Source organism: Triticum aestivum, chromosome 4D (assembly GCF_018294505.1).
Source record: "Triticum aestivum cultivar Chinese Spring chromosome 4D, IWGSC CS RefSeq v2.1, whole genome shotgun sequence".
In the NCBI taxonomy this organism is placed as follows: domain Eukaryota; kingdom Viridiplantae; phylum Streptophyta; class Magnoliopsida; order Poales; family Poaceae; genus Triticum; species Triticum aestivum.
The window spans coordinates 183347599-183419687 of record NC_057805.1 but is presented as its reverse complement, the minus strand read 5'-3'; positions in this window follow the sequence as shown (position 1 = coordinate 183419687).

Below are 72089 nucleotides of genomic sequence, written 5' to 3'. Positions count from 1 at the left end.
GAACTCCCACTTAGATAGACATCCCTCTAGTCATCTAAGTGATCACGTGATCAATATCAACTAAACCATGTCTGATCATCATGTGAGATGGAGTAGTTTTCAATGGTGAACATCACTATGTTGATCATATCTACTATATGATTCACGCTCGACCTTTCGGTCTCAGTGTTCCGAGGCCATATATGCATATGCTAGGTTCGTCAAGTTTAACCCGAGTATTCTACGTGTGCAAAACTGGCTTGCACCCGTTGTATGTGAACATAGAGCTTATCACACCCGATCATCACGTGGTGTCTCGGGACGACGAACTATCGCAACGGTGCATACTGAGGGAGAACACTTGTACCTTGAAATTTAGTGAGAGATCATCTTATAATGCTACCACCGTACTAAGCAAAATAAGATGCATACAGGATAAACATCACATGCAATCAATATAAGTGATATGATATGGCCATCATCATCTTGTGCCTTTGATCTCCATCTCCAAAGCACCGTCATGATCACCACCGTCACCGGCTTGACACCTTTATCTCCATCGAAGCATCGTTGTCGTCTCGCCAACTATTGGTACTACGACTATTGCTACCGCTTAGTGATAAAGTAAAGCAATTACATCGCGATTGCATTTCATACAATAAAGTGACAACCATATGGCTCCTGCTAGTTGCTGATAACTGTTACAAAACATGATCATCTCATCCAACAATTTATATATCATCACGTCTTGACCATACCATATCATAGCAAACCCTGCAAGAACAAGTTAGATGTCCTCTACTTTGTTGTTGCAAGTTTTACGTGGCTGCTACGGGCTTCGTAAGAACCGTTCTTACCTACGCGTCAAAACCACAACGATTTTTCGTCAAATGTGCTGTTTTAACCTTCAACAAGGACAGGGCGTTGTCACACTCGATTCAATTAAAGTTTGAGAAACAGACACCCACTAGCCACCTGTGTGCGAAGCACGGCGGTAGAACCAGTGTCATGAATGCGGTCATGTAATGTCAGTCTGGGCCGCTTCATCCAACAATACCGCCGAATCAAAGTATGACATGCTGGTAAGCAGTATGACTATTATCGCCACAACTCTTTGGGTTCTACTCGTGCATATAACATCTATGCATAGACCGGCTCGGATGCCACTATTGGGGAATGTAGTATTTCAAAATTTTCCTACGATCACGCAAGATCTATCTAGGAGAACCATATCAACGAGCGGGGAGAGTGTGTCCATGTACCCTCGTAGACCGAAAGCGGAAGCGTTTAGTAACGCGGTTGATGTAGTCGAACGTCTTCGTGATCCAACCGATCAAGTACCGAACGCACAGCACCTCCACGATATGCACACGTTCAGCTTGGTGACGTCCCTCAAACTCTAGATCCAGCTGAGGTTGAGCGAGAGTTTCGCCAGCACGACGGCGTGGTGACAGTGATGATGAAGTTACCGACGCAGGGCTTCGCCTAAGCACTACGACAATATGACCGAGGTGGAAAACTGTGGAGGGGGGCACCACACACGGCTAAAGATCAACTTGTGTGTCTATGGGGTGCCCCCCTCCCTTATATATAAAGGAGGGGAGGAGGAGGCCGGCCGACAACAAGGGGCACGCCAAGGTGGGAGCAATCCTACTCCTAGTAGGAGTAGGTTTCCCCCTTTCCTAGTCCAAGTAGGAGAAGGGGGGAAGGAGGAGGAGGAAAGAAGGAAGGAGGGGGGCGCCGCCTGTTCCCCTTGTCCAATTCGGATTGGGGCAAGGGGGGCGTGTGCCACCTCCTGGCAGCCCTCTCTCTTTTCCACTATGGCCCATGGGGCCCAATAGCTTCCCGGGGGAGGGTGGGTTCCGGTAACCCCCGGTACTCCGAAACTTATCCGATATGACCCGAACCATTCCGGTGTCCGAATATAACCTTCCAATATATGAATCTTTATGTCTCGACCATTTCGAGACTCCTCGTCATGTCCATGATCTGATCTGGGACTCCGAACAACCTTTGGTACATCAAATCACATAAACTCATAATACCAATCGTCATCGAACGTTAAGCGTGCGAACCCTACGGGTTCGAGAACTATGTAGACATGACCGAGACACATCTCTGGTCAATAACCAATAGCGGAACCTGGATGCTCATATTGGCTCCTACATATTCTATGAAGCTTTTTATCGGTCAAACCGCATAACAACATACGTTGTTCCCTTTGTCATCGGTATGTTACTTGCCCGAGATTCGATCGTCGTTATCATCATACCTAGTTCAATCTCATTACCGGCAAGTCCCTTTACTCGTTCTGTAATGCATCATCCCGCAACTAAATCATTAGTCACATTGCTTGCAAGGCTTATAGTGATGTGTATTACCGAGAGGGCCCAGAGATACCTCTCCGACAATCGGAGTGACAAATCCTAATCTCGATCTATGCCAACTCAACAAACACCACCGGAGACACCTGTAGAGCATCTTTATAATCACCCAGTTACGTTGTGACGTTTGATAGCACACTAAGTGTTCCTCCGGTATTCGGGAGTTGCATAATCTCATAGTCATAGGAACATGTATAAGTCATGAAGAAAGCAATAACAATAAACTAAATGATGATAGTGCTAAGCTAACAGATGGGTCTTATCCATCACATCATTCTCTAATGATGTGATCCTGTTCATGAAATGACTACACATTTCTATGGCTAGGAAACTTAACCATCTTTGATTAACGCGCTAGTCTAGTAGATGCATACTAGGGACACTCTGTTTGTCTATGTATTCACACATGTACTAAGTTTCCGGTTAATACAATTCTAGCATGAATAATAAACATTTATCATGATATAAGTAAATAGAAATAACAACTTTATTATTGCCTCTAGGGCATATTTCCTTCACCCCATGTCTTGGTTTTGACGTTGTCGATGGTGTCAGAACTCTCAGGCTCAAGGGTGGCGGTCTTGCTGGTGTTAGGAAAGTCGGCCCGGCAAGGCTCTTGCCGGGGCTATGTAGGCCGCCCCGGCAAGGGTGTTTCCGGGGGAAATCCATCTTGCCCCTTTGCTCTTCATGCTTCTGGCTTGAGCACTGCCTTGGCACTCTTGTACCTTTGCTTCCTCTGCCCCGCCCAGCATGGCTGCAGGTGTGGCTACAACTGTCCATGCATAAGTAAAGGGGTACAGAAAGGCCCCTACTTTTGTACACCGACAATGGAGTTAGTTCAGGGTTAGTCATGAGCTAGAAACTAACTCTAACCTCTAGCTATGTTGAGTATCCAAAGTCCAAATAGGGTTGTGTTGTTGTTGTTGCTGCTGCTCTTCTACGTATATCTAGACATCATTAGAACATTAATGTAACACTCTTCCTTGTTGCTATGTAGCCTAGGATTGCATATTTAGACATTAAGTACAGTGCATGTTGCTATGTAGCCTCAAATATATTACATAAGGCCCTAGTTAACCTAACGATAAATGGGTTGCAAATATATTCAGTTAAAAGTCCGATTCACTGATTAGTCCCTTATCAGCCCCCGGCCTATATGGTACCAGCTACCGATATCCTGAACAGTGAGCATATATAAGCCATGGGATGAAACTTACCTTGATGGAAAACACCAATCGTTCCCAAAATTGTCCTGTGTAGGTACATCGAGAAGCATGTTAAGCACAATAGGCTAAACATCAACCAAAATTATCCATGGTAGACAAAATAATCTCCAAAAGATAGCTTCAGTGTTCAGGTTTAAGCACGCCAGTAAAGCAAAACAACTGGAAAGGTGTGTTAACTGCTACATGCACAACATTTAACAACAAGCAAACATAGTCATTCAAACTGGTATTGTGCCGGTCTAAGTACATTGGTTATTGTTCAATAAAAATGGAAAGGCATTTTAACTACAAGATGCAGCAACCAAATGTAGTCATTCATCGTGGTATTGTTGAAACTGGTAATGATGAAATTGAATTGCACAGTTCATATTTGCACATATAGAACATCACGTTGTGAATAACTAGAATAAACAAGGCATACTATGAACAACCAAAGATAGTGTTTGAAACTGGACATATGTTAACTACAAACAACCGAATAATTAAAAAACTTTAAAAGAGGCATATGCTAGCTATAACAGGCTTAACCGCAAGCAAATATATGCATTCCTATCGGTATGTTTAAAACTAGATTGATGAAATGTAATGCACAGTAAATAATTGCACATATAGAGCATCACATTGTGAACAACTGAAATAAACAAGGCATACTGCAAACAACCAGATATAGCAATTAAAACTGGACATATTCTCACTACACTACAAAAGGGACTCTACAAAAAAGATCATGGGTTTCCCCCTGTGAAGAGGCACGACAAAACAAATCATGGGCTTCCTCACTTGTCACAGATGGGCTCGTTCTCGTGGGAAGAGCACAGACCCTGGATGCGCTCCATGTTGTCGTAGATGGGCTCCTTCCCCTTGGAAGAGCACGGCTGTAGGGTGCCCTCCCTGATGTCGCAGACGGGCTCTTTCCCCTTAGAAGAGCAGATGGGATCTTTCCCCTTGGAAGAGCAGGAGAGGATGCCCTCCTCGTGGTCGCCATCGATGATGTCTGACTTGGAAGCTGTGGATCCCAAGCCAACATCGCAGAACGTGTCCTTCAGAAATGACAAAAGGGGCTCGATGGTGATGTAGGTTGGCAAATTCTTGACAGCGAGCCAGAGGATATCAGCGGCGGGGCCATGGATGAGATCGACGGTGGTTGAACCCGAGGGGTTGGGGGTGGCCAACTTAACCCGTGACATAGTCCACCTCAGGCCATCGCAGTCGACGACCTCGATGTCGTAGCCGGTGTCCGCGACATACCCGCATACTCTAGCCCACTGATTAAGTGTCTGCAGCAAGTAATGGTCATCAGCTTCCTCGGTGACGTTGGGCGAAGAGACTGTGATACACCTCTTTTGGGCCAGTCGCTCCTCGAGCTCCACGAGAAGCGTAGTCGGGCTTAGGCTGCGACGCTCTAGAATCGGGGATGGCGATGGGGATGGGGATATGTGGGAAAGGGGGCGTTTGGCAGGCGTCATCTAAAAAACTCAGGGCGGCCTGGGTATGGAAATCAGTGGGTAAGCTGCACGGGCAGGCAGATGTTGACAATGGAGGCCTTGCGGCGGCGGTGGCGGCAGGGACCTTGCTTGGGTTTTGAGCGAGGGAGGGGGTGTGTGTGTGCGCACGCCCAAGGAGGTTTTGGTGTGTGTGTGTGTGTGTTGGAGGCGGGGTGTGTTTGAGGAAATGACGTGGGTACTGAAAATTTTACTACGCGGGAGTGAAATGCAGGGGCTATTGAAAATTTTGATGATGGTGCATCGCACACGGTCCGGAGATAACAACCATGTGTTATGAAACAAAAAAACCCCCGAGGCGGGCAGATATTTTTGAGGGATGCAGACGGGATTGGGAACAAGAAACATCACACACAGTCGAAACACAATAACCGTGTGTTATCAAACAGAAAAAACTATAGGCGGGTAGATATTTTTGAGAGGGGAAGCCTCGTGGAGCCCAATGCACACGGTTAGTTTGAGTGAACCGTGTCTGTTGTGTCATTCGACTTGTCTAATGTTCATAAATTTGGCGAAAAATGACGCGGGAGAGGTCATAACACGAACACACTTGCATGTGGACCAAATTTATGTATGAAAAGAGTGGTTTGAGTTTCAAATACCAAATGCAACTTCGATGTGGCACCTATCTCGCAAAGCACACGGTATTGCTTGCCCCCACCCCCACCCCCCGTGTCGGCATGAAGGGAATCCTAAGCTATGAATGCATGCCCCCTCCCCCCCAACCGAGGTTCACTTAGCAAAGTGTGAAGTAGCTAGCAGCCCCCTCCCTCTGTCGGCACGAAGGGAATCCTAAGCTATATATGAATGCATGCCGCCCCCAACCGAGGTCCACCTAGCAAAGTGCATAGTAGCTAGCAGCCCCCTCTTGTCGGCACAAAGGGAATCCTAAGCTATGAATACATGCCCCCCCAATCGAGGTTCACCTAGCACAGTGCGAAGTAGCAGACCCCCACACACTTTCAGTCGGCAGGCCAGAGAGGCATCTCACCAAGATGGATCGTAAAACGGATCAAGAATAATCCACCTTGGTCGTACAACCTCTCTCTTGTTGTTGGTCAAAGTGCTGGCCGTCCATGCGACCCCGGAGATGGGCTAGCTTGCCAATAATCATGCAAGTAGCTAGTCCCCGGAAGACAACCACTGCATGCGTGTGGCGCAAACATATATATGGAGAGGTGCGTTTTTGAGTACACAATGGAACAACTTTGATGTGGCATCGTGATTTCGGACTAGAAATCCCCACACTGAGTGAGGGTTTGGTTGACGATGCATATGCATGTTACACCACACTTCAAGCCGACGACTGGGATTCATGCATGCATGCGTGCATAGTATATGCGCTCAAAGTTAATTAGGTCTGAATCTCACCATGACCTATACTACGATAACACGAACCAAATGAAGAATCCGCCATGGTAACCTATCGTCTTGTCGGTCAAGGTGATCATGGATGTCCACGCGGGCCCACAAATATATAGGCTTGTCGCCGATAACCACGCGAGGGAGTTTACCGTTCGAAGGCAACCACTACATGCATATGTATGGAGGTGATGCGTGCATGCATGTTTGAATACCATTTCACAACATTCATGTGGTGCGTGCGTCGCAAATCGTACACTCCCCACACAGAGCGAGCGGTTCATGACGTGTCGTTGTACTAGCCACTTCAACTCGATGGGAGGGATTCGTGCATACACATGCATGTGTGTGTGCTCAAACTGTATCATGCATGTATATATATACCGTATATATATATACCGTATTACAAGCAAAAAAATTAATCCCCTCCTAAGTCAAATTAACCTCTCTCGTTGTCAGGCAAAAAGTAGTGATGCACCAAGTGGGCCCACAGATGGAAATCATCGACATCGCTGATAACCGCTTAAGTGGGTGCGAGAGGACAACCACCATCACTTTGCATGTGGGCCAAACATATATATGTTGAATACCCAAAATGCAAAACTTTGATGTGCCACATCACTACTAGGAAAATACTTATAGATAGAGTTTTACCAGTAGCATTTGTTTATGACCACACGCTACTAGTAGCTAGTAGTAGCGCTGGGTAGAAAGCGCGCTACTGGTATGTGTTAGCAGCAGCGCTTGTTACCTAGCCCCACGCTAATGCTAAGTGTAACACACCACACCCCTTGGTCAATAAATATTAGCAGCGCTGGTCGTCCAACCGGCGCTACTATTAGTTTTGGATCTATAGCACCTGTTTAGATAAACGCGCTACTGCTATTTTTTTCTGTGTATAACGTTTTACCAGTAGCGTGTTTTTCTAGACCGCACTATAGGTAGTGCAACACTAGCCATAGATATTTTGCAAGCTGCCATAGCAGTAGCGTGTTTTGGCTCCCCGCACTACTGTTATGGTCGCCAGCCACCTACCACCTTTCCCCTCCTTCCTCCCCTTTCTTCTTCCTCTCACCCTTCCTTTCTCCCCCTTTCCTTGCACCTTGCTTGTTCTAATGCTCCCCCTCCACCACCCCTCCATTAGAGCCCTCCCTTCTTCTCTTCTTTGCCCTTCCACCACCCCCTCTTCTTTGCCCCTCCAACACACCCCTCCATTAGAGCCCTCCCGTCACCACCCCCCTCTTTCTTTGCCCTCCACCACCACCCCTCCATTAATGCCCTCCCTCCCCCTCTTCTTTGCCCTCCACCACCCCCTTCCATTAATGCCTTCCCTCTTCTCCTCTCTCCCTCTCCTCCCACTCTCTCCCTAGCTCTCTCTCTCTCCCTAGGGAGCTAGCTACCTAGTTAGAGCTATATATATCTAGAGCTACTAGGTAATTAAGAAGAAAGGTGCTTGATATCCCTCTCGACACATAGGTGAGCAAAAAAATGTTTTTGTGTGGATAAGGACCAATACTATATATATGGGTGATATGAGAATATACCGAATTGTGTGTGGCATAATTTGAGTTGCCTACATTGTGTATTTGATGAAATAATGTGGGTGACATGAGTTGCCTATGTTTTGCCGAAATGTCGATTCAATTCCTTTTCGGCGAATTTCGGGCAATCTCAGTATGTCCTATGTTTAGGGAAGGTCATGCTGAATTTTTGTATGAATTTGATCCATGCATGCATATATACGTGGTTATAATATTTGCTCCACACGCAGGTGATCATGAAGGTCAATGGAAGGATGGTGGAAAGATACTGGCAATCCGGTGTGGACGACATGTATGAAAAAAGACTGAAGGATGTTTTATGTCCGTGTCAAAAATGCAAAGGAATAGTCAGGCTCGACCCCTTTGAGGGTGGCACATTCAAGGCGCACCTGCTCATGCATGGTTTCATGCATGGCCATACTCGGTGGATAAGTGAAGATGATGATGATGAGGATGTCGACGGGGCAGGAAATAACGACATGGCGCCACCAGACGAAGAGATGACCAATTATGTGCCCGAAGAGGAAGACGGCCTCGAAAATGTCGATGGCGAAGAGGCAGTTCAAGGCGGACAAGACGCGGCCGCCGTATTCGTCGCTACTAAGTTCAGCCATGCGGGACCCACATGTTCGAGACATGCTTCGCAAGAAGACGACTAGCGACAGAGCTGCTTCTAGAGAGGAGGCCAAACTGGCGCAACTGGAGGTGAACTCGATGACTCCTTTGTATGATGGTTGCAATCCCGAGGTGACCCGCTTCAGTTCCACATTAGAACTTCTAAAGAAGAAGGCAAAAAATCAAATGGACAGATACAAGCCTGGATGAGCTTCTGAAGTATCTAAAGAAGGTTCTTCCCGTGGGAAGCCTGTGTCCTACTAGTGTCGAGGAGGCAAAGAAAAACGTGTGCCCTCTTGATCTGCCACACATTAGATATCACACATGCATCAATGATTGCATCATATATCGGAACGAGCACGCGGAAAAAACCATCTCTCCAAAGTGCAATGATTCACGATATAAAAAGGCCGGAAAGAAAGCTCCACAGAAAGTTTTATGGTACTTTCCGATCACTCCGCGTCTATAGCGGTATTTTGTAGATCCTAAGGAAGCAAAGCATATGCGCTGGCACGCGGAGAGGGCGAAGCCAGATGACGGAGATGAGCCGAAGCTGAGACACCTCGCAGATGCTAGCCAGTGAAGAGCATTAAATTCTGAATTTGAATTTTTCACAAATGATCCAAGGAACATCGTGCTTGGCACTAGTAGTGATGGCATGAATCCATTTGGCAACCAGAACACCAATCATAGCACATGGCCCGTGTTTGTATGGATGTACAACCTTCCCCCTAGTTGTGCATGAAGGAAAAATACATACACATGGCTATGCTTATTCAAGGGCCGAGACAACCGGGAAATGATATAAATTTGTATCTCGGGTTACTGAAAGAGGAGCTACATACCTTATGGACAACGCCGGCCAAGACATGGGATGCAAGCAAAGGAGAGTATTTCTACATGAGAGTCGCGCTGATCACGACGGTGCAGGACTATCTCGGTTACGGCTATCTCTCCGGCCAGGTGTGCCACGGATATTGCGGATGCACGAGGTGCATGGATGATACAACTTCTCTGCAGCTATCGAAAGATGGCGGGCCTTCGAAAATAGTTTGCATGGGGCATCGAAGATTACTTGAGAAGGATGACACGTGGAGAAAGCGTGGAGATCTATTCAATGGTAAGACTGAGCATCGAGGTCCTCCACGTAAGCGTAGCGGTGCAGAAATATATAAGTTATTGAAGAACTGGGAAGAGTGCCCCTCGCCGAGAAAGATGAAGAAAAAGGCGCCGGAGCCCCTGCTGAAGGTATGGAAGACGAGATCTGTTTTCTGGGACATGGAATACTGGCCCATACTAGACACGCCTCATAGCCTTGATCAAATGCATCCTACGGGATACAGCTAACTTCAACACCACGAAAATACGGAAGAATGAAAATTTGAAGAAGCTGCTCCTAACTAGGTTGCACGCAAGATTCCTGTTCCCCGGTCGGAATGATGATGTCGACCCATGGGATGATGATGCCATGAAAAAAATCAACAACAAAGCCCTAGGGAAGTTCAGCAACGCATTGAGCGCTTGGAAAACTAGGGTGAAAAAGGTGATTGAAGTAGACCATGAAACCTACGCCGAGATTGTTGCAGACAATCCAAAAATTACGATAGAGGAATTTGAAAAGTTCAAGGAGACTTGCAATGAAGAAGCTGCTAAGGCCAGGTCGGAGAGAGGCAAGCAGCTCCAGGCAAAGAACATGGGGAACCACCGCCTTGGAAGTCATGGTTACATGGGAAAGAGGCCCGTGTGGGCTAAGGAGGACGCAGAACATGAACGTTAGGGGATCCCAGACCCATTGGCTGACTTCACCGACCAGCAGGAGCACGACTTCATCAGGGCCCGATTCTCTTGGGACCCCAAAAAAAATATTTTTTTTCACCGACGGGCCGACTACGAAATTAATGAGATTACTGGTAATTATCCTTTTACCACCTTACATATTAGCTTCTAATCAATGAAGTCTACTACATTCTAGTCGCATTCGTAAATGATTCACGGTCCATTTTGCAGGGAGAGCAACACAAGCTTGCGGCCGAAAGCGACTCGTCGACTCAGTCGACTCAGTCATCGGCGAAGTACAAGTGGGACACTCCTTTAAACCGGGCCATGAACATAATGATGGGACACCCACCCGGCCAGCGGCCGCAATATCGGCGAAGTACTATTATAACGAGGACCCCGAGGCTAAAAGACAGAGAAAGAAGTTCAGTCAAGTGACTATCGACGAGAAGGTGGCGCGGGCGATGGAGAAAGCAAAAGCTGAGATAATCGCTGCCTGTAGACATGATATGGTGGCTGCCTCTCCAAGCTTGATTCCAACAGTGGTCACATGGGTGCAATAAAATCCAAACGCGCCACCAAGTGGTTTGCCCATGCCCAGCTTCACCAGGAGAAACTCAATGAACACCGCACCCATACCCGTACCTAGTATGGCAACCGCACCCGCAGCTCCTCCAGCACCTGCTCCTAGCTCTCACAGCAGCCCTAGCTCCGTCTCTGGCTTGAATGTTGGGCCGTCGACATTGGCTGAGCTCAACGCCCTCACGGTAAATACGCGTCGCACCTTCGTCAACTCAACTAATTAATTAATCTTCAGTTGCTGTTCTTTTTGGATCTCTGACGCCGCACGTATATGTCTTTGTAGGCCGACTCCACTCCGTGTACCCTCCTTTACCACATGAAGGGCGGGTTGGTGGATGTGGGGAAGGGTACTATAGTGAAGCCTGAGGATCGATTGTTTCACCGCCGGCAGATGCCTGATAACGCCTTAAGGGTCTCCATGGCGAGTGTGAAAGCGGGCTACGAGGGTTTCCCTCGTCCGATACAAACCGATGGAGAGGATGACGAGACCCCCATGCAGCTTGGCCAATGCAAAAATTGGCCGATCCTGTGGCCGAAAAATCTTCTTCGTGTCGAGGTGGCCGGGAGCACACCAATGGGACCTCAGGAAGGTATGACCACAACACCACCTACACAAGTACAACCATCATCTATGCTGCTTGCTGAGATCGAGAGACATGAGGAAGGAGGGCCAACGGTTCCGGCAGATGATGCCATCTGGCCCATGGAAGAGGATATGGATCATGACATGGAGGAGGCCGATGACCCTCTCAAGTATCTCAATACTACCTTCGACAACGAAGTAACAATGAGTCAACCATATGAATATGAGATGCACGTACCAGAGCTGGAACGTCCTCGGGAGTGCAAGAAGTCTTTGTTCATGCAATCCTCGCAGGACACGCCTCCAGATGCCGGCTCCGCCCAAGCTCAACTAATTAGCCAGAGTCGTCCAATGCTGAGCCAACAACACTAGGGGTGGTGCTCAGGGAGGGTCTGACAGACCCACCAGCACCTGAGCCCACCAAGAAGAAGCAGAGGAAGAGACAGACGGCGAGAAAATCCAATAAAGCTGGCAATGTTGGTTCTAGCAGCCAGCCGCCTTCGACCAAGGTTGACCATGTACCGATGAAACATGCGCCATTAATCCATGTCGCGGGAGAGCCAATTGTACCGGCGAATGCACTAGCTGCCATAGCATGGGATCTCAGGAGACTCCATGACCATGTGCTTTTGACAGAGAGAAGCCTCCTCGCCTCGGATGATCCAAGATACCCACTTTATATGGTTCATGTGCCGAGCAGTTGCAAGATGTATGTCCACACATGCCTCGTGGACCTCTTCTTCCTGAGGTTTAATTACATCTTCCAGATGTTTCAAATGAGCACACTCGATTTTACGTTCGTCCGCCTGTATGCGCTGCACATGAACTACATCATCAGGAGAGAGCAAGTCACCGGTCTTGCGGTCGCGGACCCATACTACATGCATGAGGGCTTCTTGTCAATCAACGATGCGAACCGTCAATATGCGAGTCAGTACAGCAAAGAATTCTTGGTCAGCAATAAGGACAAAGAAACGATTCTCCTACCTTATCATCCCAGGTAAGTCATCCGCGGATAGCACTATAACACATACATCCTTTCATGCATTTCAATAGTTACTTTGCACGCATGGAGGCTAACTTGATCGTGTATTTTGCACAGCGGGGGGTGTCGTGTCGTTCTCATTATTCTTTACCCACGTTACTCCCGCACTCTATATTTGGACCCGTCGAAGAACATACAGAAGAAAGGTTACACACACATAATGTATGTTCTGGACAGAGCTATGCTGGGCTTCAGCATGCGGGGTGCCTACATCCAATGGAAAAAAACAAAGAAGGTCGGGCATTGTTTCGGCCACAAGACTGACTTCTATTGCATCCAGCAACCGGCAAGAAGTGAGAATGATGGATTCTACGTCATCCATCTAATGATGGAGTACAGAAGGGATGTGCAATCACTTTGCATGAAATCTTCATCCGATACCCACATCTAGAGATGGGCCGAAGCCTTTGGAGCCGTGCCGGATAATCATCTTCGAAATGATTTCTACCGGATCCAGCAGGAAATTGCGTCCATCATCATGAAAGATGTCATCGAAGAGAATGGGATGTTCTACGGCGGCCCAATATCGCGAGCTGACGTCCGAACCCGCATTGCCCTACAGCGTCAGGACAAGACACCTTTCACTAAGCTTGGGTGCACCCTTCCGGATATGGACAGATGGGAAGAGTGCACTACTTAAAAGAAATGTGTCTATTTAGTTACTTGTTACTTTCTGTACGACGAAACTTCGAATCTCTCAGTACGACATAACTATTAGATGTATGGTGCCGCGCTCTAGTTAATTACTTTCGGTACGATGAAATTTGTTAACTATGTTTACTATATATGTTGCTTCTATTTCATAACTATTTCGTTGAATTCGCTTCATGATATATATATATATATATATATATCTCTGCGTGTGTGTGTGTGTGTGTGCATCTGTGACAGGTATATAGATCAACGATGGCGAGGAAGTGGTATGCCGTGTATATAGGGCATGTTCCGGGTGTGTATGATGAGTGGCCAGAATGTCAGGCCCAAGTCTCTGGCTTCTCCGGCGGAAGCCAGAAAGGGTTTGATAGTAGAGCAGAAGCCGAAGCCGAAGCTAGTTACTTGAGATTCATAGCACAACAGGGGATTCAGAACTAGCGCCGCTGCAAAAACTACTACATAATACCCCTTTTGATCATCGTGATCGCTCTTATCTTCTATGCGGTCATATCATAGTCTACATAGATGATGAAACATGAGTATGTGACCATGTAGTTGCATGTATTGACAACTTGTAATGACTTGTAACGCTATTTCGAGACATGTGTTCGACCATGATTGATGACGATGATACACTTGAGACATGTCGAGACTTCTAATAACTTTGGCTCATCGTTGACTCACTTGCTTTTCAATGAATATGCATGTTATTGTATAAACGGTGGATTTGTTTAATTGTGTATGGAGCCAAAACGCAAAAAAAATTACAAAAGTTAGCAGTGGCGTGGGGGTAAAGATTACCAGTAGCACTCAAGTAACAATAGTGCTGGCTAGTTCCACGCGCTGTAGATAATTATCAATAGCGCGGGGGTGAAGCGCGCTACAGCTAGCTTTAGATACCAGTAGTGCTAGGCCAAACAAGCGCTACTGCTAAAGAATAGCTATAGCGTTGTAGCAGTAGCGCGACTGCCCGCGCTACTAATAGCAAAAAAACCAGCGCTACTGGTAATGGTTTTCCTAGTAGTGCATGCCTCAAAAACCGTAAACCATGCACCCAAATAGAGCGAGGTTCATGAAGCGTACTACATATGATAGTCCCCTTCCACCCTCTTTGACACATACGATATGCTCCTACCGTAATACGTACAACCCAAAAGGAATCCTCCTCGATGGTGAAATAAATGAACCTCTCCCGATGTAGGTCAAAGTGATGCATGCATGCATCAACGATGGCCACGTGGGCCCATAGATGGAAGCGTCACACGTGAGTGTCCTAGCTAGGATAACCACCGCCTGCATACATGTGTCCCAAAGAGGTGTTGTGTGATGTTTGAATAGCCAATTTCACAATTTTGATGTGGCACGTGCCTCGGAAACCGAAAAGTCCCGACACTGAGTGAGGTGTACTTGTTCACGGACGCGTACGTATAGTATATATGCTAGTCCCCTCCCACCTCTTCGATGCATACTATATACCACCATAACACAAACAAAAAAGATTCTACCTTGCTGGTCAAATTAACCTCACTGCCGGCTGTTCATCAAATTGATGGACGACGACCTCGCGGGCCCACAGAAAGCGTCACATGCGAGTATCAAGTGTGGTGTAGGAGAACCATCGACTGCATGTAGCCAAAACATGTATGTATGAAAGCATTGTGTAATGTTTTAAATAACAAATTCATGACTCTGATGTGGCACCGGCCTGCCTAACAAAACGAACCCACACGGTGGCTCACAACTCGTAGTGTACTGCGAGCCACCCGCCACCCCTAGACGCACACACCCACAGACACACTGCAAATTCACCGCAACTACGATGCATGTTAAATTAATTATCCTGCGGTGAACATATGTTACCAAAGGAGGAACATTTTAATTTAAAAAAAAACAAAGATCATTATGACATTTTAGTACATTATGTGATTGATTTTCTATGGGTATAATGTGCAAAAATCAAATTTGAGCTACATGCACACGTGACAGTGCACCTAAATGGATTGCAAAAACAAATGTGTCTCACTGGGTGCATGTTTAATCCCCGTGCAACAAATTTGAGACATTGAGAATCTTGATTTTCAAATTCTAGTACATCCAAAACTTATTTGAAGTTCGTGAAGCTTATCGTGTTGTCATATGGACACCAATACAAAGTGGCATTGTACTTACCGTGTTGTCATATGGAGACCAGTCTTGATGTAATCTTTATGTAATTACAAACGCGAGATTATTAATAATTAGGAACCAATATCCCAAATGGATTATTTATTCGAACCGTGAGCGTTAGACCAAGAATGGATACGTGTCATGTTTCGGTTAAGCAATAAAGCGGAAGCATTAATCATCCAAATAGAAAAACAATATACGTGCCGCCACGCGACCCGTGTGCCGTGCGAGCAGGTGTGAGTCGACGGGGCGCATGCGAGTAGTCCGCCGCTTAGGCAGGACGGGAGGTGTGCGTGCAGGTGTGTGAATTGACGAAGGCGTACTCGCTGCGCAGTGTCATCCGGAGGCGTGTGAGTAGCTGTGTGAAACGACGGTAGGCATGCCAGCAGTCCGGTGCGCAGGCTCACCGGGAGGCGAGCCATCGGTTTGACCGCCGCCTACCTCTCTCCCACTACTCCCACTACAGCATATTAGTGGTGCGCCCGAGCAGCCGCACCCCCCATCCTCGCCACACACACACACAATCCTCTCTCTCCGCTTACATGCTCAATGCCGCTCTCAGTCCTCAAAGCCGTGAGTGTATGAGGATGCCGCCGAAGCGCCCCATCAGAGGGAGTGGCGATGCCGGGGCTGCTAATGCACCGGAGCACGGCGTGTAGGTGGATACAGAGGTTGCCGTCACCGCCGATGAGTTATCGTTGCACCCTGACGTCGTCGACGGCATCGAGCTTCCACAGCCAGAGGCGGAGTTCCACACGGACTCCGGTGACGACCCCGGCGATGACTCCGACGACGACAGATAGATGGTTAGTCATCTATACACATTTATGTGTCAAATAGATCATAGAGTTTCTCTTGTCTCCCTTTTTGGAATATAAATCATATGGTTATGTTCTCCCAATCCATGAAATCTGAGTAAGTTTCGATAGATCCGTGTAGTGTATTGATTGTTTGAATGGTACAAGTGATAAGTGATTAGTTGTTTCGTCTGTGCAAATGATTTCTGCTAGTAATCCGACTAGGGTTAGTGTTCATGCTAATAATTCCTAGCGAGGACTTCGCAATTGATTTTGAATGACCTACATATGTTTTTGCCATTATTTTCTTCAAGATTTTACTGTACATAGACGACTGTGCTTAAAAATTGAACCATAATCTCTAGATATATATAAATAAATAGCCTTAAAGTCCTAATCCTACTTCACATCATGTAGACATTGATTTGATGCCAAATTTGTTTTACTATTTGTATAGGTGTTGTCTGACGATGTGGACAGCAATGATGAAGATGGCTAGAGGAGGTACAAGAGGCAAATCCTTAGGGAGCTTTAGGCGGGAAAGCATAACATGCGTATTAGGACCTGGAACGGCGGCTATCGATGCCCATTTTGCAACCACAAGCTTCATGACGAGTATCTAAGTGTTCTGGCACATGCAAGAGGATAGGACGTTGGCTCCTTCAAGCAGAAGTATTCTCGCAGGGTGGCGCACGACGTGTACGCCGAGTACCTGGAGAAGCTTCAGAATCGTATCGGCATGTGAGATGAGATGTGGGATAGAACTATGTACGCTTGAGTATGCTTAATGACGGTTGAACTATGTACGCTTGAGTATGCTTAATGGCGGTTGAACTATGTACTTATGGTTGAACTATGCTTGTGTACGTGTACGCTTATTATCTATGTCTCAGTATGTTTAATATATGTTCACATATGTCTAACCGTGGGATATGGATGCAATCAGTTCGGTTGCTGGAATCTACCTCCGTCCTGGTTTATTGGTCCCCTTTGTTGTGTTTACCAAATTTTGACCAAAGGTTTAACTGAAAAAATGTTAGTGCAGGTCAACAGAAATTATATCGTTGGATGGGCATTTGAGCATAGTGTTCAATGATATAATTTTTGTGACATGCATAAACCTTTCTTAATTAAATATTTGGTCAAAATTTGGTAGAAATAACAAAGGGGACCAATAAACCAGGACGGAGGTAGAACGTCAATCACACACGATTCCCAAAATTGGAACTGTGTGCAATGACTTTCATTTTGCCTGTTGCGTCAATCACACATGGTTGGCTCTAGCAAACCGTAACCTCCAAAATTCTTTGTGGGACAGAAAACCCTCACCACCCAATTAAAAAAATAAAAAATAAAACCCTCACCATCCCCATGTCACAAAAACCCTCACCCCGCCCGCCACCCCCTCCGGTCCCCGTTCACACCTACAGAAGCTCCTCCGCATCCATGCATGGCACCGCCTATCAGGGCGGTAACCACTTAGCTCGCCGCCTGCCGCCGCTGCCAGGCTGCCGGGAAAGCCCATCGCATTACGCCACTTCCGCTTGCTGCTACCTGTCACCATCGACTTTCTCGACGCTGCTCGCGGTCAACCTAGCTCCGCTCGGTTGGGGAATCTGCCGCACTGAGGATTCTTTCTCATACACAACAAGGTAACTAATTTAATGAGATATTATCTCATCTCTTATCCCAGTTCATCTGCCTCCTTTAATCACCCGGCCGAAATCGCCGTGAATTCATTTTTATTCGAGCTGATTTGAGGGCTTTCTTCTTTTCATAGAGTGTACAGTGCGCGGACACATCAGGACCTTGCGGCCTCCGCCAGATATTTCATCTCACCGTACCAAATGACTTGAGGATGCGCGCGGTATGTTCAACTAAATCGGATGGCATGGCCTACTTTCCTGAACATATGCTAAATATTACTACATTTGGATAAAAAGTGCCACATGCACCATATACGTCAAAGGGGATTTTCCCCCTCTTCTTTCTATATTAGGCAAATTAATGATGTATTGTTCTTTCGGTTACTCTCATATTTCCATGACATCGTGTTTACCCTATATGTTTAATTATAAATTTTTGTCCTTCAGTTTCAACTGTTGTACAGTTCTTTCAATTTGGGCCCATATTTGCATGTTACCATATTTTCTTTAACAACCCTCCCATTTTCTGCAGCGCGTCCCTAGCTATACAACAGAATATGTAGTGCACAATCTTTCCCTTTACGTAAATCAGGACTGCAGGGATGTCATACTGCACACAAACCATGGATTTACAATTGTTGCTACTGTAAGACTTGATGAACGTTGTGAATCCTATTCTGGCACTGGCTTTTGGAAAGAAATTTCTAAGTTTTATGAACTGAAAGCTGGCACTAGAATTGCAATGCACATAACAGGGCCTGGTCATGAGATATATGCTAACTTCCCCGACGATATCATCTGTCCAGACTTTGTTTGAAGTAAGTTTTCTTTTCAACTATCTGCATGTTGACTTACCCAGCAATATCAAATGAATTGTGTAGTATTTAAGCAACCAATTGTTATTCCTTTTACTTACTATATTCCTACCAAATAACTTCTAGTTACCAATACACTTTTCTATTGCCCTATTTTAACTAAATAATCCCTGTACTCCCATTTCTATCAGAAAGTGCCGCTGACAAGGAGACTCCGGAGGTCGAGAACGGGGCTGCCAACAAGCAGAGGCGGGGCGAGCTAGAACCGCAAGCGACTCCAGCAGGCCTAGACTTCATCAGCAGCCTCCCCGATGATATGTTTACAGTCATCATCTCCCTCCTCCCAATCAAATATGGGGCGCGGACAACCGTCCTTTCCCGGCGGTGGCGCCCCCTATGGAACTCCAGCCCTCTCGACCTCATCGACACCCACGAGCTCTGCCATGGCTATCGCAAAAGCATGGATGCGTTCTCAAAGATCCTCGGTAGTCACCTTGGCCGAACCAGAGGCCTTAGAATGGGCAAATTCCGTTCCAATGGCAAGAACCGAGCCAATCTTGATGACTGGTTCCGATCCCCCGCCCTAGATCAGCTCGAGGAGCTCACTTTTGATGATGGGAATATGCACTCGCTACCAGCGCCCACGCTCCGCCTCGCGCCCATGCTGCACGTCGCCAAGTTCAGGAACTGCCATTCCCCACCCCCACTTAATGGCGCGCCCGCTCTTATTCTACCACGACTGAAGCACCTCGAGCTCGTCGCCGTCTGCCTCTCAAATGGTGACATGGAGCGCCTGCTCCATGGCTGTACTGCACTTGAGTACCTTCGTCTTCAGGCGATCAATGGGTTGATTACCTTCCACATCACCTCCATGACTCTCCGGACTATTTATGTGTGTTGCTAGTGTGGCAGGAAGACATCACAAGATGTGTACCAAGGCATGGTCATTGAGGACAAACCTGCACTTGAGAGATTACTTGTAGTTGATCAAGAAGGTCCAACAAGAATCAATGTCATTTCTGCGCTAAAATTGACTGTGGTGGGCTACTCGTCTGACAAATACTCCGAACTTGTTATTGGATCCACACCAGTTTAGGTACAACAGCCGCCTTCTACCTCTCCTTCTACAAATTAACATTATTTCTATTTTTGAATATGTTTGTTCGTCTGTCATTCAGAAAATGATTCCGACAAGCTCCACCCCGAAACTGCGCACAATGAAGGTCTTGGCACTAGAATCTATTGGCCCCAACCTGGAGCAAGTTGTCAGTTTCCTGAGATGCTTTCCGTGCCTGGAGAAACTATATATCGAGGTGATGTTCCTTTCCTATTAAATGTCAACCATTAGGGAGTTCAATTTGTGACACCTTTTTCCAAGTTTACAATGACAATGTATTACGATTTCTGAAGGATTCTTTTGGAGGATTTCAGTACATACATGTGCCCCCATATTGGTTGCTTGATCCATATGGTTACAATCAATAAGCATTTCTCCTTTGGATTCATCTGTACTAGTTTTATTAGGGAACTTTTCATCCACTCCAACCTCTTGTGAAGAAGGAAACATTTTTCTAGAATGTAATCAAATGCCCATGTTAATCATGTCAGATCGAAGATGGCATGTTAGTGCATTTTACAAATCCCGCAAACCAAATAGGCCTGTAGTAGTGTTCAAAACTGCATGTAGGCACTAAGACACTTTCTTCTTTTGCAGATAAGATTAGGCCCAGTGGTGGATAATGTGATACAATATAACAATCACGTCGAATGCCTAGATCTGCATCTCTCAGAAATTACTTTGAACTCCTACCGAGGGACCTTACCGGAGATTATATACACCAGGTTCTTTGTTGTCAGAGCAAGGGTGCTGAAGGTAATCAGGTTTGCCCTACATTTATTTCACAACAATGAATGGTTTGTTGATCAGCGCCGGCGCGTGCGGCAGAATGGAATGGGCTCCAAAAATGATGAATTTCATTTTGGAACTTCAGATGACAGAGTAATCCGAAGTCATCGTGTCGACCCCATACATGACTTCTCAGTGGCTGACCCCTTTGCAAAAATTGTGAGGTTTCGAAACCAGACTTAGAAGTGGTAACATTAGTTTGAACCTCTCTGATATCCATGTTAAGCCGATCAGCGCGAGCGTTTGCAGCTGATGAGCTGAATTTCATCTCTAATATCAGTTTGAACCTTGTAATCTTCGAATTTGAAGCATATAACTCTGGAATTTGAACCTTGTAATATTTCTAGATTTTGTGGCACAGTCGTTGAAATGGCATCGTATGAGACTCATAAATTGGTAGCACTATTTTGACCTTAATATGCAATGGTATTAGATTTTATTAACCATTCTCGAATCTGTTTACCTTGTCGATCTCACAGCACACGATCTATATACTCGACTACGATCTTCGACATTATTGCACACAGTTGGTTTCTTCCACCGCGTGCCCAGTAGAGCGCAGAATTAATTATCGCACTCGACTGTCCATCATCACCCTTCTGTGTAACTTTCACCTCATCACCCATGGGTAAACTTATGACCGAAGTCATTCCACACACTTCGTTTTTACAAAGCTATTTGCCAATAAACGCCCATCATTTGTCCCTCTTCTAGCCGACGCGTGGCCAAACTAGCCGGGCGGGAAGTTTGCACGGTAAACTGGGCGGTAGTGCGGGAACACGCTCACCACGATACATTTGGCGCCTCTTCGAGCCCGCGCGTCGTCAAACGAAACGCGTGCGGTGCGGTGTTGTCAAGCGTGCACTGGAATCCTCTGCTATAAACGCCGTGACAAGACGTGACGATTACAGGCCGACCGGCCCCCATTTATTGCAGCGGCCATTTAACCCTTGTGTCTCTTCAACCTTTCGATCGCGCCCCACCATTGCAAGAAGGACACCCACCACAAGAAATTCTTAGAGGGTATCCTGCACGGCTCCAATGGCGCTTCGAGTGGCTGCCGACGACGAGCAACAGTTCACCATGCGTGTCGTGCTGAACACCCATAGAAGGTTCATAGACCTCTCGGTGGTGTACACAAACGACCCGGTCTGGATGGAGCACTCCATCCACATCATGGAGTTGTTGCTTGCCGAGGAGAAGTACAAGGTGGTCGGGTTCGACCTGGAGTACACCAGCGTTCGTGTCGGGTCTCATCCCATGGTCGCCTTCACCCAGATGTGCATGCACCACCACGTCCTTGTCTACCACTACTGCCTGGCCACAAGGCCTTGCGAGCGTTTTGCCAGGTTTGTCAACAGCCCCCACTACATGTTCGCTACAGTGGACATCACCAACGACGTAAAGGCGCTCGAGAATTCGGGCATCGCCTACCAAAATCTTGTCGACATCCAGGGCCAATACAAGATCTGGGGCAGCAAGTAGCATGAGAAGGACTCACTGGTTCACCTCGCCGAGGCCATCATCGACCCCTACTATAGAGACATGAAGGATTCGTGCAACAAGGACAAGCATGCCTAGAACTCGGCCTGGATGGAGAAACTTGACAAAGCTCACGTCGTGTACGTGGCCAAGGAGGCATAGACGAGCTACTGCATGTACAGGAAGATCATTGACATGAGGAAGTGCCTCCTTCCCCAAAACGTCCAGGGATCCAGCGGGAAGCAAAGCAATGGCAAGCGTCGTCACAACAATAAGTAGATGATTAGATCCTCGTTTCTCCTAGTTTATTATGCATGTAATTGCTTACTTGGTGTGTGGAAATGTTATGTGTGTAGTCACTTGTGTAATTGTATGCTTAATTTGGTTATGCAATGCTGTCTTTTTAAGTATATATGTTGATGTTTTCTAGATAGAGAGTAGATGTTGTGCGGACAAAGAAAATCACATGGCACATGGACTAAACAATGGAACCCATCGGTGATGTTTTCGTCGATCACTCACAATTGTATACCAGCAATCGTTTGCTCACAACACACATGGCTTGTTAGCAGCAATCGTATGCGTTGTTATCGGTCTTCGCACACGTTTTCGATTACAGACCTGTTTGCCTCGTATCACACACATCTTGTTAAGTTGATCCATTTCTGTTCGCTTGTCTCAACGCAAACAGTTCATCCGAGTGAAGCGCATGTCGTATATCGCACACAGCTTGATCTGGCTGACCGTTTCTTTTGTGTTGCCTAATCACAAACAGTTCATCTGAGTGAACCGTATGATGTATATCGCACACACCTTCATTTGGCTGCCCGTTTATTTTGTTCCTCCTCATCACAAACAGTTAATTGAACTGAACCGTATGCCCTACATTGCACATGCAACTAAAATCTGAACCATGTTTGATGCATGCTCCATTGCAAATGTTTTGCACCTTTTTTGACAGTTTTTTACACCACCATTTGTGTTTATTGCATCGCACACAGTTTCGTCGAAGGGGCTCTGATCGTAGTGTCGCGTTAGCAGCATCTTGCAGTAGTGGATGTCTCACTATCCTGAACCTTATCTGCATTACTTCCTTTACCAGTGCTTAATAAGATACTCTTCCCCAATATTATGTCAGCATTCTAAAAGAAGAAATAAGCCGACACAGTTTAGCATGTAGTATATGAAACTCATTTCGGTGAACCAATTCAGTAGTAAGGTGGACAGGATTAAACTAACAAGTCTTCTATTGCGAAGTAGTACATAATAGAAGCATCAAACATACATATATCTATGTGTTGTGGTCACTGCATTGTCTTGCCAAATCAAAATAGAGACATGGTTCAAATCATATACGTTCAAGAGAAAGCAACATTGTAAGAATACAAGTGTGGGAAACTACACGACACAACAAAATTTCAGATGGGTACCACGGGTATACATGTAAAACAACACAATTGCATCTGTTGTGATGCTAGTAATGTGCATGATATGAGAAGTCAACTGTGTACATAATGGAAATTGAAATCAACAAAGCAATTTGGAAGAGCAAACCAGTTAAAGAAACATGTTTAAACATACCTGTTGTGCCATTGGAGTTTCCATTGGATCCTTCAATTTAAAAATAAGTTTTTATGAGTAAATACAGTGATATGAGAGCAAAGCAGTATGCACCATAGCAATGGAATCTTACATGAGAACAATTGTTCTTCAGGTTTAAGCACTTGTTCTACACGAACAGAGTATAGTAAGACGCATGCATATAGTACTTCTAAATAAAAAATGATCTCATAGACCTTACCACATTCTTGCCTCGGGACCAATACAGAACAAGGCGTTCCCAGTCATTATCCCATAAATGTGACTCAGGATAAAGTAAGGTAATTTGATGAGTTTCCTTGCCAGTGAAGTATGTTTCTTCAGGTAATTAGTATACTGCCACAAAGCATTCTTGAAGATAGCAGAGGTATTAGCACAAGTTACCTCATCCGGAGTTTCCAAAATGCTCCTTCTCCATAGAGAAAAATCGGAACATTTGCTGTATTATAACCAGCATGGAGGTAGAATGTATGGGACAAACCAAAGTAATTGCCACGAATAACATTACTTACACATAACTCATGGACGAACACCTGCAACTGGCTTTTTCCTTCATCTTTAGTATAATATTTCCATGATAGGAAGATACACACATAGGATTTAACAACATCAAATGTGATAGATGCTAAACTACGAATGGCTGGTTTTGCTTCGTCCACAGGAATGGGTCTACTAACTGGTGGAGTTGGGGTTCGTCATGGTAGTTCTGGCGCTTTGGGCACTGGAGCTGCCTTACTAACTGCTATTGTTTGGAGCTCTGTGTTGGAGATGGTGTTGTGTCAACTAGAACTGGATTACTATCTGGTGGGGTTGGGGTTAGATTGGGTGCAGCTGGTTCTCTGTCCATCAAAGTAGGGGTACAATCTGCGAGAATCTGGGTTATGTGTGCTAGGGCTGGTTCTTGTGCATATACAACAGGGGTGCTATCTCCACCAAGAGGTAGCACTGTTTTATTTGAAGACCGTGTTTTTACTCTACCAGATACTGCCATCACCCCTCCAATTCAAATGGCTGATAAACAGGAAAAGTAGTTGAATGTACGGACCTTGTATGAGAGACAGATGCAATAGATAGCATGGAAAAAATGGGGCGCGGAATAGTTCACATATATATTGTTTAACTAAAAAGGATAGTGTCGAACGGATTGACCACGGGTAGCCCCATGAGCACCCCATAGTGTTTCAAGACATCGGGGCTAGCAAAGCCCCTTGCACCTCCCGGACGTATGGCTGGCTCCCTGGGCCGGCTGGTCCAGGAGGCCGGCTGCAAGGAGACGACGTGCTCTCAGAAGGCGGCCTCAAGGGAGCCGGCTCCTAGCAGGCGGCCCTGCGTCCCCTGAAAGTTTGCACCCATTTACCACGACGAGACGGGGCATGGCTACAGGACCGCCTGCCGCCCCCGAATCCCGGAGGAATGTGGCCATAGTGCGGGTGTACCAAGCGGACACCCCTCACCCGGCACGACACTCTTGCCACGCGACTCATGATGCGGCCTATGTCAGCAGACGCCATGCTCCCACGACGGGTGGTCGGTATGGCCCACAGGCGGCGGGCCCTACCTGTCTGTGAGTGGCTAGAAGACGGCGCATCCCGAGCAGGCGGCCTTGAGGGCGGGCCGACCTCTAGCAGTCGGCCCACCCTCCCCTTGGAGTCTGCGCGCCATTAATCTGATGAGACACAGTGTGGCTACAGTAAGCGCCCGCCAGGCGGCAGGACAATAGCCATGCGCCCCCTGACAAGGCCTCCATCACTAAGGGTGAGGCTACAGTAAAAGGCAGTCAGCATGGCCCGAAGGCCACGGGCCCTACCTGTCGGCCGTGTTCACGACAGCGGGCGGGACCCACCAGGCGGCGGGCCCCAGCAGCCGGCGGAGAACCCGGTGCCTCAAGACACTGACAGTTGGGTCCTACACCCAGATGGATTACAATTGTACCCCTTGGGGGTAGGCCTATATAAACCCCCCCAGGTACACCCATGCAAAGCTTCAGCACCTTAGCCATTATACACACACATAGCTAGGGAGGAAAGGAGCTAGCCTTGCCATTCTTCCTCCTCTAGACGAACAGCTCAAGGAGCAACCTTGTAGCTACCTGTTGACGATAGTCATCATGCGGAGACCCCGCATAGCAGGAGTAGGGGCGTTATCTCCACGGAGAGCCCCGAACCTGGGTAAGACTCGTAGGTGTTCGAGATCTCACTCACTCCCGCTTCCAGGGCCTGACGACGTACTCTTGTCCCCATCCATGATAAGCCACCCCTGGCATATGTCGCTAGATATCCCCGACATTTGGCGCCCACCGTGGGGCTAAGTGCACCGTCGTCTGGAAACACGTTCGAGATGGGAACCCTCTTCCTTCCTGGCGAGCGCAGTCAGCCCGGCACGCCTGATGGCGTCTGCGACAGGGCGCTTCGCGACGCGGAGGCCGCTTGCACCGCGAGCTGTCTCGCTGATCTCATTGGCGGGATCAACCTCTCCTACGAGCCTGCGCCCGATGCGGGAGCGGCCAGCTCTGAGAGCTGCCTCGTCGACCTTCTCAGCAAGCTCTGCATCGCCAATGAGCCCGCCTCCGACTTGGAGTCCGTCGGCTCCACCGATTCGTCCGTCGAGATGGTCATCGACCCCGACACGGTTTCCACTGATGCCTTCCGTGGCAACGTGGTGATCATCGAAGACCCGCTCCCTCCTGTCGCCGGTGGAGCCAACGCCGGCCTCATCACGGAGGTGATGGTTACCGACCGCAACGGGGACGCTGATGAAGCATCCCAAGACCCGCTGCGAGCCGCCCTGCATGGCCTGTCTATCCCCGTCGCTGCCAACGCTGACGGGGCAACGCTAGAAGCATTCCACGTCTCGCTCCTCGACAGCGCCAACAAGTCGGCGGCCATGAGGCGCTGCTGTAACGCCCCGGATCCGATGCGCCAGGTGTCTGCAAGTTATTCGCCGTCCTTGCCATGTCGCGTGTTTGCGTGTTGCATTTTGCCATGTCATCATGTGCATTGCATTTGCATACTTGTTCGTCTCATGCATCCGAGCATTTTCCCCGTTGTCCGTTTTGCAATCCGGCACTCCCAACTCCTCCGGCGCACCCCTCTTGTTTCTTTTCGTGAGCGGGTGTTGAACGTTCTCGGAATGGACCGAGACTTGCCAAGTGGCCTTCAACAGTTAACCGGGTAACCGCAAAGTCCGTTTGTGTGTTGCAGCAAAACCCCCCTCCAAACAGCCCCAAAACCCCTCTAAGTCTCCGCCATGCTCTCGGTCGTTCGATCACGATCGCGTGAGCGAAAACCGCACCTCGTTTGGACTCTCCTAGCTCCCTCTATCTATAAATAGCCCCCCCTTCCATTTTTCGCGGATGAAACCACCCCTAACCCTAGCCCTCTCCCTCCTCGCGCCGCCGGACATGTCCGCCCGGCGGCCGGACACGTCCACCACCGCAGCCACGTCGCCCGGCCAATCGGAGGCCGCCACCTCAGCAGACGCCGCCTCCACGCCCAATCCCCGTCCGCCACCTGGCCTCCGGCCTCCTCCCCGCCGCCGCGGCCCGCCCAGGCCCGTGCGGCCGCCCGAGCCTCCCCGCGCCCCGCCTCCGACCTAGCGCCGCCGCTGCCCTGGAGCGCCGCCCGGCTCCCGCGGCTCCGTCGCCCATTCGGCCGCCGCCCGACGCCCGGCGCCGCCACCCTGCCTTGGCTCCGCCGCCCGACTCCGCCATCGCCGACCACCACCACCTCCGCCGGATCCGGCCTCCTCCGGCCCTCCTCGCCCCCTCGCCGGCACTGCACCGTCTCCGGTCGCCTCCCTCTTCTCCGGCCCGCCTCGATCCGCGTGCCTCGAGCCCCGATCCGATCTGGTCAACGCCGAAGGTTGACCCCGAGACCCCCTCAAAATTTCACCGTCTTGAAACTTTTACATTCTGGTGCACTTTTCATCATGCTATAACTTCATGCATACTGCTCCGATTTGTGCGTGTGATATATCAAAATGTTCGTCTCGAGGTGCTCTTCATTTTGATCCATTGCACTATGTTCATTTGAGTCCATCTTGATGCCCAAATCATCGTTGCAAGAGTGCTAGTTGCTGTTATCTTCTGTTACTTATCAGAACTTGGAGATTTGTTATTTTTGTATCATTTAATCTGTGCATCTTATGAGTAGGAGCTCTACATGTGTTTTGTTCTATGCCATGCCGTATTTACAGAGGTGTATTCCATGTATTTTTATGATCTCTGTGGTGACTAGCACAAGCATGCAAACTAGGCTCCGTAATGTTTCTGATTTCAGGGACTTGGTGATTTCTCCAAGTCTGTGACTGCTGTTATTTTGTTGCTATGTATCCATGTGTCTACAGAGAGATCCATGCTTATTTTGGAGATATTCATTAAGGATGTTTTGTAGATATTGTTGTAATTGATCCATTCCTGCCCTTGTTTGCAATTATGGAGTGCCATAGCATGACTCAATCTTTCTCTACTTTTGCTATAAAATATTTCTGGCAGATTGTTTACGTGTTATTCAATTTTGCCAAGCTTGTTGTAGTTGTTTCATATATGCTATGTGATTGCTCTTGCCATGGACAGCTTCATAATGTAGGTATGCTTGTGTTGTCATGCATTTCTTTGTGATGAGTGCATCAAGCTCACATAGATGCCTTCATAATGTCTGTTTCTACCATGCTCTGTTTTCTGCCAAGTCTGAAACCTGATAACAAAACTTGCTATGTTTACTTGGTTGTCATCATATCTTATGTGCCCTTGTGGCTTATGGTCAGTAAGGGACTTTTGTCGTATGCATTTAGTAGATTCATGCCATGCCTTGTTTTGCCATGTTAAGTTCCTGTAGCATGTTAATTTGGTGCTCTGAACATTGCTACCTGATGTTATTTCTGTCATGTCCAGTATTTCTGCCAAGTCTGTGAATCTGTTATTATTTGCAATCTTTCCATGTCCTTTTGAGCATGTTCTAGTGATTTCTGGAGATAGCTCAGTGTTCATGTTTTGTTTTGCCTTACCTTTAGATCATGTCCATGCCTTTTGTTTTCATGTTAAGTTGTTGTAGCATATTGTTTTGATGCTTGCAATATGCCAAGTTGCTGTTTTGGACAGATTGTTGCTATGTCTTGTTTGGAGTGTATGTGTTGCACCGTTGCTCCGTTTTGAGCATGCTCCATATGAAACTTGCTTAGTTTTGCATGTAGTCTCATATTATCATGTTGCACCCTTGTTTTGAGGTGTTTGCTTGATGGTTGTATTCATTTTGCATCAATGCCATGTTTAACTTGTTTTGCTCATATCTTCTAGGCTGTAGCTTCGAATCTAATGAACTTTATATGTAACTTGACTAGAATTTCGTGTAGATCATCATGGTGCTCTTTAACTTGTTGTTTACCAACTTCAACTTAAAGCTTTTTCAGTTCTGGACCAATTTCGAAATTTGCATATGAGGACTTACCGGATTTGTTATATGTTGTTTCCGGCCTCATTTAAACTTGCTTTGATGTGTTGTTCTTGTATGCATCCTCTCTTACCGTGTGTAGCTTCATGTAGCCTTGTCATGCATCATACTTGTTTGAGCATCCTGCTTTGTTCATGTGTGGTGTGTTTACCTTGTTGTGTGCTTCTTCTCGATAGTTCCCGTTTCGTTGCGTTCGTGAGGATTCGTTCGTCTTCATGGCTTCATCTTCTTCATGGACTCGTTCTTCTTCCTAGCGGGATTTCAGGCAAGATGACCGGCACCTTGGATCTCATTACTATCATTGCTATGCTAGTTGCTTCGTTCTATCGCTATGCTGCGCTACCTATTCACTTGCTCTTCAAGCCTCCCAAATTGCCATGAACCTCTAACCTTTGTCACCCTTCCTAGCAAACCGTTGTATGGCTATGTTACCGCTTTGCTCAGCCCCTCTTATAGCGTTGCTAGTTGCAGGTGAAGATGAAGATTGCTCCATGTTGGATTATGTTTATGTTGGGATATCACAATATCTCTTATACTATTAATGCATCTATATACTTGGTAAAGGGTGGAAGGCTCGGCCTTATGCCTGGTGTTTTGTTCCACTCTTGCCGCCCTAGTTTTCCGTCATACCGGTGTTATGTTCCTTGATTTTGCGTCCCTTATGCGGTTGGGTGATTTATGGGACCCCCTTGACAATTCGCTTTGAATAAAACTCTTCCAGCAAGGCCCAACCTTGGTTTTACATTTGCCTCACCTAGCCTTTTCCCTTGGGAGTCGCGCTCTCGAGGGTCATCTTATTTTACCCCCCCCCCCCGGGCCAGTGCTCCTTCGAGTTTTGGTCCAACCTGTCAGTCGCCGGTGGCCACCAGGGGCAACTCTGGTCTGGCCTACCGGAAGCTTGGACAATCCGGTGTGCCCTGAGAACGAGATATGTGCAGCTCCTATCAGGATTTGTCGGCACATTCAGGCGGGTTTGCTGGTTTTGTTTTACCATCGTCGAAATGTCTTGTAACCGGGTCTTCCCGGGAGAAGGAATATCCTTCGTTGACCGTGAGAGCTTATAATGGGCTAAGTTGGGACACCCCTGCAGGGTATTATCTTTCGAAAGCCGTGCCCGCGGTTATGTGGCAGATGGGAATTTGTTAATATCCGGTTGTAGGGAACTTGACACTTGACCTTAATTAAAACGCATCAACCGTGTGTGTAGCCGTGATGGTCTCTTCTCGGCGGAGTCCGGGAAGTGAACACGGTTTATGGGTTATGTTTGACGTAAGTAAGAGTTCAGGATCACTTCTTGATCATTGCTAGTTTCACGACCGTTCCATTGCTTCTCTTCTCGCTCTTATTTGCGTAAGTTAGCCACCATACATGCTTAGTCACTGCTGCAACCCCACCACTTACCCTTTCCTTTCCCATTAAGCTTTGCTAGTCTTGATACCCATGGTAATGGGATTGCTGAGTCCTCGTGGCTCACAGATTACTACAACACCTGTTGCAGGTACAGGTTTTGCGATGATCATGACGCGAGAGCGATGTTTCTTGTTTTGGAGTTCTTCTTCTGCTTCTTCTTCGATCAGGGGATAGGTTCCAGGTCGGCAGCCTGGGCTAGCAGGGTGGATGTCGTTTGATCTTCTGTTTGTGTTTCATCCGTAGTCGGATGTTGATCTTATGTATGATGTATTGATGTATTCTTGCGGCATTTGTATGCCTTGTATGTGTCCCCAAATATTATGTAATGTTGATGTAATGATATCCACCTTGCAATAGCGTCTTCAAGATGCGCTTCTATCCTTGGTGGGACCTTCGTGTTCCTTTAGGATAGGGTCGCATCTTGGGCGTGACAGCTGCGATGAAGCCTGCCAGCACGAGATTGCACGCGCTGCGGGCGACACGCCGGCTGCTGGCGAGCCCAGGCGGGCCGGCATGATTCGGCAAGGCGGCACAGCGATTGCCAGCATGCTGGGTGTTGGATGCGCGATGGAGATCCTGCACGCCGCCCAGGCGGCGGTAGACGAACTAGACCACCTGGAAGGCGACGAGCATCGCCGCCAGATGGCGCGCCTCCGTCAGCTCTTTGAGCCGGGTGAGAGCTGTGGTGATGGCGGCCGATAGCGTCTTCAGCCGATATTTCCAGTTGCTCCGTGCCTCGAACGGCGGGCCGGCTGCATAAGCCGGCAGGTTGACGTAGTCCCGTGGCTCGTGGATGTTCCGGACGTAGAAGTATGATTTCTGCCAGAGTTTGGCCGACTCCAGCAGAGTGAGGGCGGGGAAGTGGTCCCCGGATCCGGTGCGCCGCACCGCCACGGAGGCCTCGCACTGGGCCACCTCGCCCTTGATGGCGGTGCCGACCTTGAGGTAGAAGAGCTCTCTCCACAGCTCGAGCATGGGCAAGATGCCGAGGTACCCATCGCAAAGGGTAACGAAGGCAGAGAGCAGCACCACCGTGGTCGGCATGAGATGGTCGGGTTGGAGATGGTAGAAGTCGAGAAAGGATCGAAGAAAGCCGCTAGCCGGCAAGCCAAAGCCGTGGAGGAAGTGCGACCTGAAAACGACGCGCTCGCCGTCCTCCGGCGCCGGCTAGATCTCCCTTTTGGGAGGAACGCACACCCCACGTTCGCCGCCGAGGAAGCCGCCGCGTCTGGCGAAGGAACTCGAGGTGGTCGAAGTGGATGTTGGAACTATCCCAGTCGCCTCGCGCCATGCTTGGTGGTTGCGTGGTGGCGACGCGGAGGAGTCAGCCTACGGTAGGCTACGGTGGCGCTTCGGCGGTGGGCAGCAAGACGGTGCAGCGCGGCAGCAAGCTGAAGGAAGAAGGAGATGGAGAGCGAGGTGGGCGCGCGTGCGTTCTGCCACGCCCACCTCCTCCTATTTATAACCGCAGCGGCAATAGCAAAGCCGAGATGATGCATCGTGGGGGCATGGGATTAACTGCACCCACGCCCCGCACGACCCCGCGTATTCCGCACCTTTACGACGCGTTGTTAATGCGCCTCAGAAGGGCAACCGTCCACCTAGGCCGGGGCGGATCCCCTCGCGCACCAAGGCCCTGTAGTGGTAGGCCCAGGCACGCGGCATCGTCTCGTCACGCGCGTGGCCTGGTAGGCCGGCCTGGCCTGCTGGCGACGTGTGGCGAGCAAGCAACGGCCGGCAAGCCTGCAACCCGGCTGGCATGCCACCCGGCGTCCACCACGACGATTCGAATTCACCTCGCAGTCGGCCTTGCCTTGGCTGGCTCCAGGCAGACGGCATCACTTGAAGGCGGGTGAACCAAGAATACTAGAGCACTCGGAGTTGGAAGCTGCCGAGGCCCCTCGACTTGAGCCGCGGCGGCCCACCAGCTTCGGGGACTACTGTCGGAGGGATTGACCACGGGTAGCCCCATGAGCACACCATAGCGTTTCAAGACATCGGGGCTAGCAAAGCACCTTGCACCTCCCGGACGTACGGTTGGCTCCCTGGGCCGCTGGTCCAGGATGCCGGCTGCTAGGAGACGGCGTGCTCTCATAAGGCGGCCTCAATGGAGCCGACTCCTAGCAGGCGGCCCTGCGTCCCCTCAATGTTTGCACCCATTTACCACGACGAGACGGGGCATGACTACAGGACAACCAACCACCCCTGAATCCTAGAGGAACGTGGCCATAGTGCGGGTGTACCAAGCGGACACCCCTCGCCCGACGCGGCACTTTGGCCACGCGACTCATGACGCGGCCTACGTGAGCAGGCGCCATGCTCCCACAACGGGCGGTCGGTACGGCCCGCAGGCGACGGGCCCTACCTTCCAGCAGGTGGCTAGAAGACGGCACACCCCGAGCAGGCGGCCTTGAGGGCGGGCCGACCCCTAGCAGTCGGCCCACCCACCCCTCGGAGTCTGCGCGCCATTAATCTGATGAGATAGAATGTGGCTACAGTAAGCGCCCGCCAGGCGGCGGGACTGTAGCCATGCACCCCCAACAAGGCCTCCGTCACCAAGGGCGAGGATACAGTAAAAGGCAGTCAGCATGGCCCGCAGGCGGCGTGCCCTACCTATCGGCCGAGTTCGCGACAGCCTGCGGGACCCACCAGGCGGCGGGCCCCAGTAGCCAGCGGAGAACCCGGCACCCAAAGACACTGGCTGCCGGGTCCAACACCCGGACGGGTTACCATTGTACCCCTGGGGGTAGGCCTATATACACCCCCCCGGTTCACACATGCCAAGCGCTCAACACCTTAGCCATTATACACACACATAGCTAGAGAGGAAAGTAGCTAGCCCTGCCCTTCTTCCTCCTCTAGCCGAACAGCTCAAGGAGCTACCTTGTAGCTACCTATTGACGATAGTCATCATGCGGAGGCCCCGCAGAGCAGGACTAGGGGTGTTATCTCCACGGAGAGCCCCTAAGCTGGGTAAGACTCGTAGGTGTTCGAGATCTCGCTCACTCCCGCTTGAAGGGCCCGACGACGTTCTCCTGTCCGCATCCATGATAAGCCACCCCCTGGCATATGTCGCTAGATATCCCTGACAGATAGCATGACATAATTTCACATATATGATGTCTATCTAAACTGGATAGCATAGCATGACATAATTCAAACATATGATGACTAACTAAACAGGATGGCATGAGATAATTATATGATGTCTTTAGTAAATAGGTTCGCATGGCATAATTCACATACATGTTACCTATGTAATCAAGATCGCATGATATAGTTAACATACGTGATTTATATACTAAGCAGATGGCATTCGTATATATGATGTCCGACCTAAGAACATGGTGTTGAATATTGTGTATATGATGTCTAAAATATGCAATGCACGACACCATATGCATGCTATGAACAGTGTAACTGTGCCAAGTTAGAGCATACGCCTCGATGGGGAACAGGACTGGTCATCTTTCTCTGAATCCATCTCCGAAGAGCTATCTGGACCTAGCAATAGATCTGCTTCGACAGGTAGCACTGTCTGCTCTAAAAACCTTGTTTTCACTCCAAATTTTTCCATCACCCACTCAAATGGCTGGTTCACAAGAAGAGTAGTTGAATGTACAAATATTGTCGACAAATGGAAATGTAATGAAGAAAAGGAATGGCAAGATATAATTCAAATATATGATGCCTGGCTAAACAGGATGGCATTGCATATCTCACATATATTATGGCTGGCTAATGAAGATGCGATTGCATAGTTCACATATATGATATAGAAACTAAATAGGTGGCATTATAGAACTTGTCTAAACTAAGTAGATGACATGTATGATGTCGAAAGTAAGGACTGCAAGGCAACGTCTGCATGATATGACCAACATCATCATGCCAAGTTAGAGCAAACACCTCGGAGGGTAAATAGGAGTGGTTAGCTTCGTCAGAATCCACCTCTAAACAGATATCTTCCTCTGGATTACAATCTGGAGGAGGGGGAGGGTTTACCATTGCACCCACCATGGAGTGATGTTTGCATGACATTGTATTCCCGCGCAAAACTCTTCTGTTTTTCTCTACATGTTCAGCATGACTGTGTACAATATCTGACATGCATACGAAAAAATATAGTGAGATTATGTAAGGAGAGCATGCAGAAACCAAGAGTGATGGTAACAAGTGGATAGATCCAAAAACAATGATAGCAGGCCCATGATAGCTTTAATTTAATAAAAGACAGATTATGATTGCTTTACTGTTTGTTTCCCACCCAAGATGAACATACTATTTGTTTCCCACTCAAGAGGGACAACATAGACATACCCTAGGTGAACTAGATAATAGACAGAGATACAATTCATTGCTGCCTTGATATGTGCCCCACGAGATTTTTAAAACTCAAGATTGAACATTAATTAGGACCTGACTTGGAGTCTAAGAGGTGAACATGATGACAAAGTAGCAGGTAATATTAAGCAATGCATAACATAAGCAGAAACAAAAGAATGCGACCTCTCTTGCAGACCCGTGTACTCCTCAGGTTCATCTGTTGAGTCAATGATGGTGTTGCAGTTGCGGTGGGTGCCGGCATTAGGGAAGGAGATCTGAGACAGCGAAAGATCTATCGATGGAGTAGTTCAGGTGAGGTGGACGACATTGCGACAGGAGCACGACAAACCACACAAAGTTCTCTTTGACACCTATCTGTAACTGAAGTAATTCTGTGAGGGCTCCTTTGACGTGTAGGATTCTAAAAACATAGGGATAGGAAAAACACCAGAATAGGATAGAAATGCACATGAGAAACAAAGAATTCGTAAATACAGGATTTCGGTCAACTTGGGTGTTTGGTTCACAGGAATTGGAAGAATAGAGGAATGCAAAGAACATGGCCAAATTAAAGTGAAACCATATGAAAATGTGTACAGTTACAATGTTATTCTGCCACTAATGCACTTATTCTTGTTTTCATGCATAGGATTTTGAAAAGTAAGTCCAGGTGGATGTTTTGCTCCATTCCTTTCAACCAAATGCACAAATGATTGAATGGTAGAGTACCATAGGAAAATTTCCTATTGCTATATTTTTCCTTCACTTTTTCCTTTGAACCAAAATAGCCCTAATGGATCGACATGAATGTAGAGTAATAAGTGATGCGACAAGTGTACAACCTCTTTGGCGTAGCCGTGTCGACCTCACCATCATTCGGTTAGTCACTGTAGAAGTTGTGGTAGAGGTGGCTATCAGAGGTATGGAGGAAGATTTGAGCCATCTGTAGACGGCGTCCAGGGTACTGCTCTGTTGTGATGGATGGTTCCATCTTTGGAGCAGCTCTGGTGAGCTGTAAGACGTCGAGGCTGAAGCAGTACAAGACAGTCATTGTTAATCTCAAGTGGGATTCTAATAGCATCTCCAATAGATGTTGTAAAATACATTACCAAAAAGTGGTAGATGTAAAATTTACATCACCAAAAAACACCTGACTCCAACAGATGAGGTAAACACTGTTGACTCTAAACTTAACTATCAAAACTGAAATTTACTGTGGAATCTGAATGTTACTGTTGAGACTGAACGCACTAGTAGCAGAGAAGCACTTCACATGTATTTTAGGCTGCTCGAGCACTAGTAGTAGAGAAACAATGATCTAAATCAACGGGAGATTGACAGGGAAGACACTAGCAAATACCAGCCGGAGCAGCAGTGCGAACTAGAGCCAGAATCTACAATAATGATTTTTGACAAGTTAAATCATCATTTGTACATTATCTTAACAACACACCACATGATTACTATAGAGTTAGATATGAACTATGTTTACTATATGAACTCAAATTCAAAGTTTTGAATACACTTGATGTCGATTCCAAATAATAGCACATTTGAAGTAGTAGCTAGATCTTCCTAATCTAAACCATGTTTCATATGTAAACTATGTTTATCACACAAAGTATAGTGCTTTGCCACCTACATTATGACAAGTATTTAGCCCTGAGCTGCAAAAGCCACACATTATCACAAATTCAAATAAATGTTATATAGATTATATGTAGTATAACATATTCATAACCACACCATGCGTATCACCATTATAATCATGCATGCATTGGTTTAAAACACTATGCTCTCTTCTTCAAATATCCGAATATACTTTTATAATGAATTATGATCTACGGTCGTCTTTTACACCCACACAATACTCTTCTCTTTGTAGCCAGCGCTAACTTTCTCTGATGCATGCACATGCCCCGCCCCCTCTCACCCTCCCTCGGTGTCCCCTCCATCACGCACATTCGTTATTTCTCTTTAGGTCATTCACCAACGGTGTGTGTAGGCCCCCCGATTCCCTCTTTCCAGCACACATTGGTTGATATACCTCTCTAGCAGAGTGTGCCTACCACAAACACATGTTTTCCCTCTTCTCTTCTCACCGTCCATGCCCCCTCTGTCTAATATGGTTCCACACACGTGCACACTCCTGGCCCTCTTTTCATCGATCTCATACTCGCGCACTCCCACCTTGATATAGTAGGCCTCTCACACCGCCTCCTAGCCGCATCCCTCTCTCTCTATCCGTCTCTCCGGACCTTATTTGCTTCTAACACATGCATGTATACCTACCGATCTCCCTACATATAACTAGGTCAACAATAAGCCTTTTCCCGCATACACCGATCGACGTACCTCATTAGCTATGTCTCTCCCTTTCTCCGACACACAATGATTTGATCTTCGTATGTAGTTACGTCTACTTACCACAACCATATCACCCGCCCCTCATCATCCTTGCATGCCTCCCGACCCGTGTCCCACACGCACGTGCACAGACAGGCAGGCATCCCCACTCTTGTTGATATCGCAGTCATACCCACCGTTTGTCAAGCAGGCCTCTACCACCATTTGTGAGAAGCAACTACACCACCAATCCATCGACACTCTAGCTTTGTCTCTCTCCCAACCTTATTCCTCTGCTACACATATGCATGGATGTTGATCGATATCCCTCGATAAATAGCTAGGTCTCTCTCCTTCTCCACACATATACCAGTCGATCTACCTCTATATAGTTAGGTCTCTGAGCCCTCCCCCCCCCCGCCCACACACACACACCGATAGTCAGACGCTATAGGTAGGTGTCGGGACCCCGATCCTAAGTCACACCGGTCTAGCATGTAACACATCATATCACTTTGTGGCCTCACGCATGGTATTCCCACGGGTGCCACCTTACCTGGCCCGGGACCATTTGCGCCTTTTGTCTCATGTATATGATAGTGTCGCTAGCATCCATATGACAGAGAACCCGGGCTGGCATGACTAGTCGTGAATCCAAAGTGGCACTAACTTACAGGGACATGCATACATGACCTAGCAACGAACGTGTTGGTCATCAACGTATGAACCCAAGTCGTAGCAGGCAACAAGGACTTAATGTTAAAGGAACAAGAACTTAAAGGGATAGACACAAGAACGAAGAAGGACACATGCCGGCCAGCCTAAGTGTTCGAGAGCAGTAGCAAGCTACCATGGCTCAGTGGAAGCACTAGGAGACATTTCCTCATAAGAGAGGCTACCAAGAACAAATAACAAGCATTTCAAAATCATACACACAATATTCTCGATATGTGCAAATACAACATGGCATCACAACAAAACTCTACGACTCAAAGTATTTATTTAAAAGGCTCCGAAGAGTCATACATAGTAAGAATTACAATCATGGGCACATGACCCAACATACAGAGCATACAGGCAACGGAAGCATAACATTTCTGAGTACAGACAAATATAAATGAAAAAGACTGAGAAGCCTGACTATCTACAAGACCCTCGAAAGGGTACAAGATCGTAGCTGAGGTAACAAGCTAAACGTTGAAGTCCATGCAGAACTACTAGTGAGACTAAAGTCTCTCTACAAAAACATTAATTAAGCAAACGTGAGTACAAATGTACCCAGCAAGACTTACATCAGAACTGGCTACATATGCATCATATCAACAAAGGGGTGGTGGAGTTTAATTGCAGCAAGCCAGCTTTGACTCACTGGCTATCATGTACTACGACTGCAAGTAACTCTTTCGAGGTGGCGCACACGAGTCCACATATTCACCATATCAATATACAACTATGGATCATCTCCCGTCTCCCTACGAGAAGGCCATCCATAGCACTCACGCTTATCTTGCGCATTTTAGAGTATCCACTTTCACTTGTCTATGAACAATGTAAGAAACGCAGTAGTCCATTACCACGGACACGGCTATTCGAATGGATCATGTTAACCCTGCCGGGGTGTAGTTCTTCACACACGCTCTCGCCACTTATCGCCATGTACACGTCATGTATCTCGGCAACCATCAAGCGGAAGCCTAGCGAGGGTGTCGGCCACGACCTAAGTAACCACACAAGTCTCTAGTCTATGTTTATCGCCTATTCGGGTGTAACATCCCAAAATTCTAAATTTTGGAATGTTATACTAAATAGATAGACTTGATTGATTGTTTGATTGTTGTGTGATTGAGTGAGTGAATTCGAAACTTTTTGAAAGTTAAATGAGAGGGAACAAAAGGACTTTCCCAAACTTTCATTTTTCCTTTTATGATCCCCGTGAATTCAAATTCTTTCACCACAAACCCTGGAGAGAAGATGACATGACTTCTTCCATTTGTTTAAATGACAAGGGGTGTTGAAAATATTTGAATTTCATTTGAGAATATTTCAAATTCAGAAACTTCAAGCAACTCAATGATTTTCATAAGAGAAGATAAAATGACTTCTTCAAAACATATAAATATGAGTTGGAAGTTTAAAAGGATCTAATTTAAAGTCCTTTTGGAAATTATTTTCAATTTGGAGTATTTGGGTTTCATTCAAATTATTTTTTCCAAAATAAAAATATATGGAAAATAGGGTAACATGATTCCCTACAATAGAAAATTGGAGAAAAATTAATTTGAAATTATTTTGGTATTTTTAAAATGATTTTTATGAGGTTTTATTGCAGCAGTAGCACTCTTTGCTTTATCTGAATTTTTCTATATTTTATTTGCCGCTAGAAAAATGATCATGTCGTAGGAAATCTTTTTGTGAAAAATTTGATATATAATATGCCTATGTACAATTTTATTTTTGTTTTCGTTATACAGTTTTCCATTCTGTTTCTAATAAAAAAACTGTACGGGCCGCCCAAATTTTATCCGTCGCCTACGTGCAAAGTGCACCCATGCCGGCCCATATTTATTTATCGTCCTTGCGCTGCATAATAGCATCAGGCGTCCCATCGTTTTTTTTCTCTCCTAAATGGGCCAGGCCCAGCCGGCCATAATGCTTCCCCATTTTTTTTCTCTCCATAGTTTTTCTTTTCTTTTTTTCAATTTCAAAAAAAAAGAAACTGCAGCGCCATGTACGTGCGCGCGCAGCCGGCCCGTGGTTCTTTTAGCCCATGCGGTTCCCTGTTTATTTTATTTGTTCGTCTATATTTAGTCCCACATTGCCTAGCCTTTAACCCCTAAACCTCTTTTCCACCTATAAATATAGACCCATAGAGCCTCCAAAAATTAGCCATTGCGGGTTAAATCAATATTTTGGTTTGACTAGCTAAAAATATATTTCTCCTCTCCGGCGGGACTTTTGAAAGTTGTCTCCACACTCTGAAGTCGTCTTTTCTATACCTTATAAAGGTATATTTATTCGTTCTCTGTATTTATGCGTTACACCTAATTTTTTTTAGCCGTACCTATTTTTTTCTGCGAAACAGCTTGGCCCTGATTTTTCAAATAGCCATAACTTTTTACTTGTTCATCCAAATTAGATGAAACCAGCGCCTATAGTTTCGTCTTGTTTTCACCTATCCAGTTAACCTGTCACGTCAACTTTTTGAAATTTTCAAATTTGGAAATTTGTTCAAATTCATATTCAAACTTCTTTTGTTCATAACTTAAGTTCCGTAACTCCGTTTGAGTTGATTCTTTTTGCAAAGCGAAGCTCTTGACCTAAAATTTCTGATAAGGCCAAATTCACGTAATTTTGGTGCTGTTAGAAATTGTTTTATGTCACAAGAGTTATTTGCTTGGTTTTGAAGTTTTCTGAATTGTTTTCTTCGTTCTTCTCGATCTTTTGAGTGATTGCTTATGTGTGGTTACTATTGCTTGCTCTCGATAGATTGACCGGAGTGTGACGAGTAGATCTATCAAGAGTTATGAGTGCGAATCATCTTCATCAACATTGCAGGCAAGTTCACACTTTGATCATATCCCTTTCGTACCCAGTTTTTATGCATTAGATTCAACCCTCAAACATTGCATGAGTAGGATTGATAACATGTGGGTATTGGGAAGTAGATGAGGTAGTACCTATTACCTGTTTTATTATCAAACCCTTGGGAGTTACTTCTACGTTTGCTATAATATTGCTATGCTATGCTCGTAGACGTGGATTGGGTTTGAGTGAATTTCCATGACAGATGTGAGATTGTTAATGTGACGCCCGGATAATTATACTACAGTAAACCTACGCTAGTGATGACACGTCACCTCTGTTAGTGTTGATAATCTTGCGTTAGTTCAAAACCGGATCAAAATTCAAAGTTCAAAATCAAGCAAACAATAAAAGTTTTCAAATACTAAAACTAAAATGTTCAATAAATAGTAGATAAATCAGAGGCTATGATAAAATAGTAAAGAACATTATTGAAATTTGATAGGTGACTTAAACATCCTCAAACAGTGGCTGAAAACATTAATTAATAACCTTTTTATTAATACAAAATAAATATGAAATGATATTTACCCCAAACTAGTTTTTGGTGGTAAGGTATATTGTGCTGTGATTTGTGGGCCAGCTATCATATTTTACAAAACTCACTTGGTGCCCAGACAATTAGCCAAAACAGAAAAGGAAAAAATAAGACAAAGTAAAACAAAAAGAAAAGAAAATGACCCCCCTGGACCAGACGGCCCAGCTCGCAGCCAGGCCGGCCCACCTGGCCCATCCGCCGAACCGGCCCGTTCCCCCCCCCCCCGGTCGCTCTCTCCCCTTCCCTGTTCCCCCGACCATAGTCGGAACAGGCGCGCGTCCCCGCCGGACCCCCCTCGCCGGCGTCGAGGAGGGGATAAGATCGCCAGCGCCCCCGCCTCCACTGACCCCTCCCCTCGACGCCTCGGCCTCCTCCCCACCTACCTCCACCAACTCCCCTCTGCATCTCGGCCGCTCTCTCTCTCTCTGGTCCTCCCCTCGCCCGAGCGAGATCGCCGCCGAAGCCTCGTAGGCGTGGCCCCGACCACCGTTCGTCGAGCCGCCGATGTCCCCAAGCTCCCTCTACGTCGTCCTCGTCGACCCCGCGCTTCAGGACGAGCTGGGGTGCCCTACAGCGGCCGGGTCAAGCTTTTCCCCAACCTCGGTCGCCGCCGCCCGCCGCGATTCATCCCGCCTCCCCTCTGCGCTCCCGTTCACTCGAGGGCCTCCGTGTGCCGCGCCGTAAGCCTCCACCCCCTCCTCCTTCCTCTTGTTCCTCCTCATACACCGTAGAAGGCTCGCGGTGCTGACGTCGCCATTGCCGCATGCGGCCTCGTCCGCGAGCTCGTTGCGCTCACCCCGTCCATCTCCGAGCCAAGCGGTGGCCTCCGTCGAGTTGCCGGAGGTCCGTAGAGCCCACTAGCGTCGTTTGTTAGCTAGAACGCACCCCGTAGCGTGGTTTTCGGAGATGCCCGTAGTCCGGCGCCGCCCGCGGTCGTCGTTGAGCTCCACTCCGGCCACCCCCGCTCCTGGGATCACTCTAGATCGACGCGGGACGATCTACTCGTTCGAACGCCACCGAAAACGCGCGGAATGGTGCCCTGTGCTGGAGATCCGAGCAACTCCGGCGAACTTCCGCCGCTGGAATGGTCGCCGGCGTGATTCCGGCGACGTCACCGACGTGGCACCCACGTGGCACCGCCTGGGCCACTGACTGGTGGACCCAGGTCCCCCATTGACTTGTTGACCGCAGTCAACGAGCTGACTGGGCGGCCCCCAGCCACTGACATGCGGGCCCCCCTTCTGTTAATTAGTCTAACAATTGTTTTATAAATAAAAATAATTAGATTAACTAATCACTCACTGACATATGGGGCCCACCCCTCTAATTAGACTGTTAGTTTAGTTTAAATTACTGTTAGACTAACAGAGGCTGACATGTGGGTCCCACTAGACCCACCTGTCTGGTTTGACCGGTCAGCCGACCTGTTGCTGACCATCCTGCTGACGTCATAATTCATTTTTGCTAAATTCAAATAATTCCAGAAATTCAAATAAAACTTTGAAAATTCATATCTTTTAAACCGTAACTCGGATGAAAATGTTTTCTATATGAAAGTTGCTCAGAACGACGAGACGAATCCGAATACGCAGTCCGTTCGTCCACCACACCTCCCTAACCTATCGAACTCGCAACATTCCCCCTCCGTTTCATCTGTCCAAAAATGCCTAACTCCGGGAAAACTTTCCGGATATTATCCCCCTTCGCCAGTATCGTGTAGCACTGCGTTAGAACACTCCTATCGCTGCGCTTTGCCATGTTATGTCTCGTCGTGCTTATGTTTGCATTATATTTACTGTTTCTTCCCCCTCTTCTCTCCGGTAGACTACGAGACTGACGCTGCTGCTGCCCAGTTCGACTACGGAGTCGACGATCCCTCCTACTTGCCAGAGCAATCAGGCAAGCCCCCCCCCCCTGATCACCAGATATCGCCTATTCTTCTCTATACTGCTTGCATTAGAGTAGTGTAGCATGTTACTGCTTTCGGTTAATCCTATTCTGTTGCATAGCCTGTCATTGTTGCTACAGCTGTTTCCCTTACCTGCTATCCTACTGCTTAGTATAGGATGCTAGTTTCCCATCAGTGGCCCTACACTCTTGTCCGTCTGCCATGCTATACTACTGGGCCGTGATCACTTCGGGAGGTGATCACGGGTATATCCTATATACATTATATACATGACACATGTGGTGACTAAAGTCGGGTCGGCTCGAGGAGTACCCGCAAGTGATGCTGATGAGGGGGCTGAAAGGACAGGTGGCTCCACCCCGGTAGAGGTGGGCCTGGGTTCCTGACGGCCCCCGACTGTTACTTGTGGCGGAGCGACAGGGCAGGTTGAGACCACCTAGGAGAGAGGTGGGCCTGGCCCTGGTCGGCGTTCGCGGATACTTAACACGCTTAACGAGATCTTGGTATTTGATCTGAGTCCGGCCATTTGGTCTATACGCACTAACCATCTACGCGGGAGTAGTTATGGGTATCCCGGCGTCGTGGTATCAGCCGAAGCCTTCTTGACGTCAGCGACTGAGTGGCGCGCGCCGGATTGGACTGGAACGCCACTAGGCTAGGTCTGCTTCCGGCCGCGTACGCAACGTGCAGGTGTGCATAGGGCGATGGGCCCAGACCCCTGCGCGCTTAGGATTAGACCGGCGTGCTGACCGCTCTGTTGTGCTTAGGTGGGGCTGCGACGCGTTGATCTTACGAGGCCGGGCATGACCCAGAAAAGTGTGTCCGGCCAAATGGGATCGAGCGTGTTGGGTTATGTGGTGCACCCCTGCAGGGAAGTTTATCTATTCGAATAGCCGTGTCCCTCGGTAAAAGGACGACCCGGAGTTGTACCTTGACCTTATGACAACTAGAACTGGATACTGAATAAAATACACCCTTCCAAGTGCCAGATATAACCCGGTGATCGCTCTCTAACAGGGCGACGAGGAGGGGATCGCCGGGTAGGATTATGCTATGCGATGCTACTTGGAGGACTTCAATCTACTCTCTCCTACATGCTGCAAGATGGAGATGGCCAGAAGCGTAGTCTTCGATAGGACTAGCTATCCCCCTCTTATTCTGGCATTCTGCAGTTCAGTCCATTGATATGCCCCTTTACACATATACCCATGCATATGTAGTGTAGCTCCTTGCTTGCGAGTACTTTGGATGAGTACTCACGGTTGCTTTTCTCCCTCTTTTCCCCTTTCTATACCTGATTGTCGCAACCAGATGCTGGAGTTCAGGAGCTAGAGATCCCGAGGATGATGCTACATGGAGTTCGGCTTCGAGGAGTAGTTAGGAGGTCCCAGGCAGGAGGCCTTGCCTCTTCGATCGTTGCTACTTTTGTACTAGCCTTCTTAAGGCAAACTTGTTTAACTTATGTCTGTACTCAGATATTGTTGCTTCCGCTGACTCGTCTGTGATCGAGCACTTGTATTCGAGCCCTCGAGGCCCCTGGCTTGTATTATGATGCTTGTATGACTTATTTATGTGTTAGAGTTGTGTTGTGGTATCTTCCCGTGAGTCCCTGATCTTGATCGTACACATTTGCGTGCATGATTAGTGTACGGTCAAATCGGGGGCGTCACAAGTTGGTATCAGAGCCGACTGCCTGTAGGAATCCCCCTTTCCAACTCCTTGGCCGAAGTCGAGTCTAGTCATTGAAAAACTTTTAATAACATGACTGTGTGGCTTACGGGCCCACGTCACCATTGGGTGGTATTAGGATCTTTTACTCCTTGTCTATACTCTGGGACTCTGATCTCTCTTCTATTCGGGTTAAGTGAATTTTACTAAATCTAACATTAGGATCTCGTTATCACTTTCACCCGGAGAGCCCTTTATTACTGATGATCGTCTGCTGCACGTGAAGACCCTGAAGATACTCTCCGCTGATAACCCGAGAACTTGTGTTCATTGCTTTTGCAATTCTCTTTCATCGATAAACTCCTATGGATAACCACGTATACTCGCCATTCATACAATGTTTCCCAGTTGATCTTGTTATTACAAGATACCCCGAAATTCTCTCTGTTGTTCCGAGAATCCTTTGAGCTTACTGCCTTGCTGTTCTTTATCACCTGAATACCCCTACGAATAATTCTCGCACGTACCGAGTATCCGGTCATCCCCAGTTGATTCAAGTATTCCACAATAGTCTTCAAAATACTATTCGATCTTCCGAAAATCCTCAGGAGCCTATTGCTCTTCGAAATTCTTGTTTGCTTGCATTATGGTTAATCCCATAAGTCTCGTAATCTTATTGGCATCTCTTGTCATTATCATTTTGAGTCCGTTGATTCAATTTGTTGCGAATGCTCGCAATCCTCAATCATATCCTAGAATTCATTCTTCCGGCTCAGACGTCATTCTAAACGTGAGCTGGATCTCGACCTATCAAATTGCCATCGATTGTACCCCTAAGCCTACTCAACTTATCCATCCTTGATCAGAGCGTTGCTTCTGACCCCCCTGAGTTGGAAATCATAATTCTTTTGCATTTGAACTTTGAGTTAGTCAGTTGTTTCTATAATCAGATCTCCTGGCATTCTTCTTCCTCTGGTTGAGTACTGATGCTCACATCAGATCCTTGTGGACCATCGGTTCCTTTGTTGGATTTTATCCGACAATGTCCTTCCTATTGAATAACCTTGTGAGCCTTTCCATGGGTATATAATGCCTTTGGTAAATTGTATCATCTGATTTTGAACAATGCTCTTCTTTCGAGCTTGTAATATTTACTCCGAAGTTTGTGGTATATGTTCCTAAGATGCCTTGATGGGTTGAACCTATGCCTTTCATAATACGTGTGAACTCGAAAGTTTTCATGAGTCATACTCTTCTGGTATTTTGCCAGATAAAAATTTTCCACACTGCAACTTCATCAAACGCGAGAAGTGAATGAAAGGTTATGCATTGAAGAAGTGGGAGTCGACCTTGAACTTTGTGTTCATGCCCATGGACACGATGTATACCTTATCATGGAAGCTTCTCTTAAAATAATTGTCCCCTTGTAATAAGTTCATCTGGTATCCGTGGACGTCGTTCCGACCATGTTCTCCTTTAAATACCATTTCTCGTACAAGTTTAAGCACTTGTCTTCTGTAAGAGCAATACCCCAGTCCAACCTCTACTTTGGTTTGTCGTCGAGTATTACCCCCTGGTATCTCGAGATTATCACGGAACTGCATAACTTCTTATGAGTTCTCCATCAAGTATTACATTCTCATGGATTCCAATTTTTCACGGGCTCCGAGTTATTAAACACTCAAGGACATCGATAACTGAATCGAGTCCGCATCATGATTAAACAACTCTTAATAATCTCCTTTGTTTACGAGTTCGTACTCGATCACGTCATCCCTAGCCTGCTCGGCTATGTTATTATCGTGCCGATTTTAACTGTGCTACCTGGTCTTTATTCCCGGAGCACCACCTTCGACGCTGAGCTAAACTTACGTCGATTTTCCTCGTCATATCATTTCGCCTTGAACAGCAAGCTTGATTTCGAGTTTGTGTCGTACCCCTGGTTCCAATAACTTTTCGCTTCATCATTCCTTTGGCTTGATGTCATCGCCGATCGATTACCTCTTCATAAATTCTCGCTACAAATGTGTCGTGAACATCATCAACATTCTGAGCTCTTCCAAGATATCTATCGAATTCTGGATGAGAAATACCAGCCTTGCCCTCGATGATTTGTTTTATCATCGACCATTTTATCGCCTTCCATTCAACACAAACTTGTTCGTGTTTTGTGTTGTACCTTGATTTCCTTGCTATCTAGCTTATGATATGTTCTACCTTGGAGTATTACCATCTTTTATGTCAAGTATGTCGTAAGAATTTCACCACCTCGTATGACATCTTGGTACAGTGATACTTCTCCCCATCACCATTCTTTCTTGGTCCCCGTGTTGTTTCTAAAAGGAATACCGACCAATGGTCTGTGATGTGTAAATTCTAAACTTCTAGCAACCCTATTGCTTTGAAGTTATTGGTCTATAGTTTCATTCTACGCCTATGGCTTAATGAATCATCATTCGGACATTGATTGTGCTACCTAGCCCATATTTCGGGTGCACATTTCAACCAATGTTTAACTGTGTATGTTTTCCTCGAGCATACATCATTAAGTCATTCGATCTAGCTAATGTTATCTCCTTGTTCACATAGTGATGGAATCTTTTGGAAATCTCAATGGATTGTCGCTGAGTCAATCAGTCACCTCCTCACCTCTCCTTGATGTAATGATGAACCCTTGTCCGGAACTCGCTTCCATAGTTCATCTCCCGAGAATCTCCGATGTCGTTTCGACAATTTGTGTTGCACCTTTCTTCTCAGGCATCCTGAGTCTGAGTTATCCTGACACCAATCAGATCTGAATCTCGGTCAGATATGATGGTTGGAACATATTTCCAAGAGTTATAACATTGGCCTAATTATGACCCGGTAAGGTGATGATACCCAGCACACCTGGCGGGAGGACCTATTGTTATAAGTTTTCCCTTTTAGCAAGGTTAGCTATTCTTCCATGAGGAAATTGTAAGACTTATTCTATAAGTTGTTCCTGATGGATCCTTTTTGTTTCCAAAGTCTGATCTTCACCTGTTGACCATGTCAATGCTATCTCGAAGCATGTCTATGGTACTCTGATTTTCAACGGGAACATTTGAAGCCCAATGCTAAATGTTTCCTGCGCAATTATCCAAACACCGTTGTATGGGTAATGTCATGAAAATTTCTCTCCCGTACCTAAAGAGTTTTCTACATTATATCATGTCATGGATATCATGCTCTGCTTGTCCTTGGGAAGGATATACCCTTGAAATATGTGTTTAAACACATTTTCCTTTCCATTCTTCTGTTTAATCTGATAATCATATTTTCCTTTCCATTGTTTGGTTTAACCTTTCTGGTGATCTATATGATCTAAGCAGTAATATTCTCCTGCTTATGTAAACACCTCGGTGTACAACTCTGTCAGTAAGACCCTGTTACTATTGTTGGTGACATTTCGGTAACCACCGATGGACGAGAACTTTGCCTAATGGTCCGCCTCGTTTCAACGAGCAGGAAAATGGTTCTCTTCGTCCCTCGCCCTTGGTACCGACGATGTTGCCGACATATAACTGACAGGCTACCTCTGACATGCCTTGCTATCATGATCGTGCAAGATGTCACCGCCTCCTACTTAAAAACCACATGGTGGGCCATAACCCACAGTTCCACAGATCGAAACCTGACTCTCCTGTACACCCTGTTCCCAAGTTATTCCTCGCGCGTGGCCTCGTATGTAATTCACGGGCCACCGTCCCAAGTGATCAATTCTGGTAATCGGACACAATACTTATTCCCGTTGCTCTGAACCCCTTTCACTCTGTTTCAGGCTTCGAACGATAGCCTACCCGTTTGAAACTTCTCATGGTACTTTCTTACTTGCTCTCGGCTTTTCTTAAGATTTAGTTCGAGAGTTACTTTCCGCCACCTTCCCCGATGATATTGACCAGATAGTAAACCTTGCAGAGGTCCGTTCTTCTAGATTACCCCCTTACTCTGTTGTAAGTACGATGGAGTTCCCGAAGAAAGGACGACAACTTTATCATGATGACCTGAAACAGCAGAATGAAGACATCAATGTAATGGATCAACCTCTTCGAGAAGGACAACCAAGACCAAGAACACTCCCTAGAATTTCGTAACCTGAACCTTCCCCCTTACTTCCCTCTTAAATCTCGGGACGAGATTTCTTGTAGTGGAGGAGAATTGTGACGCCCGGATAACTATACTACAGTAAACCTACGCTAGTGATGACACGTCACCTCTGTTAGTGTTGATAATCTTGCGTTAGTTCAAAACTGGATCAAAATTCAAAGTTCAAAATCAAGCAAACAATAAAAGTTTTCAAATACTAAAACTAAAATGTTCAATAAATAGTAGATAAATCAGAGGCTATGATAAAATAGTAAAGAACATTATTGAAATTTGATAGGTGACTTAAACATCCTCAAACAGTGGCTGAAAACATTAATTAATAACCTTTTTATTAATACAAAATAAATATGAAATGATATTTACCCCAAACTAGTTTTTGGTGGTAAGGTATATTGTGTTGTGATTTGTGGGCCAGCTATCATATTTTACAAAACTCACTTGGTGCCCAGACAATTAGCCAAAACAGAAAAGGAAAAATAAGACAAAGTAAAACAAAAAGAAAAGAAAATGACCCCCCTGGACCAGACGGCCCAGCTCGCAGCCAGGCCGGCCCACCTGGCCCATCCGCCGAACCGGCCCGTTCCCCCCGGTCGCTCTCTCCCCTTCCCTGTTCCCCCGACCAGGGTCGGAACAGGCGCGCGTCCCCGCCGGACCCCCCTCGCCGGCGTCGAGGAGGGGATAAGATCGCCAGCGCCCCCGCCTCCACTGACCCCTCCCCTCGACGCCTCGGCCTCCTCCCCACCTACCTCCACCAACTCCCCTCTGCATCTCGGCCGCTCTCTCTCTCTCTGGCCCTCCCCTCGCCCGAGCGAGATCGCCGCCGAAGCCTCGTAGGCGTGGCCCCGACCACCGTTCGTCGAGCCGCCGATGTCCCCGAGCTCCCTCTACGTCGTCCTCGTCGACCCCGCGCTTCAGGACGAGCTGGGGTGCCCTGCAGCGGCCGGGTCAAGCTTTTCCCCAACCTCGGTCGCCGCCGCCCGCCGCGATTCATCCCGCCTCCCCTCTGCGCTCCCGTTCACTCGAGGGCCTCCGTGTGCCGCGCCGTAAGCCTCCACCCCCTCCTCCTTCCTCTGGTTCCTCCTCATACACCGTAGAAGGCTCGCGGTGCCGCCGTCGCCATTGCCGCATGCGGCCTCGTCCGCGAGCTCGTTGCGCTCACCCCGTCCATCTCCGAGCCAAGCGGTGGCCTCCGTCGAGTTGCCGGAGGTCCGTAGAGCCCACTAGCGTCGTTTGTTAGCTAGAACGCACCCCGTAGCGTGGTTTTCGGAGATGCCCGTAGTCCGGCGCCGCCCGCGGTCGTCGTTGAGCTCCACTCCGGCCACCCCCGCTCCTGGGATCACTCTAGATCGACGCGGGACGATCTACTCGTTCGAACGCCACCGAAAACGCGCGGAATGGTGCCCTGTGCTGGAGATCCGAGCAACTCCGGCGAACTTCCGCCGCTGGAATGGTCGCCGGCGTGATTCCGGCGACGTCACCGACGTGGCACCCACGTGGCACCGCCTGGGCCACTGACTGGTGGACCCAGGTCCCCCATTGACTTGTTGACCGCAGTCAACGAGCTGACTGGGCGGCCCCCAGCCACTGACATGCGGGCCCCCCTTCTGTTAATTAGTCTAACAATTGTTTTATAAATAAAAATAATTAGATTAACTAATCACTCACTGACATATGGGGCCCACCCCTCTAATTAGACTGTTAGTTTAGTTTAAATTACTGTTAGACTAACAGAGGCTGACATGTGGGTCCCACTAGACCCACCTGTCTGGTTTGACCGGTCAGCCGAGCTGTTGACCTGCTGACGTCATAATTCATTTTTGCTAAATTCAAATAATTCCAGAAATTCAAATAAAACTTTGAAAATTCATATCTTTTAAACCGTAACTCGGATGAAAATGTTTTCTATATGAAAGTTGCTCAGAACGACGAGACGAATCCGAATACGCAGTCCGTTCGTCCACCACACCTCCCTAACCTATCGAACTCGCAACATTCCCCCTCCGTTTCATCTGTCCAAAAATGCCTAACTCCGGGAAAACTTTCCGGATATTATCCCCCTTCGCCAGTATCGTGTAGCACTGCGTTAGAACACTCCTATCGCTGCGCTTTGCCATGTTATGTCTCGTCGTGCTTATGTTTGCATTATATTTACTGTTTCTTCCCCCTCTTCTCTCCGGTAGACTACGAGACTGACGCTGCTGCTGCCCAGTTCGACTACGGAGTCGACGATCCCTCCTACTTGCCAGAGCAATCAGGCAAGCCCCCCCCCTTGATCACCAGATATCGCCTATTCTTCTCTATACTGCTTGCATTAGAGTAGTGTAGCATGTTACTGCTTTCGTTAATCCTATTCTGTTGCATAGCCTGTCATTGTTGCTACAGTTGTTTCCCTTACCTGCTATCCTACTGCTTAGTATAGGATGCTAGTTTCCATCAGTGGCCCTACACTCTTGTCCGTCTGCCATGCTATACTACTGGGCCGTGATCACTTCGGGAGGTGATCACGGGTATATACTATATACATTATATACATGACACATGTGGTGACTAAAGTCGGGTCGGCTCGAGGAGTACCCGCAAGTGATGCTGATGAGGGGGCTGAAAGGACAGGTGGCTCCACCCCGGTAGAGGTGGGCCTGGGTTCCTGACGGCCCCCGACTGTTACTTTGTGGCGGAGCGACAGGGCAGGTTGAGACCACCTAGGAGAGAGGTGGGCCTGGCCCTGGTCGGCGTTCGCGGATACTTAACACGCTTAACGAGATCTTGGTATTTGATCTGAGTCTGGCCATTTGGTCTATACGCACTAACCATCTACGCGGGAGTAGTTATGGGTATCCCGGCGTCGTGGTATCAGCCGAAGCCTTCTTGACGTCAGCGACTGAGTGGCGCGCGCCGGATTGGACTGGAACGCCACTAGGCTAGGTCTGCTTCCGGCCGCGTACGCAACGTGCAGGTGTGCATAGGGCGATGGGCCCAGACCCCTGCGCGCATAGGTTAGACCGGCGTGCTGACCTCTCTGTTGTGCTTAGGTGGGGCTGCGACGCGTTGATCTTACGAGGCCGGGCATGACCCAGAAAAGTGTGTCCGGCCAAATGGGATCGAGCGTGTTGGGTTATGTGGTGCACCCCTGCAGGGAAGTTTATCTATTCGAATAGCCGTGTCCCTCGGTAAAAGGACGACCCGGAGTTGTACCTTGACCTTATGACAACTAGAACTGGATACTGAATAAAATACACCCTTCCAAGTGCCAGATATAACCCGGTGATCGCTCTCTAACAGGGCGACGAGGAGGGGATCGCCGGGTAGGATTATGCTATGCGATGCTACTTGGAGGACTTCAATCTACTCTCTCCTACATGCTGCAAGATGGAGATGGCCAGAAGCGTAGTCTTCGATAGGACTAGCTATCCCCCTCTTATTCTGGCATTCTGCAGTTCAGTCCACTGATATGCCCCTTTACACATATACCCATGCATATGTAGTGTAGCTCCTTGCTTGCGAGTACTTTGGATGAGTACTCACGGTTGCTTTTCTCCCTCTTTTCCCCTTTCTATACCTGATTGTCGCAACCAGATGCTGGAGTTCAGGAGCTAGAGATCCCGAGGATGATGCTACATGGAGTTCGGCTTCGAGGAGTAGTTAGGAGGTCCCAGGCAGGAGGCCTTGCCTCTTCGATCGTTGCTACTTTTGTGCTAGCCTTCTTAAGGCAAACTTGTTTAACTTATGTCTGTACTCAGATATTGTTGCTTCCGCTGACTCGTCTGTGATCGAGCACTTGTATTCGAGCCCTCGAGGCCCCTGGCTTGTATTATGATGCTTGTATGACTTATTTATGTGTTAGAGTTGTGTTGTGATATCTTCCCGTGAGTCCCTGATCTTGATCGTACACATTTGCGTGCATGATTAGTGTACGGTCAAATCGGGGGCGTCACAAGTTGGTATCAGAGCCGACTGCCTGTAGGAATCCCCCTTTCCAACTCCTTGGCCGAAGTCGAGTCTAGTCATTGAAAAACTTTTACTAACATGGCTGTGTGGCTTACGGGCCCACGTCGCCATTGGGTGGTATTAGGATCTTTTACTCCTTGTCTATACTCTGGGACTCTGATCTCTCTTCTATTCGGGTTAAGTGAATTTTACTAAATCTAACATTAGGATCTCGTTATCACTTTCACCCGGAGAGCCCTTATTACTGATGATCGTCTGCTGCACGTGAAGACCCTGAAGATACTCTCCGCTGATAACCCGAGAACTTGTGTTCATTGCTTTTGCAATTCTCTTTCATCGATAAACTCCTATGGATAACCACGTATACTCGCCATTCATACAATGTTTCCCAGTTGATCTTGTTATTACAAGATACCCCGAAATTCTCTCTGTTGTTCCGAGAATCCTTTGAGCTTACTGCCTTGCTGTTCTTTGTCACCTGAATACCCCTACGGATAATTCTCGCACTTACCGAGTATCCGGTCATCCCCAATTGATTCAAGTATTCCACAATAGTCTTCAAAATACTATTCGATCTTCCGAAAATCCTCAGGAGCCTATTGCTCTTGAAATTCTTGTTTGCTTGCATTATGGTTAATCCCATAAGTCTCGTAATCTTATTGGCATCTCTTGTCATTATCATTTTGAGTCCGTTGATTCAATTTGTTGCGAATGCTCGCAATCCTCAATCATATCCTAGAATTCATTCTTCCGGCTCAGACGTCATTCTAAACGTGAGCTGGATCTTGACCTATCAAATTGCCATCGATTGTACCCCTAAGCCTACTCAACTTATCCATCCTTGATCAGAGCGTTGCTTCTGACCCCCTGAGTTGGAAATCATAATTCTTTTGCATTTGAACTTTGAGTTAGTCAGTTGTTTCTATAATCAGATCTCCTGGCATTCTTCTTCCTCTGGTTGAGTACTGATGCTCACATCAGATCCTTGTGGACCATCGGTTCCTTTGTTGGATTTTATCCGACAATGTCCTTCCTATTGAATAACCTTGTGAGCCTTTCCATGGGTATATAATGCCTTTGGTAAATTGTATCATCTGATTTTGAACAATGCTCTTCTTTCGAGCTTGTAATATTTACTCCGAAGTTTGTGGTATATGTTCCTAAGATGCCTTGATGGGTTGAACCTATGCCTTTCATAATACGTGTGAACTCGAAAGTTTTCATGAGTCATACTCTTCTGGTATTTTGCCAGATAAAATTTTCCACACTGCAACTTCATCAAACGCGAGAAGTGAATGAAAGGTTATGCATTGAAGAAGTGGGAGTCGACCTTGAACTTTGTGTTCATGCCCATGGACACGATGTATACCTTATCATGGAAGCTTCTCTTAAAATAATTGTCCCCTTGTAATAAGTTCATCTGGTATCCGTGGACGTCGTTCCGACCATGTTCTCCTTTAAATACCATTTCTCGTACAAGTTTAAGCACTTGTCTTCTGTAAGAGCAATACCCCAGTCCAACCTCTACTTTGGTTTGTCGTCGAGTATTACCCCCTGGTATCTCGAGATTATCACGGAACTGCATAACTTCTTATGAGTTCTCCATCAAGTATTACATTCTCATGGATTCCAATTTTTCACGGGCTCCGAGTTATTAAACACTCAAGGACATCGATAACTGAATCGAGTCCGCATCATGATTAAACAACTCTTAATAATCTCCTTTGTTTACGAGTTCGTACTCGATCACGTCATCCCTAGCCTGCTCGGCTATGTTATTATCGTGCCGATTTTAACTGTGCTACCTGGTCTTTATTCCCGGAGCACCACCTTCGACGCTGAGCTAAACTTACGTCGATTTTCCTCGTCATATCATTTCGCCTTGAACAGCAAGCTTTATTTCGAGTTTGTGTCGTACCCCTGGTTCCAATAACTTTTCGCTTCATCATTCCTTTGGCTTGATGTCATCGCCGATCGATTACCTCTTCATAAATTCTCACTACAAATGTGTCGTGAACATCATCAACATTCTGAGCTCTTCCAAGATATCTATCGAATTCTGGATGAGAAATACCAGCCTTGCCCTCGATGATTTGTTTTATCATCGACCATTTTATCGCCTTCCATTCAACACAAACTTGTTCGTGTTTTGTGTTGTACCTTGATTTCCTTGCTATCTAGCTTATGATATGTTCTACCTTGGAGTATTACCATCTTTTATGTCAAGTATGTCGTAAGAATTTCACCACCTCGTATGACATCTTGGTACAGTGATACTTCTCCCCATCACCATTCTTTCTTGGTCCCCGTGTTGTTTCTAAAAGGAATACCGACCAATGGTCTGTGATGTGTAAATTCTAAACTTCTAGCAACCCTATTGCTTTGAAGTTATTGGTCTATAGTTTCATTCTACGCCTATGGCTTAATGAATCATCATTCGGACATTGATTGTGCTACCTAGCCCATATTTCGGGTGCACATTTCAACCAATGTTTAACTGTGTATGTTTTCCTCGAGCATACATCATTAACTCATTCGATCTAGCTAATGTTATCTCCTTGTTCACATAGTGATGGAAATCCTTTTGGAAATCTCAATGGATTGTCGCTGAGTCAATTAGTCACCTTCTCACCTCTCCTTGATGTAATGATGAACCCTTGTCCGGAACTCGCTTCCATAGTTCATCTCCCGAGAATCTCCGATGTCGTTTCGACAATTTGTGTTGCACCTTTCTTCTCAGGCATCCTGAGTCTGAGTTATCCTGACACCAATCAGATCTGAATCTCGGTCAGATATGATGGTTGGAACATATTTCCAAGAGTTATAACATTGGCCTAATTATGACCCGGTAAGGTGATGATACCCAGCACACCTGGCGGGAGGACCTATTGTTATAAGTTTTCCCTTTTAGCAAGGTTAGCTATTCTTCCATGAGGAAATTGTAAGACTTATTCTATAAGTTGTTCCTGATGGATCCTTTTTGTTTCCAAAGTCTGATCTTCACCTGTTGACCATGTCAATGCTATCTCGAAGCATGTCTATGGTACTCTGATTTTCAACGGGAACATTTGAAGCACAATGCTAAATGTTTCCTGCGCAATTATCCAAACACCGTTGTATGGGTAATGTCATGAAAATTCTCTCCCGTACCTAAAGAGTTTTCTACATTATATCATGTCATGGATATCATGCTCTGCTTGTCCTTGGGAAGGATATACCCTTGAAATATGTGTTTAAACACATTTTTCCTTTCCATTCTTCTGTTTAATCCGATAATCATATTTTCCTTTCCATTGTTTGGTTTAACCTTTCTGGTGATCTATATGATCTAAGCAGTAATATTCTCCTGCTTATGTAAACACCTCGGTGTACAACTCTGTCAGTAAGACCCTGTTACTAGTGTTGGTGACATTTCGGTAACCACCGATGGACGAGAACTTTGCCTAAGGGTCCGCCTCGTTTTAACGAGCAGGAAAATGGTTCTCTTCGTCCCTCGCCCTTGGTACCAACGTGTTGCCGACATAACTGACAGGGTATTCTCTGACATGCCTTGCTATCATGACCGTGCAAGATGTCACCGCTCCTATAAAGAAAAACCACATGGTGGGCCCATAACCCACAGTTCCACAAGATCGAAACCTGACTCTCCTGTACACCCCTTGTTCCCAAAGTTATTCCTCGCGCGTGGCCTCGTATGTAATTCACGGGCCACCGTCCCAAGTGATCAATTCTGGTATCGGACACAATACTTATTCCCGTTGCTCTGAACCCCTTTTCACTCTGTTTCAGGCTTCGAACGATAGCCTACCCGTTTGAAACTTCTCATGGTACTTTCTTACTTGCTCTCGGCTTTTCTTAAGATTTAGTTCGAGAGTTACTTTACGCCACCTTCCCCGATGATATTGACCAGATAGTAAACCTTGCAGAGGTCCATTCTTCTAGATTACCCCCTTACTCTGTTGTAAGTACGATGGATTTCCCGAAGAAAGGACGACAACTTTATCATGATGACCTGAAACAGCAGAATGAAGACATCAATGTAATGGATCAACCTCTTCGAGAAGGACAACCAAGACCAAGAACACTCCCTAGAATTTCGTAACCCGAACCTTCCCCCTTACTTCCCTCTTAAATCTCGGGACGAGATTTCTTGTAGTGGAGGAGAATTGTGACGCCCGGATAATTATACTACAGTAAACCTACGCTAGTGATGACACGTCACCTCTGTTAGTGTTGATAATCTTGCGTTAGTTCATAACCGGATCAAAATTCAAAGTTCAAAATCAAGCAAATAATAACAGTTTTCAAATACTAAAACTAAAATGTTCAATAAATAGTAGATAAATCAGAGGCTATGATAAAATAGTAAAGAACATTATTGAAATTTGATAGGTGACTTAAACATCCTCAAACAGTGGCTGAAAACATTAATTAATAACCTTTTTATTAATACAAAATAAATATGAAATGATATTTACCCCAAACTAGTTTTTGGTGGTAAGGTATATTGTGCTGTGATTTGTGGGCCAGCTATCATATTTTACAAAACTCACTTGGTGCCCAGACAATTAGCCAAAACAGAAAAGGAAAAAATAAGACAAAGTAAAACAAAAAGAAAAGAAAATGACCCCCCTGGACCAGACGGCCCAGCTCGCAGCCAGGCCGGCCCACCTGGCCCATCCGCCGAACCGGCCCGTTTCCCCCCGGTCGCTCTCTCCCCTTCCCTGTTCCCCCGACCAGGGTCGGAACAGGCGCGCGTCCCCGCCGGACCCCCCTCGCCGGCGTCGAGGAGGGGATAAGATCGCCAGCGCCCCCGCCTCCACTGACCCCTCCCCTCGACGCCTCGGCCTCCTCCCCACCTACCTCCACCAACTCCCCTCTGCATCTCGGCCGCTCTCTCTCTCTCTCTGGTCCTCCCCTCGCCCGAGCGAGATCGCCGCCGAAGCCTCGTAGGCGTGGCCCCGACCACCGTTCGTCGAGCCGCCGATGTCCCCGAGCTCCCTCTACGTCGTCCTCGTCGACCCCGCGCTTCAGGACGAGCTGGGGTGCCCTACAGCGGCTGGGTCAAGCTTTTCCCCAACCTCGGTCGCCGCCGCCCGCCGCGATTCATCCCGCCTCCCCTCTGCGCTCCCGTTCAGTCGAGGGCCTCCGTGTGCCGCGCCGTAAGCCTCCACCCCCTCCTCCTTCCTCTGGTTCCTCCTCAAACACCGTAGAAGGCTCGCGGTGCCGCCGTCGCCATTGCCGCATGCGGCCTCGTCCGCGAGCTCGTTGCGCTCACCCCGTCCATCTCCGAGCCAAGCGGTGGCCTCCGTCGAGTTGCCGGAGGTCCGTAGAGCCCGCTAGCGTCGTTTGTTAGCTAGAACGCACCCCGTAGCGTGGTTTTCGGAGATGCCCGTAGTCCGGCGCCGCCCGCGGTCGTCGTTGAGCTCCACTCCGGCCACCCCCGCTCCTGGGATCACTCTAGATCGACGCGGGACGATCTACTCGTTCGAACGCCACCGAAAACGCGCGGAATGGTGCCCTGTGCTGGAGATCCGAGAAACTCCGGCGGACTTCCGCCGCTGGAATGGTCGCCGGCGTGATTCCGGCGACGTCACCGACGTGGCACCCACGTGGCACCACCTGGGCCACTGACTGGTGGACCCAGGTCCCCCATTGACTTGTTGACCGCAGTCAATGAGCTGACTGGGCGGCCCCCAGCCACTGACATGCGGGCCCCCCTTCTGTTAATTAGTCTAACAATTGTTTTATAAATAAAAATAATTAGATTAACTAATCACTCACTGACATATGGGGCCCACCCCTCTAATTAGACTGTTAGTTTAGTTTAAATTACTGTTAGACTAACAGAGGCTGACATGTGGGTCCCACTGGACCCACCTGTCTGATTTGACCTGTCAGCCGACCTGTTGACCTGCTGACGTCAGCATTACCTCATGCTGACGTCATAATTAATTTTTGCTAAATTCAAATAATTCCAGAAATTCAAATAAAACTTTGAAAATTCATATCTTTTAAACCGTAACTCGGATGAAAATGTTTTCTATATGAAAGTTGCTCAGAACGACGAGACGAATCCGAATACGCAGTCCGTTCGTCCACCGCACCTCCCTAACCTATCGAACTCGCAACATTCCCCCTCCATTTCATCTGTCCAAAAATGCCTAACTCCGGGAAAACTTTCCGGATATTATCCCCCTTCGCCAGTATCGTGTAGCACTGCGTTAGAACACTCCTATCGCTGCGCATTTCCAGGGTTAGAGTTAATGCTTCTGAAAGACTGTGTCTCGGTCATCCGTTTCTCAAACATCATGTAGTGCGAGAATCAAGCGGAGGCGATCGAGTCTTGTGGGGAAAAGTGCACAAACCTCTGCAGAGTGTACAAACTAATCATGATTAGCCGTGTCCCCGGTTATGGACAACTTGAGTATCTAGTGCCTGGATTATCATGTGATCTCATCATGTTACTTAAGTTAAATTTGATTGGGTTTAATCACGTGCTTAATTGGGATTGAGTTGGAGGTACCATCTCAATGTTTAACAACCACCATGATAGTCAAATAAAAATTTATTCCTTTGCAGTAGGGAAAAATTGGCTTTTCGCAAAAACATTATAAACATAGAGCTTTCCACCAGCCAAATATGCATGTATTGATAGCTATTATTCATCATTTCTCTATGGTGTGAATTTGCCAGCATATTCCATGTGCTGACCCATTTTCGGGCTGCAACGTTTCATGTTGCAGGATATCTTACGACGAGTAAGTGATACGTTAGGGTTACGATTTCTACACTCAACTTTGCCGTTGGTGTTGATGGGAATCCACAACCTTGTTACTTCCGCTATTTGGATTGAGGTAATAGTATTTACGTTACTTTATACATGTGATTTACCTCCGTTATAAATCCTCGAGTACTGTGTGTGTCAGCATACCGATCCAGGGATGACACTTAAGCATAGAGACTTGATCCATTCGGGTCAGGTCGCTACAAGATGGTATCAGAGCCAAGTTGACTGTAGGACGTGACCCTAGAAACTGGCAAGCCCATAGGAAGGATTTTCTCTAAAAACTTTCTTTTTCAAAAAGATCTTTTACCTCTCTTCTTTTCGGAGCTTATTCAAATTTTCCTTTTAGTGAGACTATACCTATTGAAGGGCAGCTTCGAAGGGCTCAAGGGATACGCTGTGGGCCGGATGACCAAGAGTCGTCGCGGCAAGCTCTACATCGACGATGCAAACTCGGGCCCCGACGCCGGCTCAATTGAGTACGGGTACCGGGTCCCCTTCGGCGGAATTCATGTCTTCATTGGCAAGATTGGTGAGCCGGGCCCTGAGCCGGGTCCCTGCGCCGATCTCGTCGAGACGGCTCAGCGTGCACGACCCGCCCAGGCCCGGCCTGCCTTAAGGCATGCTTTTGTGGGGTGCATCCATGGAGGACTCTCTGATCGTTCTGGATCTGGTGATGAGACGGCCGCCGGCTCTGACGGCGAGTCGGCCACCGATGAGTCAAACTCGTTGTATCAACTTCAAGATGGCAGGCTCATGGGTTGTTCCGATGGTGACAGTATTCCGGACCTATTTGAGCCGCCAAACCAGGTTGGAGTCTTTATGGCCGGTGCGCAGCCTGTTCAGAACCCCGCTGCTGGAGCGGGAAACCCGGTGCCTTCTCCGGCTCAGGTGCTAATGGATCTCACGGATAAGATGACGGCGCTGTTAACCGCTACGGTTGACCCGGCAGATCAAGCTCAGCATGATGCGGAGGTGGCGCAGTTAAAATTGGATCTAGTGAAAGCCAAGGAGGATCTGGCAGCGGAGGGGATCAGGATGGCTGCGGAACGGGCGGCTCTCGACGCCCAAACCCAGTTGATTCAAGCACAGTCCTTCCGGCTCACGATGGATCAAAACACGTCCAATGAGGTCCTGAGAAGGAGGCATCAAAAGGCCCAATCTCGACTCCCTCCGGTTTACGATCCGCGAAACCTCTTCAACACGCCAGGTGCAGGGTCTAGTAACCCGCCAGGGGTCATAGTGCCTGGGTCTGGGACCCCTATTCAGCCACAAGTGATGGGGCCTCCCCAGGTGCCCCCTGCCCCGCCTCAGTACGTGGCAATACCCCCGGGTCATTATAATAACCCGCTGGAGAACATGGTCACCGCGGCGGCATGGCTGGCGGCTCTCCCGGTTGACGGCGACTCTCCGACGGCTATTGAAACCCGCCGGGTCAGGGAACTCCTTCAGACAGCACTGGCGCAGCAAGAGGCGTACTCCTATAGCCGGGACAGGATCCACTCGACCCCTCGCCCAGGCCGGAGCCCGAGTTACAGCAGGCACATGGTCTCAGCGACCGGCTCAAGTAACGTCCGACGCCATGACCCGCCCCCTGGCCATGGCCCGGTTCATAACGGAGCCTTCCACGCAGCAGACCATGACAGAGTGCGACAAGAGGCGGAGCAGGTGCCTCAATTGACGGCTTACCAGACCCCCCCGGCTTATCCGACGACTTCCGTCGACGTGGGTATCCCTACCAGGACTGGGGGTGTCCCTTGTTTAGTGCCAGCCATCCGCAATGAGCGTCTACCCAAGGACTTCAAAGGCCCTAGGAAGGTGCCTAATTACACAGCAGACTTACAGCCTGCAGCCTGGATCGAGAGTTATGAGATGGCTATGGAGCTGCTGGAGGTCAGTGAGGCGGCCATGGCTAAGTATTTTACCATGATGTTAGATGGGACTGCCCGCACTTGGTTGAAGGGGCTACCACCAAATTCCATTGGGTCTTGGGCTGAGCTGAAAGCCCGGTTCATCCAAACCTTCAAGGATACCTGTAGGCAATCTATGTCAATTGTGGATTTGACTAACTGCAAGCAGCAAGAAGGGGAGTCTACAACACATTGGGTTCGCCGGGTTAAGGAGATAATACACTCCTCGGATAAGATGGACGCCGGCTCTGCAGTATTAATGTTGGAGCAGAATTATCGTTTTGTGCCCCTAAAGATGAAACTCGGGCGGCTTAAGCGCGACTGCAATGATATGGGTACACTGATGGCGGCTCTTGTCAAGTACGCCGATTCTGATGGTACCAAGGACCCCGCTTCAGATGATGAAAGGACAGGGAAGGGAAAGAAGAACGGCAATGGCAAGGGTCCTCAGCATAACCCGGGGAACCAAGGAGGAGGCAAGCGCAAGGCCGACGGCAGCCTAGAGTTTGTGGCCAACGCCAGCTCACAAGGGAATAACCAGCGACGTAAGGGGAGGCCCCCTCCCCGAGGCGGCGGGTCAGGCCCGACGCTGGAGCAGCTGTTGAATGAGCCTTGTCCAAGGCATGGCTCTAGAGAGAAGCCAGCGACTCATCTATGGAAGGAATGTGCAATCATGAAGGCCTTTAAGAACTACAATGGCCCGGGCGGCGGCTCAGGCGCCGGCGGCTTTCATGGCCCGGGCGGCGGCTCAAATTCTAACCCTCAGAACGGTCAAGGGGGCTTTAATCAGCAGTCTGGCCAGGGTCATCAACAGCAGCAGGGAGGTTATCAAACCAATCCAAAGCAGCTTAGCGGTGGGCAGTATCATGTGTTTACCACCAGTCTGTGCAAGCGAGATCAGAAGCTTCATAAGAGGGCCGTGAACGCTGTTGAGCCGGCGGTTCCACGCTACTTGCGGTGGTCAGAGCAACCTATAGTGTGGAGTAGGGAGGATCACCCTCCCCGGGTGGATAATCCGGGTCACTTGGCCCTGGTGGTGGCTCCTCATGTGGGAGGATATAAGTTCACTAAGGTGCTCATGGACGGGGGCAGCAGCATCAACATCCTCTATTATGAGACTTTTCGCCGTATGGGATTGGTTGATAAGAACCTCAGCCAGTCAAACACTATCTTCCATGGTGTGGTACCTGGTAAGTCGGCTTATCCAGTCGGCAAGATCGAGTTGGAAGTGGCCTTTGGAGATGAGAACAACTACAGGGTGGAAAAATTGACCTTTGAGGTGGTCAAGATAAGAAGTCCGTACCATGCTATATTTGGGAGGCCGGCTTACGCCAAATTCATGGCACGGCCGTGTTATGTTTACTTACAGCTCAAGATTCCGGGTCATAATGGGACCATTACGGTTCACGGCAGCCGGAAGGTGGCCTTGGAATGTGAGGAAGGCGATGCAGCTTATGCAGAATCTGTTTGTGCAACAGAGGAGTTGAAGTTTTACAAAGACAACGTTGACCCAACAGATATGACCTCTCTGAAAAAGCCAACTACGGAGCATGAGCCGGCAATGAAATTTAAGTCGGCTGATGAGACTAAACTTGTTGATTTCGTTCCAGGAGATTCATCTCAGCAGTTCAGCATCAGTGCCAATCTGGATCCAAAATAGGAAAGCGCGCTCATCGATTTCATCCGTGAGAATAGGGACATCTTCGCATGGAAACCTTCTGACATGACAGGTGTACCTAGAGAACTCGCTGAGCACACTCTCAATGTTGATCCGAAATTTAAGCCGGTTAGATAGTTCCTTCGGCGGTTTAATGAAGAGAGGCGGAAAGCCATTGGCGAAGAGGTGGCCCGGCTCTTGGCGGCCGGGTTTATTGTTGAAGTCTTTCACCCGGAGTGGTTGGCTAACCCGATGCTCGTGCTCAAGAAGAACGGCACTTGGCGGATGTGTGTGGATTATACAGACTTAAACAAGGCATGTCCGGCTGATCCTTTTGCCCTCCCCCGTATTGATCAAATTATTGATGCTTCGGCAGGTTGTGCGCGCTTAAGTTTCTTGGATGCTTATTTTGGGTATCATCAGATTAAGATGGCAGTCAAGGACCAGGAGAAGACGGCGTTCATCACTCCCTTTGGAGCCTTCTGCTATGTATCTATGCCCTTTGGACTCAAGTGTGCACAGGCTACTTACCAGCGTTGTGTACAGAACTGCCTTCATAAACAGATTGGGCGTAATGTTCATGCTTATGTGGACGATATTGTGGTTAAGTCCATAAAAGAGGAAACCCTGATAGATGATTTGAGAGAAACCTTTGATAATCTCCGGGTCTACAAGATGATGCTTAACCCGGCCAAGTGTGTCTTTGGTGTCCCTGCAGGCAAGCTCTTGGGTTTTTTGGTTTCTGACAGAGGCATTGAGGCTAACCCGGAGAAGATCAAGGCCATCACCTCCCTGGCTAAGCCGGCGTGTATAAATGACGTTCAGCGTTTGGCGGGTCGCATCGCTGCTTTAAGCCGGTTTATAAGCCGTTTGGGTGAGAAGGCCATGCCAATCTATCAGTTGATGAAGAAAACTGATAACTTTGTCTGGAATGATGCAGCTAATACCGCTTTTGAGGATTTGAAGAAGCAGCTGGCAGAGCCCCCAGTCCTTGTTGCTCCGGTTGATAAGGAGCCCTTATTACTGTACGTGGCGGCAAACACACGAGCTGTCAGTGTGGCTGTGGAGGTGGAACGCAAGGAAGAGGGTAAGGAGCATCCGGTTCAGCGGCCGGTTTATTATGTCAGCGAAGTGCTTATCGAGTCCAAACAGCGGTATCCACATTGGCAGAAGCTTGTTTATGGTGTGTTCATGGCAAGCTGGAAGCTTAAGCATTATTTCCAGGGTCATCCCATAACCGTGGTCAGTTCTGCTCCTCTTGGTGATATCATTCAAAACAGAGAGGCCAGAGGGAGAGTGGCTAAGTGGGCTATCGAGCTCGGGCCTCATGGTCTCAAATATGTGCCACGCACTGCTGTTAAATCTCAGGCCCTGGTGGATTTCATCAATGATTGGACAGAGTCACAAGTGCCCGAGCAAAAGCCGGATAACACATATTGGACTATTCACTTCGATGGGTCCAGGCAGTTGGAGGGCTCGGGGGCTGGAGTTGTATTGGCTTCCCCTAAGGGTGACAAGTTCCATTATGTGCTACAATTGATGTTTCCTTGCACTAACAATGCGGCTGAGTACGAGGCCTTGCTCCACGGCCGTCGGATGGCTAAGGAGATGAGCTTGAGCCGGGTGAGGTGTTTCGGTGACTCAGACTTGGTGGCTCAACAAGTATCAGGCAAGTGGGACTCTAAGGACCCTCTCATGGCGGCTTATTGCCGTGAAGTTGATGCCATTGCAGGGCACTTTCAGGGCTACCAGGTAGAGCACATTGATCGCAGGAAGAACGAGGCGGCTGATGCTTTAAGCTGGCTAGGCTCTCAGCGAAAGCCGGTGCCGCCTAATACTTTCCTGGATGTCCTGTATAATCCTTCTGTTAAGTTGCCTACAGAGGAAGATTTGGTTGTCCCTGACCCGGAGGCACGACTGGTGGCGGCTCTCCATATCATACCAGACTGGACAATGCCGTATCTGGCTTACATGACCCGGAGCGAATTGCCTGAGGATGAAACTTTGGCCAGGCAAATAACCCGGCGGGCTAAGTCAATGATTGTTATCGATGGCGAGTTGCATCATCGCAGTGTTACAGGGGCGTTTCAGTGTTGTGTTTCCCCTAAGGAAGGGCAAGAGATCTTGCGTGAGATTCATGAAGGGGATTGTGGCCATCACGCCGGCTCAAAGTCCCTTGTGGCCAAGGATTTTCGTCATGGTTTTTATTGGTTGACGGCTCATGCTGATGCAGAGGACTTGGTCAGTAAGTGTGATGGTTGCCAAAGGTTCTCGCGACGGGCTCATGTACCGGCTCAAGAACTGAGGATGATCCCAATTACTTGGCCTTTTGTGGTCTGGGGGCTGGATATGGTTGGGCCTTTCAAAAGGTCCAAGGATAAGAAGACCCACCTTTTGGTGGCAGTTGACAAGTTTACCAAGTGGGTTGAAGCGGAGCCTGTTAGCAAGTGTGATGCAGCCACGACGGTTCAGTTTATGAAAAAGGTGATCTTTCGCTTTGGTTTTCCACACAGCATTATAACTGACAATGGCACCAATCTCTCCAAAGGCGCCATGGAGGAGTTTTGTCAACGAGAGCATATCCGACTTGATGTTTCCTCAGTGGCTCATCCTTAATCCAATGGTCAAGCTGAGAGAGCTAATCAGGAGATTCTGAAGGGTATCAAGCCCCGGCTTTTGGTCCCTTTGCAACGGACGCCGGGTTGTTGGGTGGAGGAGTTTCCCTCCGTGTTATGGAGCATCAACACTACTCCTAACAGGTCTACAGGTTTTACGCCTTTTTTCATGGTTTATGGGGCAGAAGCAGTCCTCCCCAGTGACATCCGTCATGACTCACCTCGAGTGGCGGCTTATGTTGAGACGGATAATGAACAGGCGCGCCAAGATGCTCTTGACTTGTTGGACGAACAACGTGATGTGGCAGCAGCCCGTTCAGCGATTTACCAAGAAGACCTGCGCCGTTATCATAGCCGCCGGGTCAAATCCCGGGTCTTCCAGGAAGGTGATCTCGTGCTCTGGCTCATCCAGGATCAAACAGATGCGCACAAGCTATCCCCGCCTTAGGAAGGGCCCTTTGTGGTCAGCAAGAATTTGCACAACGGGTCATATTACCTCATTGACATTCGGGAGCATAAAGATTCACGTAAGTCGGAGGAAGAGACCCGACGGCCGTGGAACATAGCTCAGCTTCGGCCTTACTACACTTGACCCACCGGCTCTCATGATGTACATACTTCTCTAAACCATGTATATATTATGATAAGCAATAAAGCAGGACCTCTGTCCTTTTTTCTCCTCCAAATGTGCACGTGTTGTTTTCATCGACAGATGACATGATAACTTGAAGGAGGATCCGGCTTATGATCGTATTCGAATCTAGCCGTAGGCGATAAGGTCACTTGGGGGCTTCCTGTTCAAACATAGGTCGTATTCGAACCAAAGAGAACACAGCTGTCGATACCCATTTGATTGGCAAAGTGCCGAGCTCATTGAGGAGTTTTCTTTGATCATATTTGAATCTTATTTTAACCCCTTTGAGAACCGACGTGGATCGTATCCGAATCAGCGTCGTTAAACAATTCTTAAAGTCATTTGGGGGCTTCCTATTCAAACATGGGTCGTATTCGAACCAAAGAGAGCATAGCTGTCGATACCCTCTTGATTGGCATCGCCACACCCACTGGGGGCTATATGATCGTATTCCAATCCTAGCATAACCCCTTTGGGCCGGGTCTCTGGTCATATCCGAACCGGAAGCCCCTAAGTTCCTCTGTTTCCTGGCAAGTTCCGTCTGATTATTTCCAAGTGTGTCCGACCGGGTCTCACTTTGCCGGCTTACCTTTGAGTTACAGTGATAGTTGAATACAATGGGTGTCGTTAAGACAAGTAAATTGGCATTAAGGTATCAACCTTATTATCCGGGTTATCTAAACCGGAAGTATGTTTGCAGACCGTTAATTGTGTTATTACGGCTGTATTAAGGACATACCTGAGAACCAGTCTTTTTTGATTCATATTCCGGGTTATATATCTAAAACATATGATTCTCAGGGCGGTAAGCCGCCTGGAGACTTGTGATTCGTCTTTCTATGCAGGATAGTTAAAGACAATTATTTGAGACTAAGGAGAATGAATGACCCAGAGAAATATAAAGGAGACAACTTCAATAAAACTTCAAGCATTTAAGGCGTGCACGATGGCACGGCAAAGATAAAGTGTTGGTCCTACTCTATTACAAGACTCGTTGAGTCCCAAAGGGTGAGGCATTGTTTGGTAAACCGCCAGCAGAATTACGACGCTTGCTGGGTTGATGTCTCCGGCTCGTCTCTTTCTTCTCCTCCGGCTGTCCCCAAGGTCCGGAAAGTCGACGACTTCCAGTCGATGCCGCTCAGCGCCTCGAATTGGGCTTCCTCGTCAATTAACCCGGCCGGGTCAATCTCTGGGGCAAAGGTGTGCTGACGAGCCGGCGGAATTAAACTCAGAGCTTCATAGCGAGGGGTTGGAATCCTCTGATTTTCTGCGTTATAACCCGGCTGGTACTTGGTCAGATCTGTGTCGTTGCCAATAAGAGTGGCCACCGGGCGTACAGTCTTCACGCAAGCTGCGAAGTCCTTCTGATCAAAGGCGGTGCCGTCTTCCTTCAGGCTTGGGTAGCCGAGGGCGATGTCCGCCGGGTCTAGCTCTGGCAAGAACGCCTTGGCCTGGCTCAGTGCAGCGATTGCTCCGGCTCTCGCAGAGGCCCGTCGCAGCTCTTGGATCCGCTGAGGCAGAACGGCGAGACGGCGGAGGACTTCCGCCAGGTGAGTCGGCACCTCGTCTGATAGGGCCACCACAGCTAAGGCACGCTGTGACCCGGTGTAGAGCTGCTCCACCAGGGTATACACGGCCTTCAGCTTGGTTACCACGCTCTGGTTGAGGTTGGCACTTCTGGGACCTGTTTAAACAGAATCAGATAAGCCGCCGACAAGGATGAATTATGAGATATAAAGATTCTAAACTTGATGAAAGCCGGGGAGGCGACTTACCGAAGATTGCGGCCACCATCTGGGACACCTGGCGCTTTAGGCCGGAGAGCTCGGGGGTTTTCTCAGAGAGAGTCTTCTCCGCCTGTTCAGCCTGGTTCACCAATGCGGCCTTCTCTTCGGCCCACGCCTTCCGCTCAGCGTCAAACTCTGTCTTCAGCTTCTCTTGAGCGGCGATGCTAGACACAAATTTGGCATTTGCCTTCCGGGTCTCCATCTCTTGCATCTGCAGCCGGCTCTTGAGATCAGCCATGTCAGCCTCTAGCTTCTTGCCAGCAGCCTGCATACATTTCCGGGTTATGACATGAACTTACTATATAAATTTTAAGTCCCAAGCGTTTTCCAAGCAAAGACACTTGGCACTTGGGGGCTAATGCATATTGAATGTATCTATCTACAAGCTGCCGGCTCAGTTGAGTAAGCCGGAACCTAAGTCTACAACATATTTAATCATAAGTCGCCGACTTGGGGGCTAGCATGATAAAGGTAACTATGCAGTAAGTAAGAGGATAGCAGAAGGATACCTCAGATTTTTGCTGGATCTGGTTCACCATGGCAACCTCTGCGTCCCGGCTCTTGTGCACTTGGCTGATGTAGCCAGAGACGAGCTCTCCAATGCTCAGGTTGGTGTGGTTGGAGAGGTCCAGGTTCACCCGGTGGGGCTGCAGCAACTCCCCCTTAGCGGAGCACTTAGCCAGTGCGGTAGGTCTCCCCGGCTCAACAAATGCCGTCCGGGTCATTTGTTGGTTGAGCCGAGCCGGAGGCCTCCGGGTCAGCAGAAGCTTCTACAGGTGCCGTGTCCATTGGAGTGGTGGCTTCGGGGGCGGAGGCAACTGGCGGTTCTTGGACCGTCACCTCCGGCTCAGGCAAATCCGGCTCTCCGGCCGACTTGGTTTTCTTCGCCCTCTTGGTGCGCTTTGCCTGGGCACTGAAGAACAACAAAGGTTAGTATAAAAAGTATGAGCAAGGACCAGAACAAATATAAGAGGGTTATCATTACCCGGGCACGGTCTTGAAAGCCGGAAGACTCGACTGCATAGAGTCGCCCGAAGAGGGGGAGGTCTCCTGATAATTGGAGTCAGAAGAATTGAGTGGCTGACGGATTACACCCGCCAACGGATGAAAAGGGTACAAGTGGGAAATAACCTGAGTTCGGCGTTTCCTTGATGCGTCAGGTAACCCGGAGGAGAGGTCGGTGTCCTTGTTGGTCCGGGTGTGACGCCGGCTTTCATGAACCTGTCATTTCAAAATAAATTGAGGGTCTTGGTAAGCTAAAGGATGTGAAAAGCTTACTTTCTGGGTTACCCTTCGGACTTTCAGCTTTGGCAAGGGCTCCGAGTCGGAGGAAAGTGACATTACCTCTTCAACCACCGGGTTACTTGCGCCGGTGTCATCCTGTCAATGAGCAAGTATTGATAAGGCAGACAGCAACAAACAACAAATACAGCAAGGATTTAAAGGCTCAGGGGTTACCTCTGACTCGGAGCTGTCGCTTAATTGCATCAGCTCTGAAGCAGTAGGCCTGCTTCCTTTCTTGCGAGGGGCGGCTTTCTTGGCGGCTTTCTTCGCCTTCCTGGCCTTCTTGGCCGCTTCATGGTCGTATTTGACCCGCCAGAACTTATCATCTGCCTGAAAAATGCAATGAGGTTTTCTTAAAACAATTCAGATGAAAGTCATGTACAGAAGAAGATAGGATGTTCAGATTGACGGCTTACCGCTGGGGCTGGGTTGGTCTTGCAGAAGGGGGCTAACCCGGTCCTTCCGCAGTTTGCCAGGCTCTCGTTCAAAAGAGCCTTGGTCATATCTTCTGCAACGTCTTCAGGAAGATCGTTGCGGCTGTGTCTCTGAGGGTCATCTTTTCGGCCTGTGTACTCACACATTAAGCCGGGGCGGCGGCTCAATGGGATCACCCGCCATGAGATCCAGACCCGGACCAGGTCGATTCCATTCAGACCATTGCCCAGGAGAGCCTTGATCTTGTTGATAGTGGGGAGCAGAGGTTGGCGCTCCGCTTGAGTCAGCTTGTCTGACAGTGGGTGAGTCGGCTCCAGACGTGAGGAGCGAAAGCCGGGCAACGGACTCTCGTCAGCCGGCGACGTGTCTTGGCAGTAAAACCACGTCAGATTCCAGTCCTTGGGGTGGCTGGGTGGCTCTGCGTAAGGGAAAAGGCAGTCCCTACGCCGTTGGATGGAGATGCCACCTAACTCCAGACTTGGCCCATTGGCGCACTCATTCTGACGGTTCAAGTAAAAAAGCTCTCTGAAGAGCAGCAGACTAGGTTCTTCTCCAAGGTAAACCTCGCAGAATACTTGGAAGTTGCAGATGTTGGACACTGAGTTGGGTCCTATGTCTTGAGGCCGCAAATCGAAGAAGTTTAGAACGTCTCTAAAAAACTTTGAGCCGGGCGGTGCGAAGCCCCGGCTCATGTGATCCGCAAAAATCACTACCTCCCCATCCTTTGGCTGTGGTCTCTCTTCTGACGGGTCAGGGGCATAGTAGGACATGATGTCTTTCTTGGGCAGATATCCAGACTTAACAAAATCCGCTAGGGTCTCATTGGTGACATTGGACCTCATCCAGTTGCAAGTGATGGAGGCTTTGGGAGCTTTGGGAGGCATGGTGAAAGTCGGCAGTCTATGATAAAATGAAAAACGTCCGGGTTAATCATGAGCCGGAAGAAATCTACGGTTCAATGTCAAGGTGGCGGCTTATGAAGGGGACTAATGGTATACATTTAAGTGCATCGGGCTATTTAAGCCACCGAGGGATTGAGAGTAATTTGATTGTCTACAGGCCTTATCACAGCTAAGCCGGCAATTTTTATGGTGCATGGCTTTCTTTAAGCCGGACGGTTCTACGGCGCGTGGCTTCTTTAAACCGGAACTGTAAACCGCCGAGATTCAATGATTGCAGTTTTTTTACTAAGTGTGGTAAAACAGGTTTCACACATCGCAGTAAAACTTTTGGATCAAAATGGTCGGATAAAAGAAAAGTTTCTAGACCTAGAAACAGACGCGCGGATGTTCTTGAGCTCGAACGAGGCCTTTATGCAGTGAAAAGAGACCTACTGGCATTTGAAATGAGTACTAAACAACCGCCGTACTAGTTCTATACAAGGCTAAGATCAAACAGGGGCAGTAACTATGACAACTACCGGAGCTTGAGGGCGACGGCGACGAACACAGACGAACACGGATGAACCCTACTGCAGATCTGCTCTACGGGGTAGTGAGGACTTACCGGTGCTGAAGAGGTGCGGGGGTCGCCGCCGTTTGTCTGGACCGAGTCAGGGTGATGCAGCGGCGAAGGTTGACGAAGACCGGGGGCGAGGCGACGGCGGCAGAGCTCGAGCTCGAGTAGAGGAGCAGTGGCGCGAGGAGGAAGAAGGGTGGCAGGGAAGCCCGTTGGGCCGGCCTATTTATAAGGGCGAGCTCATGAGTGGGCGCGAGGATCAAGGAGTCCACGGCGTGGTTATCTCCTCACGAAACGCCTCGATTTTCGGGATGACAGTAAATGCAAAGATCCGTTGCGGATCTGGCGGAGTAAAAAATGGGCTTAATGGAAGATGACATCACGGCGGATTATCCGGAGTCCAGAGGATGACGTCACGCCGGGTTATGGTCTTCATGCAATTGTAAGCCGGCGATTTTCTGCCGAAGGAATTGAAGATTGACATGAGCCGGCTCAAATCAATCTGGGGCCTAATGTTGAGGATATAGACCTTAGAGTCACCCGCCAGGAGGGGCCGGGTTACT